Source organism: Mobula hypostoma, chromosome 7 (genome assembly GCF_963921235.1).
Source record: "Mobula hypostoma chromosome 7, sMobHyp1.1, whole genome shotgun sequence".
Lineage (NCBI taxonomy): Eukaryota > Metazoa > Chordata > Chondrichthyes > Myliobatiformes > Myliobatidae > Mobula > Mobula hypostoma.
In genome coordinates this window covers 140,673,046-140,744,532 of record NC_086103.1, presented here as the reverse complement: position 1 = coordinate 140,744,532, position 71,487 = coordinate 140,673,046, and the positions used below count along the sequence as shown (strand labels likewise).

The 71,487-nt window shown below is 41.4% G+C and overlaps 1 protein-coding gene and 1 long non-coding RNA gene across 3 annotated transcripts; one reads left to right on the top strand and one right to left on the bottom strand.

Moving 5' to 3' along the window:
* Window positions 1–18,057: 18,057 nt before the first annotated feature.
* On the bottom strand, window positions 18,058–63,589 carry fdx1 (ferredoxin 1). Its single transcript, XM_063054151.1, has 4 exons — window positions 63,320–63,589; window positions 45,391–45,512; window positions 29,694–29,823; window positions 18,058–20,982 (listed from the first exon to the last, which is right to left on the bottom strand). The coding sequence occupies exons 1-4, from the start codon at window positions 63,478–63,480 to the stop codon at window positions 20,868–20,870; spliced, it is 528 nt and encodes a 175-aa protein (XP_062910221.1). The 5' UTR covers window positions 63,481–63,589; the 3' UTR covers window positions 18,058–20,867.
* LOC134349593 (uncharacterized) lies at window positions 59,368–71,215 on the top strand. Of its 2 annotated transcripts, none has more exons than XR_010018717.1 (3): window positions 59,368–60,337; window positions 63,535–63,692; window positions 70,905–71,215. It is a non-coding gene; the product is annotated as an uncharacterized LOC134349593 (long non-coding RNA). The 2 variants fall into 2 exon arrangements; XR_010018718.1 differs by lacking the exon at window positions 70,905–71,215 and adding an exon at window positions 66,805–66,939.
* Window positions 71,216–71,487: the final 272 nt, after the last annotated feature.

The following is a 71,487-nucleotide window of genomic DNA, read 5'->3' as shown; positions in this document are numbered from 1 at the left end:
AATCTTGAGGCAATGTCCCCTAGTTCTAGTCTCACCTACTAATGGAAACAACTTTCCTACTTCTATCTTATCTATCCCTTTCAAAATTTTGTATGTTTCTATAAGATTCCCTCTCATTCTTCTGAATTACAGAGAGTATAGTCCCAGGTGACTCAATCTCTCCTCATAGGTTAACCCTTTCATCTCTGGAATCAACCTGGTGAACCTCCTCTGCACTGCCTCCAAAGCCAGTATATCCTCCCTCAAGTATGGAGACCAGAACTGCAGGTGCGGCCTCACCAGAACCCTGTATAGTTTCAGCATGACCTCCCTGCTCTTGAATTCAATCCCTCTAGCAATGGCCAACATTTCATTTGCCTTCTTAATAACCTGTTGTACCTGCAAGCCAACTTTTTGTGATTCATGCACAAGCACTCCCAAGTCCCTCTGCACAACAGCATGCTGCAATCTTTCACCATGTAAATAATAATCTGCTCTTCTATTATTCCTTCCAAAGTGGATGATCTCGCATTTACCAACCATCTGCCAGACCTTGGCCCACTCACTTAACCTATCTATAATCCCTCTGCAGACTCTCCACATTGTCTATACAGTTTGCTTTTCCACTCAGTTTAGTGTAAATGGTAAACAGCTGTAGGCCCAGCACTGATCCCTGTGGCACCCTGCTCACCACTGACTGCCAACCGGAGAAACACCCCTCCCCCCTTCTCTCTCTCCTCAGGCTTCCTGTCCCATGATCCTCTCCCTTCTCCAGTTTGGTATCCCTTTTGCCAATCAACTTTCCAGCTCTTAGATCCACCCCTCCCCTCCTGTCTTCTCCTATCATTTCAGATCTCCCCCTCCCACTTTCAAATCTCTTACCATCTCTTCTTTCAATTAGACCTGATGAAGGGTCCCAGCCCGAAACGTCAACTGTACCTCTTCCTACAGATGCTGCCTGGCCTGCTGCATTCACCAGCATTTTTTGTGTGTGTTGCTTGAATTTCCAGCAACTGCAGTTTCCTCGTGTCTGCGTGAAGAAGGTGATGTCAAGTAACAGAAGGGAAGTCAAAGAGGGACCATGTGGAACTTTCAAGTTCTTTGTCAGAAAAGGAAGCAGCACCAATACACCCTTCAATGTACTAGATGAAGGATGAAGATGGGAGGGAGTGGTCTCTATAGGACAGAAACAAAACATGTTGCCCACAAAGAGACAGGCATGGAGAATCATAACAACTTGACTGGCCAGATGGCACTTGTAGAGAGACTGAGTTAACACTTCAAGTTGAAACCCTTCATTGGATCTGGAAAAAGTTAGAAATTACTTTCTTCATTTCTGATATCCCAGTTCTGGTTAAAGTAATCAATTTGAAACATTCATTCTGATTCTCTCTCCATACATGCTGCCTGACTCGACGAGTACACCCAGTACTTTCTGATTTTATTCAAATTGGCCAAAGTTGATCGTATATTTAACACACATAATCAGCCAGCTTGAAGATGACCATTTTATAGTGCATGAATCTGTCCTCTCTATCTGAAACCTGTGAACTCCAATTTTGTGTATAACTTTTTGTATGTTATTTTATCAACAAAAATCTGGTTACACAACATATTGGTTTGTTTAACATCTCTGCAGTTTCCTTATTTCCCATTAAAATTCGATCCCTCATCAGAACTCACAGCATAGCAGTTAGAATAACATTATTCCAGTGCCAGCGACCTGCTGCCTTCTGTAAGAGGTTTGTATGTTCTCCCCATAACCGCGTGGACTTCCTCCAGGTGCTCTGGTTTCTTCCTAAATCCAAACACATACGGGTAAACAGGTTAATTGGTCGCATGGGTGTAATTGGTGGTGCGGACCCATTGAGGTCGACAAGGGCCTATTACTGTGCTGTATCACTAAATAAAAAAATAAAACTCGGAGCTGATTTACAAATTTGTTTTGTTTTTCTTTCGTTCCACCTCTGAACAGGAAATTAAGGGAAGAACCTCATTTCATTTTCATTTTCTGGGAATTGGTGAAGAAAACAACTTTTGCATTAACCACTGGCACCCAAGATCATTCCTTAGGATTTTATTTCTGCTTCTTTTGGTCTTTTGGTATGAAGAATGTAAAATGATACCACAATGCAATGAGCAATCTCTTTTTGCAATACACTCCTTTTTATAAAAATTCATGTGATTGCACATAGAAGACAAATACTACAAAGATGGAAAGGGTAGGTCTGCTAGGGGTGCAGCAAAGGATACTGGATCAGACTTAATTATAACATTATTTGTCGTGCCACTGATAATATAAACACTGACTTGCTCGACACACAAACGTGCACGTACAATGCACATTTTAATAAAATGCTAAAAGTAAATGTCATACAGTGGAACTTATCCCACCCACACGAGTTATTTTGGAAAATAAGGGGGAGAAAAACAGTTAGAGGAAAAGTTTCTCTTTCTGATCTGTACATATAATTGAACATATAATCCTCATGAATGTTTAGTTTGGTGACTCATATGATTCAACTAAAGTATGGACATTTTGTTCTCTTTTTGTTAAGCTTCAGTAAACCTCAAATGTAAGAATGGAAATGGAAATAAAAGCTTCCTTTAGGGTTGAGCTAATCTTTGCTAGAAAGCAAAGTTCTCTGCCTTTGCAAAGATAATGCTAAAAATATTGACAAGGAACAATTTGAAATCACAAGATTACAACTGAATGAAGTGATTTTCGCTATCCAGGATGTTTGGAATATCAAACATGCTTAATCTATTTATAAAGCGGATTGAATTTTTGTTGTGATTGGATAAAATTATTAGTATACTTGTGAACTATTAAAGTGGATATTGTCCAAATTTCTAAGGTTTTACAAGATTTCTGGGTTACCCAATCAATGAAGACTACAGGTGAACTGGTGAAAAATACAGTGTCTGCCCTTACGGATCCAGGATGGTTTTGTTGCACCTCAGTGGTTGGGTTTACTCCTAAGTAATGAACACCAACTATTAAATACATTCTGTAAATTTATTCACTTTACATTTTTGCACTTTACACCTTTTAAGATTTTCTGCTTTTGATTGTTGTGGGTCCAAACAATGTATGGTGAATTTGACCTTTGCAAACCAATAAGAACACTAAAGTCGCTGAAAAAAATGAATAAATATAAAAAAAAAGCTGGAAACACTCATTAGGTCAGGCAACATCAGTGAAAAAGAAACAGTGAACCTTTGTCTTCAACTGAAACTCTGTTTCTCTTAGGACTAGGAAGAACTGACCTTTCTTCTGCACTGTCTTGCTTGACATATTATTACTTTTTTTCTGTCTTTTCTCTTTTGGTATCGTCCTTCAATTCAAACAGGAATACAACAAACCATGTGTCAGTCCATTGTAACTCATGGGGAAATGTGAAGTGTGTGTTATACCTATTTTTAAAATAACACAAAGGGGAGACTTTAAGATGGAACACTGTAGAACTTTATTGCATAAATCTGGACGGATAGGGATGACCTGGATCCGAAGCAGGCCATGTGTAAACCAAGTATATGCAGTTCTTTTTGATTAGACATGGACTACCTTCTGCGGTAGTGAATCACAAACTGAGATGATGGAAATATCTCCAGATCCAGATTAGTTTATTGTCTTTATGCGCCGAGAGGAATGAAACTCCTTGCTTGTATGAACCTTACGGAATAAATGTATGCATATTAGTAATAAATACAATGACCAGTGCAAAAGGTTGTAATGAAAATCTGAAGTTGTGCAAAAATAAATCCTTCGGTGATAATAATAGTATAACTAAGCAACACACATCAAAGTTGCTGGTGAACGCAGCAGGCCAGGCAGCATCTGTAGGAAGAGGTGCAGTCGACGTTTCAGGCCGAGACCCTTCGTCAGGACTAACTGAAGGAAGAGTGAGTAAGGGATTTGAAAGTTGGAGGGGGAGGGGAAGATCCAAAATGATAGGAGAAGACAGGAGGGGGAGGGATGGAGCCAAGAGCTGGACAGGTGATTGGCAAAAGGGGATACGAGAGGATCATGGGACAGGAGGTCTGGGAAGAAAGACAAGGGGGGGGGACCCAGAGGATGGGCAAGAGGTATATTCAGAGGGACAGAGGGAGAAAAAGGAGAGTGAGAGAAAGAATGTGTGCATAAAAATAAGTAACAGATGGGGTACGAGGGGGAGGTGGGGCCTTAGCGGAAGTTAGAGAAGTTGATGTTCATGCCATCAGGTTGGAGGCTACCCGGACGGAATATAATGTGTTGTTCCTCCAACCTGAGTGTGGCTTCATCTTTACAGTAGAGGAGGCCATGGATAGACGATGAAGCCACACTCAGGTTGGAGGAACAACACCTTATATTCCGTCTGGGAATCCCCGGCCTAGAGGGATTGGAATGGAAAGGGTAGATGATTTTCCACATCTATCCAAAGCTCTGCTGATGCCTCATTCAAAGTACAGCGAGCAGATCTAGGCACTTACCTTAGGAAAGATATATATTAACAGTGGAGGCAGTACATGTAAGATTTACTAGAACAACTTTCAGGAATTAATACAAAGGATGAGATAGCACAACTTTAATACTTTAATTCGTATTCTTGTGAATTAAGAAATGATGTAATCAAACTTTACAAGATATCAAGGGCAGCTGATAATAAAGATTTAAAGTATTTCCACTTCTTAGAGATTCTGGGAAATGTGGATATCTCTAAAAATTAGATCTTGGCTTTTCAGAAGTTAGGAGATACAGTATGTCTACCTGCAAAGGATGGCAGAAGGAATGAACTCTATTCTACAAGCAGCAATTGTTGGTCAGTCAAAAGTTATTTTTATGTTGACTAGAATTTTGTAACCAAAAGTGTGAAGTAGTAAGGGGAAAAGGTAGGTATACGGATTAAGATCACATAGTGACCAATCACTCTGAGAGCAGTTTGTCTTGATTGCATTCTTCGCGATACCATAGTCATACTATACTTAGTACCCACTTCTAGGACCAACTGGTTTGTGTGAAAGCCCTTGAGACAAGATAATATCATTCAAACTACTAGGATTGTACTCAAACAAGCATTCGAGCAGCTTGTGGAATCAATTAGTAAGTCGAGAATGATCTCTTTGGGCAACACTGGTGTGAAGTTGTGGGAATAACAGAGACATGGCTTCAAGTGGACAGGGCCTGGGAAATGAATATTCAAGGGTATACGTCCTATGGAAAGGACAGACTGATGGGCAGAGGGGGTGGGGTGGCTCTGTTGGTGAGGAATGATATTCAGTCCCTTGCGAGGGGGGACATAGAATCAGGAGACGTAGAGTCAGTATGGATAGAACTGAGAAATTCTAAGGGTAGAAAGACCCTAATGGGAGTTATCTACAGGCCCCCAAACAGTAGTCTGGATGTAGGGTGTAAGTTGAATCATGAGTTAAAATTGGCATGTCGCAAAGGTAATGCTACGGTTGTTATGGGGGACTTCAACATGCAGGTAGACTGGAGGAGTCAGGTTGGTACTGGACCCCAAGAAAGGGAGTTTGTGGAGTCCCTCCGAGATGGATTCTTAGAACAGCTTGTACTGGAGCCTACCAGAGAAAAGGCAATTCTAGATTTAGTGTTGTGCAATGAACCGGATTTGATCAGAGACCTCAAGGTAAAGGAGCCATTAGGAGGTAGTGACCATAATATAATAAGTTTTAATCTACAATTTGAGAGGGAGAAGGGAAACTCGGAAGTGTCAGTATTACAGTTGAAGAAAGGGAACTATGGAGCTATGAGGGAGGAGCTGGCCAAAGTTCAATGGAACAGTACCCTAGCAGGGATGACAGTGGAACAACAATGGCAGGTATTTCTGGGAATAATGCAGAAGGTGCAGGATCAATTCATTCCAAAGAGGAGGAAAGATCCTAAGGGGAGTAAGGGGAGGCCGTGGCTGACAAGGGAAGTAAAGGACAGTATAAAAATAAAAGAGAAGTATAACATAGCAAAGATGAGTGGGAAGCTGGAGGATTGGGAAACTTTTAAAGAGCAACGAAAGATAACTAAAAAGGCAATACGCGGAGAAAAAATGAGGTACGAAGGTAAACTAGCCAAGAATATAAAGGAGGATAGTAAAAGCTTCTTTAGGTATGTGAAAAGGAAAAATATAGTTAAGACCAAAATTGGGCCCTTGAAGACAGAAACGGGTGAATTTATTATGGGGAACAAGGAAATAGCAGACGAGTTGAACAGGTACTTAGGATCTGCTTCACTAGGGAAGACACATACAATCTCCCAGATATAATAGTGGCCAAAGGACCTAGGGTAATGGATGAACTGAAGGAAATTTATATTAGGCAGGAAATGGTGTTGGATAGACTGTTGGGTCTGAAGGCTGTAAGTCCCCGGGACCTGATGGTCTGCATCCCAGGGTACTTAAGGATGTGGCTTCAGAAATCGTGGACGCATTGGTAATCATTTTCCAATGTTCTATAGATTCAGGATCAGTTCCTGTGGAATGGAGGGTGGTTAATGTTGTCCCACTTTTTAAAAAAACAGGGAATTATAGACCGGTTAGCCTGATGTCAGTGGTGGGAAAGATGCTGGAGTCAATTATAAAAGATGAAATTACGACACATCTGGGTAGCAGTAACAGGATAGGTCTGAGTCAGCAAGGATTTACGAAGGGGAAATCGTGCTTGACTAATCTTCTGGAATTTTTTTGAGGATGTAACTATGAAAATGGACAAGGGAGAGCCAGTGGATGTAGTGTACCTGGACTTTCAGAAAGCCTTTGATAAAGTCACACATAGGAGATTAGGGGGAAAAATTAGTGCACATGGTATTGGGGGCAGAATACCGACATGGATTGAAAATTGGCTGGCTGACAGGAAACAAAGAGTAGCGATTAATGGGTCCCTTTTGGAATGGCAGGCGGTGACCAGTGGGGTACCGCAGGGTTCAGTGCTGGGACCGCAGCTGTTTACAATATACATTAATGATTTAGATGAAGGGATTAAAAGTAACATTAGTAAATTTGCAGATGACACAAAGCTGGGTGGCAGTGTGAAATGTGAGGAGGATGTCATGAGAATGCAGGGTGACTTGGACAGGCTGGGTGAGTGGACGGATGCAGTTTAATGTGGATAAATGTGAGGTTATCCACTTTGGTGGCAAGAACAGGAAGGCAGATTATTATCTAAATGGAGTGAAGTTAGGAAAAGGGGAAGAACAATGAGATCTAGGTGTTCTTGTACATCAGTCACTGAAAGCAAGCATGCGGGGCAGGCAGTGAAGAAAGCTAATGGCATGCTGGCCTTCATAACAAGGGGAATTGAGTATTAGAGCAAAGAGGTCCTTCCGCAGCTGTACAGGGCCCTGGTGAGACCACACCTGGAGTATTTGTGTGCAGTTTCGGTCTCCAAATTTGAGGAAGGACATTCTTGCTATTGAGGGAGTGCAGCGTAGATTCACAAGGTTAATTCCCAGGATGGCGGGACTGTCATATGTTGAAAGATTGGAGCGACTGGGCTTGTATACACTGGGATTTAGAAGGATGAGAGGGGATCTGATTGAAACATATAAGATCATTAAGGGATTGGACACGCTGGAGGCAGGAAGCATGTTCCTGCTGATGGGTAAGTCCAGAACCAGAGGCCACAGTTTAAGAATAAGGGGTAGGCCATTTAGAACGGAGTTGAGGAAAAACTTTTTCACCCAGAGAGTGGTGGATATGTGGAATGCTCTGCCCCAGAAGGCAGTGGAGGCCAAGTCTCTGGATGCTTTCAGGAAAGAGATGGATAGAGCTCTTGAAGATAGCGGAATCAAAGGTTACGGGGATAAGGCAGGAACTGGATACTGATTGTGGATGATCACAGTGAATGACGGTTCTGGCTCGAAGGGCCGAATGACCTACTCCTGCACCTATTGTCTATAAATTAAGAGATGATGTTATCTGGAGTGTTGAGTTTCATTTTATTGGTACTTTTATCAAATGAACACTGATTTATGCCACAACCTATGAACACTGTTTATCTCCAATGGGTGTTATCTATGACTGTGCTAAGCCCCTATTAGTAAATGTTGGTATAAACTGTGTCACTAAGGTCCGGATGAGTAATCCCATATTGGAACCAAATCCATGCCAAACTCATGCTGCAAAGCTGAATTTAGGGGCCCAATACTTTTCTTTAAAAATAAATAACAATTGTGAAATTTAAAAAATCTAAAACGGCTTATATCCAAATTGTATTGAAATACAGCTATGATTGATATCAGCCTAATCATGAAATTGAAAATACAATCCCATTGCTAGTTTCTTAAATAAGTATGCCTGGGGGCAAGGGAGAAGGCAGGCAACAAAAACAGGAAATGAAATTGTGTTTGCAATGAGAAAACACTAGGTTGATATTTTCAAGTAAGTAACATGGGAGCAGTCACCAAGCAATGAGAAAGTGCGCTGAAATATGCAATCCACTATTCAGGAATCAACAAAAGGTTTATGGTAGGGGTCATTCAAAAACAACGTCTCATGTTGTGTCAATAATAAGGCTGGAGGCCAGAAGCTACATCAGAGGTCATGACTTATCTCAGCGAGTTATAGTAAATTGCAAAAGGCATAAGACATTTACTGAGAGGTAAAAGTAAACTGCTGAGTGAAACAAAACGCTTTGTCATAATCCCTGAATTATATCTAAGCAGCATCCAATTTACCCATTTATTTTATGCTGCGTTTGCCAGCTACGATTTGGAACGAGGTACCGTACCTGGGGTCAGAAGTTTGTATTCCAGCTTTGATGCTTCAAGTCCATATTCCAATATTCAGCAATGCAGAACAAACAAATGTTTTAAAATCCAGTTGTGCTTTATCAAAGTGCACTACTATAATGCCAATATTTATAAACACGAGAAATTAACAGTCTGAGCATGTCCAGATAACATTTAACTTAAACCTAAGATTTAACTTTACACTCACCTTTGTATAAACATCATTACAGGCAAGTTCACTGCTGATTCTCCAATATTGTATTACATTGGTACTAGATTATAACAAAAATCAGTAAGTTTTGAAATCTGAAATTAAAAGAGAAAATGCTTGAAGCACTCCACAGGTCAAGCAGCATCCATGAAAAGAGAAACAGAGCTAATATTTCAGCATCGTGTGACATTTGAATAGTTTTGGAATTTTTTTTTTAAATGTTTTGGATGGGAATTTAGTATCAAAAATTTTATAATTCATTATGTTTAAACTATGATCATCTGACTTGTATGACTGATGGGACAGTGTGGCTACTTGTTCCTTCTGGTGGATAAGAGGACGATTATGATGGACCAGAGCAATTCACTTACACCTACTCAGTGTACACACTAATTTCAACATTGCAACTGCATTTATTGACAGCCTTTAGCTTTGTTAAGGTATTAACACACATTTGGAAACTTATGGACAACAACTTATTACTTTTAATTGATTATTTGTTTCAGGAAATTGTGCTAATAAACGAACACCAAGGTAAGTTCTCTCTTCGACCCAACAGAGTTTCTGGTCTGTACAAGCTGAGCAGGGAGAAAGGCTCGACCTCCCACATGACTAGGTCTCCATTATTTGCTGATATAGTCATATCCTCCTGTTGCTGACCACTAACCGTAATCTATGGGTTGCTAATGCCTTCTGGGTCAAGCTGTTCAAATAATTACTCCAATACACTGCAATGTCAGCAAATGGGAAATCAGCTCATTAACTCTGAATCAAAGTATGTCAAGATACAGACAATTACTACAGATGCTGCAGGTATGACTGAACTGCTTTAATGCACTCATCTAACTTTGTTTTGTGCTACTTAGTATTAATCACTTAATATACTTCGTTTTATAAAAAATAATCCATTATACTTATTTTATTTTAATGCATTTCACATGCAAAGATTGTATAAAGATGTATAAAACATCTAAAAAGATATTTAAAATATATATTGAAATATTTAAACTCTATCAGGAAATCATAAGTTTTTATTTTAATAGGACTGGAAAATATCTTCCGTACACAAAAACCACTTAGATCATGACACTCTGTGGGATCCCTGCTGATTCTGTTAATTAAGCATTGACTTTAAGGTATCAGTCAGCATGATACCTTTGTTCCTGTCCTTTCAGATCTTTGAATTTATCTAATACAGCAACTGACTGGTTATCACTGGTGATGGCTGAGGCAGAATCCTCTAATCATAGCTAGTATCATAGGCAGTTGGTTAGAACTCTGTTCACATGTCCAGATCACGAGACCACAAGGTAATGGGATAAGATTCTCTATGAGAGAGCTCTTTACATATTGCTGTTTTAACTCAAACACCTTAGTTATCAGATGTGTAAGATTTCTAATTCCTGTATCATTTTTCAGTGGGCTGCAATCAGCGCAAGAGTTCGTTTGTTGGTGACACAGCGCGAGATTTGAAAAAAGCTGCAGTGCTTTTGGCTCTTTGTCAGAATGCAATCAGCGTGAAAGTTCATTCATTGGTGACACAGTGCAAGGTTTAAAAGGCACTCCAGTGCTTTCGGCTCTATTCAGCAGGCTGCAATCAGCGCGAGAAGTCACTTATTGATGATGCAGCACAAGGTTTAAAAAGAACTCTGGTGCTTTCAGCTCTTTTCAATGGGTTGCAATGAGCACAGGCCAATAAAAAGAGCAGAGGTGTAAATAGAGCAGCTATTGTGTGAGTGGACAGTGTTAGAGTGGCCAGGCTTTGGCTCAGCAGCCTTAGGGGAGAACAGGCTTGGGCAAGCACAGGTGGAGGTTCTAAGTAAATAAGTTTTCAGCCGTTTTTTTTCCTGTTGATACATAGCTAGTGCACTGAGAATAGATCCCGATTTTGTGGTATGCTCCTTGTATGAGACGTGGGAACTATGGGAGACCTCCAGTCTCCCTGATAACTACACCTGCACAAAGTGCACTGAGCTGCAGCTCCTTAGAGACTATGTTAATGATCTGGAGCTGCAGCTTGATAACCTTCTGCTCATCCAGGAAAACAAAGAAGTGATAGATTGGAGCTACAAGTAGGTGGTCACTCCCAAGTTGCAGGAGACAGATACTTGGGGGACTGTCAGGAGAGGGAAAGGGAATAGGAATCCAGAGCAGAGCAGAGTACCCCTGTGGCCTGTCCCCCCAATAAGTATATGTCTTTGGAACCTGCTGGGGTGGATGAACTGCCAGTGAAAAGCCGTAGTAACCAGATCTCTGGCACTTAGTTTGGCCCCTTCAGAAGGGAAAGGGGAGAAGTAGAGTGCAGTAGTGACAGGGGATTCCATAATTAGAGGAGCAGAAAGCAGATTCTGTGGACATGAAAGAGACACCCTGATGGTATGTTGCCTCCCAGGGTCAGGGATGTCATGGATCAGATCCAAGGCATTCTAAAGGGGGAAGGTGAACAGCTGGAAGTCATGGTACCTATTGGGACCAACAACATAGGTAGGAAAAAGGAGGAAGTCCTGAAGGAAGACTACAGGGAGTTAGGCAGAAAGCTGAAAAGCAGGACTTCCAAGGTAGTAACCTCTGGATTGCTGCCTGCGCCACATGGCGTTGAGGGTAAGAATAGGATGATTTGGCAGATGAATGTGTGGCTGAAGTATTGCTGCAAGGGGCAGTGTTTCAAATTCCTGCATCATTGGGGTCTCTTCTGGGGAAGGTATAACCTGTACAAGAAGGATGGGTTACACCTGAACCCAAGGGGGACCAATACCCTTGTGGGCTGGTTTACTAGAGCTGTGGAGAAGGATATAAAGTAATTTGGCAGGGGTATGGAAACTGGAGTGATAGGGCTGAGAATGGGACAGTTGGTATACAATTGGATGCAGTGTATAGTGAGACTGTGAAGACGAAAGGCAGGTGATAGGGCAAGATTGCAGTCATTGGGATGAGTTAAAGTGTAACAGGGTGTTAAAAATGAAAAGGGTGATGAATACAGGACTGAAGGTGTTATACTTGAATACATGCACTATATGGAATAAGGTAGATAAACTTCTAGCACACTTAAGAGATTGACAGGTATGATGTTGTGGTCATCTCCGATTCGTGGCTGAAAGAAGATCATAGTTGGGAGCTTAACTTCCAAGGATACACATTGTATTGAAAGGACAGGTAGGTAGGCAGAGGAGATGGGACACCTCTATTGATTAAAAATAATTGAATCAAATGCTTAGAAAAAGATCACATAGGATCAGAAAATGTAGAATCCTTGTGGGTAGAATTAAGAAATTGCAAGTGTAAATAGGTAGTCATGGGGAATTTCAATATACAGGTAGATTGGGAGAATCAGTTTGGTGCTGGATCCCAAGAGGGAATTTGTAGAATGCCTACGAGATGGCTTTTTAGAACTGCTTGTGTTTGAGCCCACTAGGGGAACAGCAATTCTGAGTTGGGTGTTATGTAATGACCCATACTTGATTAAGAAGCTTAAGATAAAGGAACGCTTAGGAGACAGCGATCATAATATGATAGAATTCATCCTACAGTTTGAGGAGAAGAAGCTAAAATCAGATGTATCAGTATTACTGTGATCTAAAGGGACTTAGAGGCATGAGAGAGGAGCTGGCCAAAGTTGATTGGAAAAGGGGAAACCAGTAGAAATGATGGAGTTCTGGGGAGTAATTTAAAAGGTGCAGGAAAGATGAAAAGGTATTCTAAAGGGAGGATGAGGCAACTGTGGGTGATAAGGGAAGTCAAAGATATCATATTAGTCATGGAAAGGTAGAGGATGAGGAAGCTTTTAAAAACAATAGATAGCAACTAAAAAAGCTATAAAGATGAAATGTGAAGGTAAGCTAGCCAATAATATCAAAGAGGATACAAGAAGTTTTTTTCACATACATAAAGAGTAAAAGAGACAAGAATGGTTATCAGACTACTGGAAAGTGATGCTGGAGAGGTAGTAATGGGGGAGACAAAGAAACAGAGGACAAACTTTGTCAGTTTTCACTGTGAAAAACACTAGCAGAATGCCAGAAATGTCTCTTACTACTAAGGAGAAAGAGCTGAGAAGCTGTAAAGTTTGAAGGTAGAGAAGTCATGTAGACCAGATTGAGTACACCCAGGGTTCTGAAAGAGGTGGCTGAAGAGACCGTAAAGGCATTAGTAATGATCTTTCAAGAAGCACTAAACTCTAGGATGGTTCTGGAGGACTGGAAATTTGCAAATGTCACTCTACTCTTAAGGGAGGGAGGCAGAAGAAAGGAAATTATATGTAAGGGATTTCTTTTTTTAATGTCACTGCGTAGTCTAATTAAAATGGCTCCTTTGTTATGTTAACTGCTGAGAAAGTCCTTCCCGCTAGCAGTTTGTCTGAATCACGTTACTGATAAGATGATGTTATGAACCAATTGCGATAGTTGTCATGTTTTTGGTGTATCTGTAAGATATTGTATGCGCAGGGTTTTGGGGCAGAAGGTGGGAGAGAGAGAGACAGAGGATGGACCAGTTTCTGTGAGTCCGCTAACGGGTCGGACCCCGAGCGGGGCATTCGGCGAGAAGAGGAGACGGACTCATGTGGAGCATCTGGTTGACCACCGTTGTTGGGCCCAGGCGGACGGTCGAGGTGGTCCGAGGGATCGCAGGGTGAAGAAGAAGGGTCCTGAGCTCCAACTGTTTGTGCATGAGGAGATTGAACTTGGATAAGTGTGGCGCCTTTTATTTTCCTTTTATATTTTATTCTCTATTAATTATATAGTTCCAGTAATATCTATAAACTGTAAATCATTTAATCGTATCTGGTGTATTATCTGTTATTTGGGCAGGGTGGGGTACATCACACAGCATCCACACAAACTAATTACCCAGTTTGGCGGAGCCCAGGCTGTTTCCCTAGACGACAGTGAGCCGAGCGACCCTGAGGCTGGCCGGGGGGCTATAGGCCATTTAGACTGTCTTCAGTTGTTGGAAAGATGTTGGAGTTCATATGATAAAATAAACCAAAATCTGCACGGTTTTCTAAAGGGGAAATCTTGCCTGACAAATTTGTTGGAATTCTTTGTGGAAATAGAAATCAGGATAGACAAAAGGAGTCAGTGGATATTGTATACCTGGATTTTCAGGCCTTTGAAAAAGGTGCTGTACCGGAGGTTGCTTAACAAGATAGGAGCCCAATCTTTTATCCATGCTAGCGTCTTTACAAGGAGGCAAAGAGCATGAATAAAGGGGGCCTTGGTTCCTCCCTGTGCTCGTGGGTCATGGATTTTCTCACAGACCGACCACAGCAAGTCAGAATTGGTAAGCACACCTCCACCACCCTCATTTTAAAAATAGGCACCCTACAGGGCTGTGTGCTGAGCCCTATGCTCTACACACTCTTCACACGTGACTGCACCCCCCATCTACACCTCGAACTCCATAATTTAATTTGCGGACGATACCACAGTGGTTGGCCTGATCTCGGACGAGGATGAAACAGCTTTACAGGCTTGAGATGGATCATCTGATGGAGTGGTGTAAGGACAACGATCTGGTCTTTAACACTTCTAAAACAAAAGAGATGATAATTGACTTCAGGAGATCAAAGGACAGAGTACACCCCCCCCCCATATACATGGAGAGGTAGTGGAAAGTGTGGAAAACCTAAAGTTCCTTGGAGTTATGTTGTCAAAACAGCTGACATGGACCACCAACACCTCATTGCCTGTAAAAAAGGTGTAACAAAGACTCTTCTTCCTCAGAAAACTGAAACAGGTCAAACTCCCACGAAAGCTGTTGCTTAACTTCTACAGAAGCACAATTGAAACCATCCTGACCAACAGCGCCACAGTGTGGTATGCCAGCTGCACAGCCGCTGAGCGACAAGAACCTGCATCGCGTGGTGAAGGCGGCCCAGCGAATGGTCAGGATGGAGCTCCCAGGACTGGACACCATCTATTCCAGCACACTCAGGAGGAAAGCAATCAGCATAACCAGAGACTCCACACACCCCGGCCACTCCCTGTTTGACCCGCTGCTGTCCAGCAAAAGGTTCAGGACACTAAAAGCCAGAACAAATAGACTGAGGAACAGCTTCTATCCCAGAGCTGTGGCCTCCATCACACCACTCCCACAGAACCATGACTGAAACTGTGAGCACACACAAGCACACAAATACTTGCACTAACAGCACTTTGTGCATTACTGTGATATTCTGGTGCTACTGCAACTTATTTTCTGCTACTTATCTATTTAATATTGTTTTTCTATTACTGTCTTGTTTTTATCTACCAATTTAATTGCCTGAGAGGAAGCCAAACAGAGTTTCATTGTACCTATGTATAATGACAATAAAGATCATTCAATTCAATTTTTCTGGTTGGCTGCCAGTGCCTGGCGGTGTGCCACAGTGGTTGATGTTGGTCCGCTTCTTTTTTATGTTATATGTAAATTATTTGGATGAAAGAATTGATGGTTTTGAGGCCAAGTTTGCGGACAATACATAGGTAAGTGAAAGCAGATAGTGTGAGGAAATAGGACGTCTGTGGGAGGACTTAGATCAGGGAATGGGCAGAATTGGTGGATGGAATATAGTGTGAGGAAAGGCATAATCATGCACTCTGGCAGAAGAATGAAGGTGTGGACTATTTTCTAAATGGGGAGAAAATTCAAAAATCAAAGGTGCAAAGTGACTTGGGAATCCTTGTGCAGGATTTCATAAAGGTTAACTTGGAGATTGAGTCGGTGGTAAGGAAGACAATATTAGCATTCATTTTGAGAGGACTAGAATATAAATGCAAGGATATGACGCTGAAGCTTTATAAAGGCATTGGTCAGATTGCACTGGCAGTATTGAGAATAATTTTTGACCTTTTAATCTAAGAAAAGATGCCCTGGTATTGGAAGGGGTCCAGAGAAGGTTCATGACAATGATCCCAGGAATGAGAGGGTTAACATATGAGGAATGTTTAATGGCTCTGGACCTGGACTCATAAGAGTTTAGAAGAATGAGGGGATCTCATTGAAATATGTTGAATACTGAAAGGCCTAGATGCAGTGGATGTGGAGAGGGTGTTTCCTATGGGCATGTGGGGGAGTCTAGAACCAGGGGGTACAACCTCAGAATTAAAGGATGTCCATTTAGAGACGAGGAAAAATTTCTTTATCGAGAGGATGGTGAATCTGTGGAATTCATTGCCACAAACAGCTGTCAGTCTATGTGTACTATTTTTATTGATTCTATTGTATTTCCACATTCTACTGTGAATGCCTGCAAGAAAATGAATCTCAAGATAGTAGATAGTGACGTATACATACTTAGTAATAAATTTACTTTGAACAACATGGCCTTCTTCAACCTTGTAACTTCTTTTCCTTGTTAGCTGCCAAAACACTCATCTACACTTGCGCCACTTCAAGACTTAACTATACCAATGCTCTCCTGGTTGCCTTAGGTCTTCCCTTTTGCATCACTTCTTAAACTAGTGGTCAGTCTTGAATGACCATATTTAAGCTCATTCCATTACATTTATCCATCACTGTAGTTACATTGATGTGGTTATGCAATAAATTGATTATTGAATGTTTTTTCTTGTTAGCAAATCCTTCCATTTTTGCCTCTGGAACGTCCATTGTTTTTTCCAACCCTGAATATTTCAGATCTGTCTTTGGTTCCTTGGATTTAAAACAGAAATTTACAGGACATTACATCCCCTTCAGCCCCCCAATGTTGTGCTGACCATGTAACCTACTCTAGAAACTGCCTAGAATTTCCCTACCGCATAGCCTCCTATTTTTCTAGCTCCATGTACCTATCTAAGACTCTCTTAAAAGACCCTATTGTATCTGCCTCTACCACCTTCACTGGCAATGCATTCCACACACCCACCACTGTGTGAAAAGTTTTGCTTCTGACATCCCCCTTCTACCTACTTCCAAGCACCTTAAAACTGAATTAACGCTTGTTAGCCATTCAGCCCTGGGAAAAAGTCTCCAATTTTAATTGGTCCAATTTCCACAAATCTCCTTATCAGCCTGTTTGGTTTTTAGTTCCAAATTTCCTTTTTAAAGATTCTGTCTTGCGATGCTTTGTAAAACCCACCTCAAAAATCCAGGTTCTGAGCATCTTTCTTGATATCTTTATGTACTCAGTAAAAATTGACTTTAGTACCATCACTCATGGTTATCTATGTTTCTAGCATTTTACTATTTTATGGATGCCTTATATGTGCATGAATACACACACACACGAAATATGCTTCGGCAATCCTTCTAAGAAAACATCTAAAACTCATGGTTCAGTAAGCATCCCCACATAACTAAGATGGAACTGATTTCCAGCCATGAGAAAGATTTACTAACATAAATCACCAGATCTTAAATATTTGTCCTGAAGGCATAGGGTCAAGAAAACTTACTCTAAGTTTTCCCCAATGGAAGTTTTCCTGCTTGAACAGAATTACCAACAGGCTAACAGTAATAAATTTATATCCAAGTAGTAAGCACTAAGTATACAATATGGGACATTATTCACCTCATAATTCTCTTAAACAAGAATATGCAAATATTGCAAAACTACACTAAATCCTGAAAATGCTAAAAATAGTCAGTAAGTCAGGTGTTGTCTGTGGAGAGACACCAGAACTATTCAGTATGATCATACCCAGCTCATACCTCATGATGACACCCATACTAGCCATGAAGTACCAGCAATGGATTTCAGGAGCGATGTGAGTGGGAGAATCTAGCCCACACACAGGAGTCTCTAGAGTTTAGAGAATGGTACCAAAAACAACAAACACCCAGTGAACAGCTGTACTGTGGGTGAATACACCTTGTTATGGAGAGGGCCAGAATGGTTCACGCTGACAAGAAGGCAACAGTAACTCAAATAACTATGCATTACAACAGTGGTGTGCAGAGGATCACCTCTGAACACACAACACGTTAAATCTTGAAGTGGATGGGCTACAGCAGTAAAAAGGCCATAATGGGTTCCACTTCTGTACTTCAAATAACTTTGCATTGTTTTAACACCCCAGATAACAGAATGAAATACAAAGTACTTTGCATCATAGGAAAATAAATCTTATATCTGAATGTATACTGAGACATGGTAATTTTAGCAAATAGATTCAAACGATTCAAAGATTCAAAGCACATTTATTATCAAAGTACAAATTATATATCTTGAGATTTGTCTGCTTACAGGCAGCAACAAAGCAAGAAACCTGAATAACCCAATTTTCAAAAAGAGGACCAAAAACCACTGCCTAGAGAGAGAGAGAAAGCCAACAGCATTCTGAACTAGACGGAGTTCCCAGATCTGCTCCTGAAGCAGCCAGAGCAGGCACAAGCCTCAGCACCGGTTCCTCACACCAGTGGGGCAAAAACACTCAGCAGCTGGATTAGTTCATAGCCTCAGCGCCACGCAGAAAGAATGAACGTTTGCGGTAGAGCGGGCGAACTCAGCCAAACCCTCGCCTCAATTCCCGACAATCAGGCTTAAATAATGGTGAGTTTCTGAATACATTAAAGCAAACAAGGATTTCACCTTCCAGGGAATTCTGTGCAGGTACTATAACAGCAAATGGGAAGATATAGATTTTTTAAAATGTTGGAACTCTGAAATAAGACCAGAAAATTCTAGTGTTTTTTTTTTAACCTCATCTCTAGTTCTGGCAGAGTTTTTGACCTGGAACATTCAGTTTCTCTTTCCGCAGAAGCTGCCTGACCTACTGAGTGTTTTCAGCATTTTCTTTTTTCATTACAGTGTAGCAACAATGTGTAGGCATCCAGAAACCAATTGACAGAATGGCCTTGGTAAGAAATTTTAACATTTGTAATGGGAATAGCACACTAGCTCATGTGTGAAAGGCAGTCAACTTCCAGAACTTATCCGGAATACTTCTTTACCATAATGTTCCATATGCTCTGCAGAATGGCTGAAACCAGCAGTAACTGCACGTACTCCAGAAGTTCCCATACTCTTACCAGAGCATTTTCTGCATCCAAGTTACTTCGTAAAATACTCTGCTGCTATACTGTTTAATGCAGGGGTTCCCACCCTTGGGGTCCACAGATCCTTTGGTTAATGGTAGGGGTCCATGCCATAAAAAAGGTTTGGAACTCCTGATTTAATGGAATGAGCTCAAACATGGTTTGGCCTTTTTTCCCCTCCATTAAGCATGTGCTGCCTTTAAGCTGGTGTTTAGGGGCTGCAAAAAGTGGAATACACATCACCCCCATGTTGTGGTGGGAGAGGGTGTTTGCATTCCTAGAAAAGGCTCCATATAGGGACCTTCCAGAAATAGGGTGCATTGTTTCCATTTAAGAAAGGGGGAGGTAGGAATTATTTCTCTTCGAGGTTTGTGAAAAAATAATTTCCAGTGAAGTGTTAGATATTTTAAGTTACAAAAGACTCAAAGAGAGCAGGAAAATGGAGCAAAGGCCGAGATTGGATACACGGTAATCTTACAAAATGGTGGAGGAGGCTAGAGAGCCCATTAGGATACTAGTGTTTCTTATGTTATCACAGTCATTTGCTTTGTTCTCTTCATCAGTATCTGTTTTCTGCAACACAAATGACATTCAGTTTCTAAATGTTCCCAGGTCTGATGAAAGATCATTGATTGACCTAAATCATTAACTGTTTCTCTCTGCAAATGGAACTTGAATTCCTACAGTACTGTCTGTTTTTATTTTCATGGTTAATTGAATTGACTTTATTTCTTACATCCTTCACATACATGAGAAGTAAAAATCTTTATGTTACATCCCTATCTAAATATGCCATGTGCAATCATAGTAATTTATAATATATACAGAACAGTCAATGTAATATAGAGTACACTCAAATCAGTGTGAGTTCATCAGTCTGATGGAAGCAGCTGTCCCAGAGCCTATTGGTCCTGGATTTTATGCTGAGGTACTGCTTCCCGAATGGTAGCAGCTGAAATAGATAGTGACACACATCAAAGTTGCTGGTGAACGCAGCAGGCCAGGCAGCATCTATAGGAAGAGGCGCAGTCGACGTTTCAGGCCGAGACCCTTCGTCAGGACTAACTGAAGGAAGAGTGAGTAAGGGATTTGAAAGCTGGAGGGGGAGGGGGAGGGGGAGATGCAAAATGATAGGAGAAGACAGGAGGGGGAGGGATAGAGCCGAGAGCTGGACAGGTGATAGGCAAAAGGGGATACGAGAGGATCATGGGACAGGAGGTCCGGGAAGAAAGACGGGGGGGGGGGTGACCCAGAGGATGGGCAAGAGATAGTGTTTAGTGGTTAGGATAACTTGGATCCCTAATGATCCTACAAGCCCTTTTTATACACCTGTCCTTCTAAATGTCCTGAATCATGGGAAGTTCACAACCTCAAATGCGCTGGGCTGTCTGCACCACTCTCTGCAGAGTCCTGTGATTAAGGGAGATACAGTTCCCATACCAGGCAGTAATGCAGCCAGTCAGGATGCTCTCAATTGTGCCCCTGTAGAAAGTTCTTAGGATTTCTCTTAGAATACTTCCCTTCCTTTGCACCTCTCTTCCCCGTCCAACTTGTTATACTCTAAGAAAAATTGCGTGCCTTTGCAGCTAAAACATTTATGGTGTTTTGGTTTCTAATATTGCCTGTATTAATGCCATAAAGATGCCAATAAAAGTTTACCATAAACACATCAAATGATACATTTGCAGTATAACTTTCAAAGATGTAAAGAATTAATCTTAATATTATGATATTTAATTAGTTCATCACCCACAAAGCTTTTATGTTCTCAAACTATATGTACCCCATTCAGTAGATGGTCACTTTATCAATATGAGTATTTGAACTGACATAGCCTAAAAGTGGTTATTCTCTACAAATTAAAATAGACTACCTTTTTATAAATTCAATATTATGTAACTCAGTCTTACTAAAGATTTTATTCAGAATAATTGTTCTGTAGAACAGTCATATCCTGATTGAAGAAAATTGAGCTATGTACACTTTAGACTGATCACTTTAGGAGCCTGAGCTAAAGTCATTGGCTGGTCTTGCATCAGAAATACCAGTTGGAACTTCTACAGTCATTCCATCCATCCACTTCTTAAGGCAGATCTGGCAACCCAAACGAGAGCTAAAAAACAAATCCAATTATTTTTAGACAGCAAAACAAAACTTGATAGTACTTGATACAGTAAAAACACTTGCTATTATTATTTTGAGAAAGACTTCTAGTACAAGATCCGATTATACAGTGGCATGCAAAGGTTTGGGCACCCTGGTCAAAACTTCTGTTACTGTGAATAGCTAAGCAAGTAAAAGATGACCTGATTTCCAAAAGGCATAAAGTTAAAGATGACACATTTCTTTAATATTTTAAGCAAGATTACTTTTTTTATTTCCATCTTTTACAGTTTCAAAATAACAAAAAAGGAGAAGGACCCGAAGCAAAAGTTTGGGCACCCTGCATGGTCAGTACTTAGTAACACCCCCTTTGGCAAGTATCACAGCTTGTAAATGCTTTCTGTAGCCAGCTAAGAGTCTTTCAATTCTTGTTTGGGGAATTTTCGCCCATTCTTCCTTGCAAAAGGCTTCTAGTTCTTTGAGATTCTTGGGCCATCTTGTATGCACTGCTCTTTTGAGGTCTATCCACAGATTTTTGATGATGTTTAGGTCAGGGGACTGTGAGGGCCATGGCAAAACCTTCAGCTTGCACCTCTTGAAGTAGTCCATTGTGAATTTTGAGGTGTGTTTAGGATCATTATCCTGTTGTAGAAGCCATCCTCTTTTCATCTTCAGCTTTTTTTTTACAGACGGTGTGATGTTTGCTTCCAGAATTTGCTGGTATTTAATTGTATTCATTCTTCCCTCTACCAGTGAAATGTTCCCTGTGCCACTGGCTGCATCATAGGCCCAAAGCATGATCGATCCACCCACGTGCTTAACAGTTGGCGAGGGGTTCTTTTCATGAAATTCTGCACTCTTTTTTCTCCAAACATACCTTTGCTCATTGCGGCCAAAAAGTTCTATTTTAACTTCATCAGTCCACAGGACTTGTTTGCAAAATGCATCAGGCTTGGTTAGATGTTCCTTTGCAAACTTCTGATGCTGAATTTTGTGGTGAGGATGCAGGAAAGGTTTTCTTCTGATCCATGAAGGTCATATTTGTGCAGGTGTCGCTGCACAGCAGAACAGTGCACCACTACTCGAGTCTGCTAAATCTTCCTGAAGGTCTTTTGCAGTCAAACGGGGATTTTGATTTGCCTTTCTAGCAATCCTACCAGCAGTTCTCTCGGAAAGTTTCCTTGATCTTCCAGACCTCAACTTCACCTCCACCATTCCTGTTAACTGCCATTTCTTAATTACATTACGAACTGAGGAAATGGCTACCTGAAAACACTTTGCTATCTTCTTATAGCCTTCCCCTGCTTTGTGGGTATCATTTATTTTAATTTTCAGAGTGCTAGGCAGCTGCTTAGAGGAGCCCATGGCTACTGATTGTTGGGACAAGGTTTGAGGAGTCAAGAGTGTTTATAAAGCTTTGAAATTTTGCATCACCTGGCCTTTCCTAATGATGACTGTGAACAAGCCATAGCCCTAACAAGCTAATTAAGGTCTGAGACCTCGGTAAAAGTTATCTGAGAGCTCAAATCTCTTGGGGTGCCCAAACATTTGCATGGTGCTCCTTTCCTTTTTGTCACTCTAAAATTGTACAAAACAAAAATAATACACTAATCTTGCTTAAAATGTTGAAAAGAATGTTTTATCTTTAACTTTTATGACCTTTTGGGATCAGTTCATCTTCTACTCACTTAACTATTCACAGCAACAGAAATTTTGACCAGGGGTGCCCAAACATTTGCATGCCACTGTATATGCAATGCCTGACAATTTTGATAAACAAAATCAATATTCAAATTAATACTCAAACATCCACATTTAATTTTTAAACTATTACCTTGTTGAATCAGGATCTGTTACTTTAGTATGCTACATAAGTATTTGAGTAAATTAGCACTAATGTTTAGAATATGCACTATATTTTGTTCCTTTGAAGTCACTTTTCAAAAATGGCAATTTTAACATGTTTTCACAGAAGTCTCACCAGGCAAGATCAGTTACAAAACTGAGAGTTATGAAGCATCTCATCTTCATACATTCTATTTATGCCTAAAGTAGTTAGGAAAACAATTGATAAATAATTTTTAAAAATAGAATCAGCTGCAATCCACTGAGAAGTCACAACAGACATTGGACAATCATTGTTTTTCAGATAGTACAATTTCCTTGAAATTTACCAATCCATATCTGGATGCAGGTAAAAGGATCCATTCAAAGGCAAAAATAGTTCTAAGTTTAACATAGCCAGACACATGCCACATGTAAGCAATTGGTGGCTTAAAAATGTTCTCAAGGATATTTTTAGTTCAAGAAGTCTCTTTTTCTATTTAAAGTGCTGTACTTAAGAATTAAACCTTTGAAAATTGTAGCAGGGGTGCACATGAGAAGAAAATAATTGAGTTGAATAGTAAATATTCGGATAACTGAAGCTAGTGATTCCCAAAGTTTTGCCACACCCCTCTTAAAAAGAGATTTGTTCTTTTTGGTAACCCCTCAACTGATTCTCTGTACAAATATAAAAAATTCATCTAAAGCACTTCTTGAGTTCAAGAAGTCTCTTTTTCTATTTAAAGTGCTGTACTTAAGAATTAAATCTTTGAAAATTGTAGGCAGCTAAAGTGAGGCAGCTGAGCTTGGAAAATTAACCTTTGGCTAGCAAAACTGTGTTCCATTGTTTGGTGGTGGCACAGCATACCACTGCTCCAGATTGTCAAAATGAAACATCTCAGAACAGTTGAATATCTGGACATCCACATTATAGATACTGTATATATAGTTCACGACATGATTTATTCAGTGTTCTAACTTACAAGAGAAAGGTGGAATGAGTCTCAAAATTAACAAAGGATGACATAAAAAATCAAAGCCAGATATGATGGGGATGAATCCTCCACCAACCCTGACCCACCCAAGATCAGTAAGATTACAATTTACAAATAATCATGGGGTATTTCAACATGCAGGTAGATTAGGAAAATTAGGTTTGTGCAATTCCAAGAGGGGGAATTTCTAGAATGCCTATGAGATGGTTTTTTTAAGCAGCTCATGGTTGAGCTCACCAGGGGATCAACTATTCTGGATCGGGTGCTGTGCTGTGAACTTAAGGTAAAATAACCCTTAGGAGCAAGTCATCATAGTATGATCGAATTCACCCTGAATTTTGAGAAGAAACTGAAGTCAGATGTATCAGTATTACAGTGGAGTGAAAGGAATTAGAGGAGTTGGCCAGAATTGATTGGAAAAGAACACTGGCAAGGATGATGGTAGAGCAGCAATGGCAGGAATTTCTGGAAGCAATTCAGAAGGTAAAGGATATATCCATCCCAAAGAGAAAGAAGCATTTACAACCATGGCTAACAAGAGAAGTCAAAGCCAATACAAAAGCCAAAGAGAGGGCATATAATAAAGCAAAAATTAGTGGGAAACTAGAGGATTGGAAAGCTTTCAACTATCAACAGAAGACAACTAAAAAGTCATTAAGAAAGTAAAGATGGAATAAAGACGTAAGCTAGCCAATAATATTAAAGATAATACCAAAAGTTTCTTCAGATACATAAAGTGTAAAAGAAAGGAGAGAGTGGATATCAGACCAGTGGAAAATGATGCTGGAGATGTAGTAATACAGGATATGGAAATGGCAGATGAACTGAATAAATATTTTGCATCGGTCTTCACTATGGAAGACTATCAGTATGGTGGGAGTTCCAGAGGTCAGGAGTCATGAAGTGTGTGAAGTTACTATTACTAACGATACTGTTTTTGGGAAAGTGAAAGATCTCAAGGTACACAAGACACCTGGACCAGATGGTGTACACCCCAGGGTTCTGAAAGATGTGGCTGAAGAGATTGTGAAGGCATTAGTAATGATCTTTCAAGAATCACAAGATTCTCAAATGGTTCAGGAAGACTGGAAAATTGTACATGTCACTCCACTCTTCAAAAAAGGGTGGGGGGGGGGAAGAGGCAGAAGAAAGGAAACTATAGGCCAGTTAGTCCGACCTCAGTGGTTGGGAAGATGTTGAAGTCATTTGTTAAGGATATGGTTTCAGTATACTTGGAGGCACATGATAAAATAGGCCTCAAGAGAATATCTTGCCTGACAAATCTGCTTCAATTCTTCAAAGAAAGAACAAGCAGGATAGACAAAGGAGAATCAGTTGATGTTGAGTATTTGGGTTTTCAGAAGCCCTTTGACAAAGTACCACATGAGGCTGCCTAACAAGCTACGAGCCCACTGTACTGTTGGGAAGATTCTAGCATGGGTGAAGCAATGGCTGAATGGCAGGAGACAAAGAGTGGGAATAAAAGAAACCTTTTCTGGTTGGCTGCCGGTGACTAGTAGTATTCCACAGGGGACCAATTCTTTCACGTTATACATTAATGATTTGGATGACGGAATTGTTGGCTTTGTTGCAAAGTTTGCAGATGATATGAAGATAGGTGGAGGGGCAGGTAGTTTTGAGGAAGTAGAGGCTACCAAAGGACTTAGGTTAGGAGAATGGGCAAAGAAGTGGTAGATGGAATACAGTGACAGGAAATACATGGTCATGCACTTTGGTAGAAGAAATGAAAGGGTTGACTTTTCTAAATGGAGAGAAAATAAAAAACAAATGCAAAGAGATTTGAGACTGCTTGTGCAGGTTTCCTTAAAGGTTAATTTGCAGATCCAGTCTGTGGTGAGGAAGGCAAATGCGACATAAGCATTCATTTCAAGAGGACTAGAATATAAAAGCAAGGAAGGTCCCCCTCCCCCTCTCAAATCTCTTACTAGCTTTTCTTTCAGTTAATCCTGACGAAGGGTCTCTGCCCGAAACGTCCACTGTACCTTTTCCTAGAGACGCTGTCTGGCCTGCTGCGTTCACCAGCAACTTTTATGTGTGTTGCTTGAAATTCCAGCATCTGCAGCTTTCCTCGTGTCCAGGTTTGAACAGCTTGGCATATGAAGAGCGTTTAATGGCTCTGGGCCTGTACTCACTGGAATTCAGAAGAATGAGGGGTGACTGCATTGAAACCTATCGAATGGTGAAAGGCCTTGATAGAGTAGATGTGGAGAGGATGTTTCCTATGGTGGGAGACTCTAAGACCAGAGGACACAGCCTCAGAATAGAGGGGGTTTCCTTTTAGAATGGAGATAAGGAGGGATTTCCTTAGCCAATGAGTGGTGAATCTGTGGAATACATTGCCACAGGCAGCTGTGGAGGCCAAGTATCTATGTATATTTAAGACAGAGATTGGTAGATTCATGATTGGTCAGGGCATGGAGGGTTACGGAGAGAAGGCAGCATGGGGCTGAAGGGAAAAATGGATCAGCCATGATGAAATAGCACAGCAAACTTGATGGGACAAATGGCCTAATTCTGCTCCTATGTCTTATGGTCTTGTTAGGAACTGCTTGAACTCAGTGGAGAGGATTAATGAAAACTTGGACAATACAGCCATATTCCAGCGTAGAGATGTACAACAATGTTTTTTTTGGAGAGCAGTGATTTCCTCCATGGTGTCCTTCCACAAACTCCATTTTTGTTCAGAGTTTTACTTATAGTGGACACATAAACACAGACTTCAGCAAGTTCTCGAGATTTCTGCAGGTCTTTTGCTTTTATCCTTGGGTTCTTTTTCACCTCCTTCAGCATTGCAGGGTGCCCACTCCTAGGGAGAGTAGTAATAGTACTGAAATTCCTCCATTTGTAGACAATTTCTCTTACTGTGGACTGATGAACACTCAGGTCTTTAGAAATGCTTTTGTAGCCTTTTCCAGCTTCATGCATACAATTCTTCTAAAGTCCTCTGAGATGTTTTGATCTAGGCATAGTGCATATAAACAGATCTTTCTTAAGAAGAACAGGCTCTGTCAGTAACCTGAATTTGTATGTCTTTCTTTAAGAAATAGGGCAGGGCACCTTTACAACCTACACCTCCAATCTCATCTCACTGATTGAAACACCTGACTCTAAGTAGCTTTTGTGGAAGCCATTACCCCAGAGGTTCACATACTTGTTTGTACCTCAACTCCGATTGTTTAGATGGTGTACTCAGTATTGACGACAAGAAGTGCAACTGTTTGTGTGTTTAGAAAGATTGTGTTCATCTACTATTGTAACTTAGATGAAGATCAGGCCACATTTTATGAGCAATCAATGCAGAAAAGCATGTACTTCAAAAAGTTCACAAACTTTTTCTTTCAACTGTATATCCTTAGATGTTAAGCTCCCAACTAAGATCTTCCTTCAGCCACAACTCAGTGATGACCACTGCGTCATACCTGCCGATCTTTGTTACAAGTTCATCTTTATTCCATATACTGCACACATATAAACGACACCTTTAAGTCCTGTATTCATCACCCTTTTAGATTTTGCCCCCATGTTACATTTCAACTCATCCCACTGACTGTAATTTTGCCCTATTTTTTCTGCCTGTCCTTCCTCAGTCTCACAACATACTGTATTGACTTGTGTACAAACTTCCCCATTTTCAGCCCAACCACTCCAGTTCCCATCCTCCTGCCAACTTAGTTTAAGCCCTCCCCATCAGCTGGCTGCAAGGATATTGGTTCAAGGATATTGGTGTGAAATTGCATTTTCACAGACGAAAATTATTAAACCTAACTACAGGAGCTGTCTTACTGACAGACACCTCACAGATCGTCTCAGATTGGCTGTCTGTAGTTATCAGCCAAATTTCAGGGAACTAGCAGAAAGTATTCAGCCCTGGTCATCACACTGAGTGCAACAGTCAATTTTCATTCATTTATTTTTCATGTTGAAATAAAATTAAATAATGAAACTTAGAATTAAAGGTGTTGTAATGTGAGCATTATAAAGATAAGTTAATACCAATTAGGATAATGGTAATATGGCAATACTCCTGCTACAGAAAGCTGTTTGTAAACAGAGGTTGTTTCCGGGGTTGCGGGGTTTTACTTCCAGTCTTTTCTGCCCATGTGTGTATAAGCCCCTCTGCCGCATTGGTCTTGCCGTCCCAGATAAAGTTGTTCCTTTGGATATGAAATTGTAAAGTGGTCTTTTTTCAAAGTAGAAGTTACTACATACGACTCACATATGCACTCTGGGGGTAAAATTTGCTTTTGCATCAAAAGGTTTATCAGGCATAATGTATTCGTGTATTTATTTATTTTTCCCGGGATCTACTGGGAAAGTCTTAAAGATGGACCGGTTGGTGACCACTACTTTATAGTCAATGGCATTACCATTGTCAAGTCTCCCATTTCCCACCATTAATATAAGGGAGGTTGGTGTGGGGGGGGGGGGGCTGCTGCATCAGCATTGTCAAGCAAATTAACTGCACCAACAACTACACAAACACTGCAGCTACAAGATCAGGTTAGAGGCAGGGACCCTAATGTAAGCAATTCACCTCCTTAATCCCCAAAGTCAATCACAATCCACGAGACTCAATATCCTCCATCTGTCTGGATGATTGCACCTCCAATAACACTGAAATAATTCCATGCCATCTGATAGAAACCAACAGTTTGTTTAGTACTAATTCCACCATTCATTCGCTTAAGCATAGTTAGATTTTGGTTGAGGCTTGTAATATGTACAAACTGAGTATCACAACTTCACCAACATCAACAACAAAATTTATAACCTCCAGCAAAGGCTTTAGGGTGTGCAAGAGTACCATCACTTGCAGGTTTCCCTTTATGTTGCATGTAGTTGTTTGATCATTGTCCCAGTCCAAAGGTTTAGATTCTCCCGTTCAACAACATTGAGAGGGTAAGGATATCTTCAGAATGATGGCAAAAACTCAAGGGGCCACTCACTACCACCTTAATGAGGGGTGGGGGTGGGCAATATGTGCTGACTGTGCCAGTGATGCCCACATCCCTCAAATGATATATTTTTTTTAAAACATCCAAGATTTTATTGAAATAGGCACAGCATTAAGGTATCCAGTAAAACTGAAGACATTGGGGAACTGGAAATTGAAGCAAGGACATTTCAATGAATTGATTTATATCCAAGGCAGAAGAAGAAATGTGTGTGATTAGACAGTTATTATCAGATCTGAATATTGCTGCAGGAGATCCTCAAGCCTAACCACTCTTGGTTATTAAACATTACTCCTAAATGGTTAGGAGTAAGTTGTTTACTGAAGATTTCAGTTTGATTTTTAACCCAATTGACCCTCCTTGATATCGTGTTGAGTTATAATGTTCCCAGGTTTCCTCTAACATTCAGCTTTTATTCTCTGTACAATCCTAGGCTTTGAAGGGACTGCAGCTGACTTCATTTATCCTATCTTAAAATGCATCATTGCTGCTTCACAATTCTTGAATTTTCTCACTAGGTCTTGTTACAATCTGCCCAACTCTATCATTCCCACCTGTGCTCATGTCTGATCTTTCATCATCTGTAAACATCCTCTAACTGGGGTACCCATCCTGAGGTCCACGGACCTCTCAGTTAATGGTGTGGACCCATGGCATTAAAAAAAAAAGGTTGGGAACACCAGCTTTAGAACAAAAAAAAAACCTCCCATATTTATTCTCCAACAAATGAGATCATATTCACTCATCATGCCAAACACTCTACCACCTCCAGATATTCATCAGTATACCCTCTGCAATTACCATTCCCTTTCCCTCTACGTGATCCATTACTCTGTTACCTTAGAAGCACTACATAAACATCACCTGTTGCTGCTATTAATAGAACATGGTGATTACCAAAATATTCAAAATAAGTAACGTCTTACGTGTCAGTGAGGCCATATGCTAGGTCCAACATATCCATTTCTTCATCTGTACTGCTATCCAATTTCTTATAAATGTGGTCCTCAAAAATTAGATGACATGTAGAGCAAGCCAAGGTTCCCTCACAAGCACCTGCAGGTATGGCAGATATACTGTCAACTGTGTTGGTTATCAGTACCATGAGGAATTTTGAAAAAGTAACACTAGGTTTATGAATAAACGGTCTCAAGAAACATGGGTTTCTGAAGTAAAAATTTTTTAAACCAACAAATACACCCTATCCTCGTTATATGTAAGGGATACGTTCCTTGAAGTTGATGCATAATGTGAATAATTATTTAAATGGAGAAAATGGCGATGTATTCCAGAGGGCTTCCTAAATATGTTTTATCTGTAATTGATTCACATTTTTATACCAATACGACACAAAAGCAGTACTACAAGACATTTGTATTCTATTTAATCAATTTAAGGTAATAGTCAATGTAATAAATCATAGAAAGTTAACATCCTCTGGTGTACAGTACTCACCAATACTGGGAGGTTTGTTCGCTCTGGGAGATGAGTGGTTGTGGTGGTGTCGGGCAGCTTTACACAGATAAGGTGGATGGTTGTGGTCGCCAGGATAATATCAAGCACAGCAAGGGGTGAAGGAAGACTCACAGAACTCTTAGAACTGCCGGCAGCAGAAGATTACAGCGATTTGCATAAAGTGCTGAGGGTTGTTTGCTTGGCAGCATTTTGTTTTTCAGCATAAATTTGCTTGTAGGGAAGAAGAGTTGACGGCAGGGAACGACTGAAATGCTGACTCTGTTCTAAACTTGGGTCCGTGTCCATCGCCATTTGTGCCGAGTGTTCTGACTTCCACCATTCCCCCACCATTGGTAAACTCCCGGGATTTTCAAAATCGTCTGTTGCTTGCAGCATCTGAGAGATAGTTCGCCGTAAAAAAAATACGTATGCCTTGAACATGAATCACACTGGTCAAGTGGTTGAATCAGCGACGTTGTGTTAGGCGGCAAGAAACGCACTGTTATGCTAGGATGAATGCTGTCCAAATGTTTACGATGGGCTGGCGCATTGTCAAGCAACAAAAGAACTTTAAAGGCAAGATCCTGTACCCGGCAGTAGCGTCCCAGAGCTGTGTTACCTTCAGCTGATGCCACGCTGTTTATAATTTCCAACTTTTTTTCAAATGTTCAAGTGGTTCTCTGCCGCTTGCCTGACAGCCCAAGACATGACATCGGACGCTTAGGAGGCATAGTTAGATATTTCAAGCACAAAATCACTGTACTGTAGATAAAACCAACAAAAGTTTAAGATCACACATCCACACCTTGTCAAAACCAATGCAAGAGTGGTGGGAGTGAAATTGTGAGACGCGCGCACCTGACTTATATTGGCGGGAAAGCGGTGCTTCTCATCCCAACAGAGAGACTGTGAAGCGTGCACACGTGACTTGTATTGGCGGGAAGGCAGTGCTCCTCGCATAACTGTGAATTTTGGACGCATGTAACAAGACGTTGGTAGAAATAGGTTCCTCGCATAACTGTGAATCCACATGGTCTGAAGACGCATATAACGAGGATAGGGTGTATTTGTCAATATTGAAAAGTTGCATGCCAAAGGGTCTATGAGAGTATACCTTGATAATATTTACCAGCATTTTATATTTTTCCCCCCTCAAAAAACTTTCCTTCATCCATTTATCTAATTATTTGTGAATTAGACAACGGAGTGACCCATTGGGGCACCCTTTGAGAGAAGAGTAGTGCAGTCTAATATGAGCAGAATGAACATTAATTTTTCCTGATGCTATCGGTATCGCTTTGCTTTGGAAACTGAAGTAGAAAACAGTTTATTAAAGAAGAATGACGCGTAGCCAAGGAAATATAGCTGCTCCTCATTTAATGAAGGACACTTTTGATGGCATCATTTCTGGTTTATCTACCACCCTTGTGCCTCTCGTTGTCATTCTGGAGACGTGCAGCCCTTTCATCTCCCGTCTCTTCAGCTCTTCCACTGTTCGTTATTTGTCTCTGATCCTGGAGACGTGCATGTCTCTCCTCCTCTATCTCTTCTTCGCTCATCTTTTTTTTGTCCTGACTCTTTGATCCTGGAGTCGTGCGGCTCTGGCCTCATCCGATTCTTGTTTTCTTTCTCTCTCTCTCTCTCCTCGCCGCTTCCCGACGACGTTTGGTGTCATCCCTTGACCATAATGTCCCCCTTCCCTTTCCACGTGGCATAATTAGGCCAACCATTTTTTTTTTTACCTGAATGCTGGATAGAAGATACGAAGCACTAACACCAAAGGATGCTGATTATTCTTGATGTGGTTGGCGCTCTCCTAAATGGATGTGATACAGTCACCGCTGTCCTTTGACTGCAGCAAAGGGTTTTATGGGTGTCTCGAAGTACATCATTACAATAAAATTTAATTATCTCTTATCGATGGGTGGCAGTTAGATCTGTCTCAATCCTACACATGCTGATGGTGATTAGCAGAATGTGACCACTTGTAATCCCTCCCCCTCCCTTCCCCCATCCCAGTTTCACTCTGCCCCCTCCCCCAGCTGCCTATCGCCTTCCTCATGGTTCCACCTCCTACTACCCATTGTGCTTTCCCCTATTCCTTCACCTTTCCTGCCTATCCCCTCCCTGCTTCCACTCCCCCACCCCTTCATCTTTCCACTTACTGGTTTTTCACCTGGCACCTACCAGCCTTCTCCTTCCCACCCTCCCCCCACCTTATTTATAGGGCCCCTGCCCCCACCTCTTCAGTCCTGATGAAGGGTTCCGGCCAGAAACGTTGACTGATCATTTCCACAGATGCTGCCCGACCTGCTCAGTTCCTCCAGCGTGTTGTGAGTGTTGCTTTGACCCCAGCATCTGCCCTCGAAATACCCTCGAAATAGAGCTGCCCTGCCCTTTTGCCCCAGCAGGTGTCACTGCTGAGGCTGGCTGTGCACACGCGTTGAGCTGTCGAGTCCCGATTTCCATGATGGCCGATCGGATCTCAGGTGAAAGCCAGCTTGTTGATTTTTGGTGAATGAGCAATTTTATACGAATATATAACCCTGAACTTTGCCTGCATTGTTAGCGCATTTTAATTCAATGTAGCCAAAAAGAGTGCCGCTGTAATGCAGCATTTGCGCTGAATGGAGGTGTGACAAGAATACACATAGATAAGATGTTAGCTGTCCTGTGTGATCAGCAGTTGGTCTGCCACCTGTCTTCAGGAGAGAGAGAGAGAGAGAGATAAGGAAAACAATGAAGCAGCATTTGGAGATGTGTAATGAAGGGGAAGGAGGGCTGTCTAGAGCGGCTCCCCCTTTGAACCCTGAACTGTTTGAAGTGATGGACAGGCGATACCCCAGCAGGGGGATAAAAAGGGACAGGTTCGCTAAGGCAGGACACACACGACACCCGAGGTAATGAGACCCTGGAAGCGGTGCGCCTCTCACAAGTCGGTGGGAAGTACCGGGCCATAAACGCACAGGGTGGAAAGGCACGATCGGTGGGAACCTGGTGTGTGTCCACCCTTGCCTGGGTGCCAGGTTCAGCGCAGAGAAACGGTCGTATCTGGAAACGGAGGGGTCACGGTCGGTGACCTCAGATGACATCACAAAGGGCTCGCACAAAAGCTGACTGCGAAGGTCTGTGTGGAAGCTGTGTTGAATATTCATTCGTTTTGCTCTCTCTCCCCCCCCCACTGTCCATCGCCATGGCAATGATTACTGCGAACTGAACTAAATTGAACTGGACTTTGTGTCACTTTGAAACTGGTCATTTACCCCTAGACAACGATAGAGCTTGATTGATCCGGTTATCTGAATTCTGTGTACATGTATGTTTATCATTGCTGAACTGTTGCAATCATTATCCTTTTGATTAAGAGTACTGTGTTGCTTGTTTCTTTAATAAAACTTTCTTAGTTCTAGTAATCCAGACTCCAACTGAGTGATCCATTTCTGCTGGTTTGGCAACCCAGTTACGGGGTATGTAACAGAGGTCACAACAGACAGACAGAGCATGAGAGTTTTAGTAGTCTATAGATGTTTACCCAGCATGTCTTAACCACCAGCCTTGGATGTAAATTCCAATAAGATTTATTGTTCTCTACTCAATACATTTCATATTTAATTCTGTGTCTATGCCCTGCAACTTAAAAGATTTTGAAACATCTATCTATTTCTGTCCTACATTTATTCAGTTTCTACATAGTTTTTTGTAGCGCCAGACTAAAACAGATCCCATTTTCAAGTATTCATATTTTCGCATTACACATTTCCCCCGCCATCTGAAGGTACAGCGTTCCTATGAAACGGTTTGTAAGCCGGAATGTCGTAAAGCAAAGAAGCAATTACCATTTATTTATATGGGAAATTTTTGTGAGCTTTCGCAGACCCAAAAATAACCTACCAAATCATTCCAAATAACACATAAAACCTAAAATAGCAGTAACATATAGTAAAAGCAGGAATGATATGATAAATACAAAGCCTATATAAAGTAGAAATACAGTACTTCTCTACAACGATTGCCTGCACAGATCTCCGTAGCGAAAATCTCACGCAAGCGCTCTCGGCAAAAAATCTCACGCAAGCGCCGTCGGCAAAAACATGGCGCAAGCGCTCTCCAGTAACCTTTAAACTATGAAGCTGCCAAATCTACCAAATAACATGTAAAAACACACAGCCTATACAAAGTAGAAATAACGTATGTACAGTGTAGTATCACTTACCAGAATCGGGAAGACAGCACCGAGCACACAGATGATGGTGCGTTAGACTGAGTCGTCGCAGGTTGGGGTGGTGCTGTAGCCCCCACCCTCCGGGCTGCCAACCCGATACATTGTAGTGAAGAACGCAGCGGTAGCTGGGAGGCACACACCACATCTTTAAGAAAAAAGCCGAAATAAACATGCTAATTAATTAGCATGTTTATTTCGGCTTTTTTCTTAAAGATATGGTGTGTGTCTCCCGGCTACCGCTGCATTCTCCGCGAATCGGTACAGTATCTGTCCGGGGACCGGGGGGATGGGGTGGTGGGACACGGGGGTGTCATCTCATCGTCGATCAGGGCAGGCAGCTCATCTTCTCCTATGACTGCCCGCCTCGATGTCGAAGGTCGAGGTTCGTCTGCTGTGGCTGATGTGGAAGGCTTGCTCGACTGCTGAGCCTCGCGCATTTTTCTATCACACAGTTCTTTGTAAGCACTCAAACCATCCTGCAAATATCCCCTAAACCTACGTACCCTTTCAAAATTAAAGTCGTACTTTATCATTGCAGCGAAAATCTCATGCAGTTGCTTCACTTTCACTACTGCATTCGGTTTCGATTGTTATCCTTTCCTCTTCCAATTGCATCAGCTCTTCATCTATCAGATCTTGGTCATGGGATGCCAAAACCTCTTCAACATCATCTTCGTCAACTTCCACAAGCCAAACTCACTTTGTCCTTGCTTCATTCACCACGATCGAAACGCCTAATTATGTCTAGTTTTACGCTAAGTGTAACACCTTTACGAGCTCTTTCAGGCTTTTCCGACACCTTAGAACTCATCTTGCTAACGGCTGCTCAATGCAATGTGTTTAAGCAATGCCGTTCCGAATCTGGGGAGAGCAGCAGCTCGGGGTGCACACTGCCTTTTATTGTGCGCTGATTTTTTCACGCACTGATTTTTTTATCACGCACTGCTTTTCTTTGTAACAGTGAAAACACCTTCTGAAAGCGAAAACAGGGTACTAATGTAGGTCTTTCGTAACAGTGAGGTTTCGTAAAGCGAACGTTCAAAAAGCGGGAGACACCTGTACCACGATTCTGCTGTATTCTTGCTAAAGCACCGCAACTTGTGCTTAAATTTTCTTGCTCATTACAGTCAGTTCAAGAACATGAGTTTATCATGAAAACTCTGAATGACATTTCTGTGCTAAAGTCAAGAGATGCAATTATGTACCTCCAAATAGTTTACAACATGAACCATGATCACCATGCCAGGTAATTAGAAAACCAGTTGATAGCACTATGCTACTACAGCAGCTCCTGGTGGCAAATTTGTGAACATCATCAACAGTACCATTTAACCAAAGAACCAATTAAAAAGTGTAACTGAGCTCTATCAGTACTCCTCACACCATTTCTAAAATTCCTTTGGCAGTGTAGACAATTCAGCAACACACGTTATTTGACCACACCAAGGAATTTTGTTACAACCATTCCAGATCCAACTTAAATTTCCTGCCTCAATGTTTGTTCAATAATTCTAAGTACTATTCTATATTCAACTTCTGGTCACTTAGCTTTTTTTTTTAAGACTTAAAATGGAAAAAAAATAATATTCATCTATCCCATATCAGAGTATAAATTGATATGGGTTTGCATCTTCAGAATGAAATGGTCCAGCTAAGAACAGGCAAATCTACTAAATGACCAGTCATAACAAAATGTTACCTTTCTCCCCTTCTTCTATTGACTTGCTATAGGAACAGCTTTACAGGTACCCTTGTAATTTGGTCCACAAAATACCTTGTCCAACATTTTCAGTCTAGATGCAGTAAAATCTGCTAGTCTGACACCAAAGTCCCAAGTATACCAGACTATTAGATTTTCCAGACTTTTGAATGTTATTCTAATAATACTCCAACACACTGAAATCAGTTACATAGTAGAATAATACATTTTCCATAGAATCCTATATCTTCTGGGGGAATCCTCTTATATAACCATATAACAATTACAACACGGAAACAGGCCATCTCAGCCCTTCTAGTCCGTGCTGAACTCTTACTCTCACCTAGTCCCACCGACCTGCACTCAGCCCATAACCCTCCATTCCTTTCCTGGCCAGATGGCTGTCCAATTTAACTTTAAATGACAACATCGAACCTGCCTCAACCACTTCTGTTGTAAGCTCGTTCCACACAGCTACCACTCTGAGTAAAGAAGTTCCCCCTCATATTACCCCTAAACTTTTGCCCTTTAACTCTCAACTCATGTCCTCTTGTTTGAATCTCCCCTACTCTCAATGGAAAAAGCCTATCCTCGTCAACTCTATCAATCCCCCTCATAATTTTAAATACCTCTATCAAATGCCCCCTCAACCTTCTACGTTCCAAAGAATAAAAACCCAACTTGTTCAACCTTTCTCTGTAACTTGGGTGATGAAACTCAGGTAACATTCTAGTAAAGCTTCTCCATACTTTCTCTATTTTGTTGACATCTTTCCTATAATTCGGTGACCAAAACTGTACATAATACTCCAAATTTGGCCTCACCAGTGCCTTGTACAATTTCAACATTACATCCCAACTCCTACACTCAATGCTCTGATTTATAAAGGCCAGCATACCAAAAGCTTTCTTCACCACCCTATCCACATGAGATTCCACCTTCAGGGAACTATGCACCATTATTCCTAGATCCTTCTGTTCTACTACATTCTTCAATGCCCTACCATTTACCACGTATGTCCTATTTTGATTAGTCCTACCAAACTATAGCACCTCACATTTATCAGCATTAAACCCCATATGCCATCTTTCAGCCCACTCTTCTAACTGGCCTAAATCTCTCTGCAATCTTTGAAAACCTACTTCATGATCCACAACTCCACCTATCTGCATACTTACTAATCCAATTTACCACCCCATCATCCAGATCATTAATGTATATGATAAACAACATTGGACCCAGTACAGATCCCTGAGGCACACCACTACTCTCTGGCGTCTCCCATCCAGCCACTGCTGAATCCATTTTACTACTTCAATATTAATACCTAACAATTGAACCTTCCTAACTAACCTTCCGTGTGGAACCTTGTCAAAGGCCTTACTGAAGTCCATATAGACAACATCCACCTCTTTACCCTTGTCAACTTTCCTAGTAAACCCTTCAAAAAATACAATAAGATTTGTCAAACATGACTTTCCACGCACAAATCCATGTTGACTGTTCCTAATCAGACCCTGTTTATCCAGATAATTATACATACCATCTCTAAGAATACTTTCCATCAATTTACCCACCACTGACGTCAAACTCACAGGCCGATAATTGCTAGGTTTACTCTTAGAACCCTTTTTAAACAATGGAACAACATGAGCAATACGCCAATCCTCCGGCACCATCCCCATTTCTAATGACATTTGAAATATTTCTGTCAGAGCCCCTGCTATTTCCACACTAGCTTCCCTCAAGGTCCTAGGGAATATCCTGTCAGGACCCAGAGACTTATCACTTTTATATTTCTTAAAAGCTCCAGTACTTCCTCTTCTTTAAACATCATAGTTTCCAAAACTTCCCTACCTGTTTCCCTTATCTTACTCAATTCAATAACCTTCTCCTTAGTGAATACCGAAGAAAAGAAATTGTTCAGAATCTCCCCCATCTCTTTTGGCTCCACACATAGCTGTCCACTCTGATTCTCCAAGGGACCAATTTTATCCCTCACTATCCTTTTGCTATTAATATAACTGTAGAAACCCTTGGGATTTATTTTCACCTTATTTGCCAAAGCAACCTCACATCTTCTTCTGGCTTTTCTAATTTCTTGCTTAAGATTCTTTTTACATTCTTTATATTGCTCGAGCACCTCATTTACTCCATGCTGCCTATATTTGTTGTAGATATCACTCTTTTTCCGAACCAAGTTTCCAATATCCCTTGAAAACCATGGCTCTCTCAAACTTTTAACCTTCCCTTTCAACCTAACAGGAACATAAAGATTCTGTACTCTCAAAATTTCACCTTAAATGACCTCCATTTCTCTATTACATTCTTCCCATAAAACAAATTGTCCCAATCCACTCCTCCTAAATCCTTTTGCATCTCCTCAAAGTTGGCCTTTCTCCAATCAAAAATCTCAACCCTCGGTCCAGACCTATCCTTCTCCATAATTATATTGAAATTTATGGCAATATGATCACTGGACCTGAAGTGCTCCCCAACACAAACCTCCGTCACCTGACCTATCTCATTCCCTAACAGGAGATACAACACTGCCCCTTCTCTAGTTGGCACCTCTATGTATTGCTGCAAAAAACTATCCTGCCCATATTTTACAAACTCCAAACCATCCAGCCTTTTTACAGTATGGGCTTCCCAGTCTATGTGTGGAAAATTAAAATCTCCCACAATCACAACCTTGTGCTTACTACAAAGTTGCGTTCACCAGCAACTTTGATGTATGTTGCTTAAATATCCAGCATCTGCAGATTTCCTTGTGCTTACTACAAATATCTGCTATCTCCTTACAAATTTGTTCCTCCAATTCTCACTCCCCATTTGGTGGTCTATAATACATCCCCATAAGTGTTACTACACCTTTCCCATTCCTCAATTCCACTCTAATAGCCTCTCTAGACGAGCCTTCTAATCTGTCCTGCCTGAGCACCACTGTAATATTTTCTCTGACAAGCAATGCAACACCTCCCCCTCTTGTCCCTCCGATTCTATCACACCTGAAACAATGAAATCCAGGAATATTTAGTTGCCAATCACACCCCTCCTGTAACCATGTTTCACTAATAGCTATCACACCATACTTCCAGGTATCAATCCATGCTTTAAGCTCATCCACCTTTCTTATAATGCTCCGAGCATTAAAATAAATGCATTTTAGAAATTCTCCACCTCTTACTCTCTGTTTATCACTAACGGTGCAAACAACTTTACTATTTTCTTTTTCTTCCTTCTCTCCTGCATCTGTTCCTACACTCTGGTTCCCCTCCCCCCTTGTATGTAGTTTAAATTCACTGAAGCCTCTCTAGCAAACCTACCTGCAAGAATATTTGTCTCCCTCCAGTTCAGATGGAAACTGTCTGCCGGAACAGGTCCCACCTTCCCTGGAAAACTGCCCAATTACCTATAAATCTGAAGCCCTCCCTCCTGAACCATGTCTTCAGCCACGTGTTGATCTGTGCTATCTATTTCTAAACCCGCCTGCATATGACACTGGTAGCAATCTGGAGATTGCTATCCTGGAGGTCCTATCCTTTAACATGGCACCTAACTCCCTTAACTCACCTTTCAGGACCTCCTCACTCTTCCTACCCACGTAATTAGTCCCTACATGGACCACGACATCCGGCTGCTCACCCTCTCTCTTGAGAATACAGAGAACTCGATCAGAGATATCGCGGACCTTGGCACCAGGGAGGCAACAGGTCATCCAGGATTCTCGATCTCTTCCACATAACCTCATCCGTCCCCCTAACTATCGAATCCCCTATCACTACTGCCCTCCTCTTTTCCCTCCTTCCCTTCCAAGTTGAGGGTCCCATCTCGGTGCCAGAGACGCAATCACTGCAACTTGTCCCTGGTAGGTCGTCCCTATCAACAGTATCCAAAGTGATGTACTTATTATTGGTGGGAACAGCCACAGGGGTGTTCTGCTCATTCTGTCTATTCCCCTTCCCTCTCCTGACAGTCACCCAGCTACCTGTCTCCTGACTCTTAGGGGTGACTATCTCCCTGTAATTCCTCTCTATTTCTGCCTCTGCCTCCTGAATGATCCGAAGTTCATCCAGCTCCAGTTCCCTAACTCGGTTTGTCAGGAGCTGCAGCTGGATGAACCTTTCGCAGGTGTAGTTATCAGGGGCAATTGTGCTCGCCCTGACTTCCCACATCCTGCAAACGGAGCACTCAACTGCCCTAACTGCTGCCTCCATTACCTACTCTTAAAGTAATTAGATTTATTAAAGGAACTTCCCCAACTTTACCCCACTTGGAGTGAAGCTCTTCGTCAGCTTCTACTCGCTGAAGCCTCAGGAGCCAAAACCTTCCTACTCTGTCGCCTGCTACAACTTCACCCGCTCCGTTAATCTGCTCTCTTTTAAACACTCCCGCTGCCTCACGGTCCGACTTACATGCGCTTGCGCAGTCATGCCCCGTTCAACTGCCGAAGAAATGACCGACTTCCACAAACCGCTCTCTTTTAAACACTCCCGCTGCCTCACGGTCCGACTTACACACGCTTGCGCAGTCGTGCCCCGTTCAACTGCTGAAGAACTCCCCTTCTTGGGGAGGTATGACCTGTACAAAAGGGATGGGTTGCACCTAAACTGAGGGGACCAATATTTTCACGGGCAGGTTTGTTAGAGCTATTGGGAAGGGTTTAAACTAATTTGGCAGGGGGAGGGGAACCGGAGGGAAGGGACTCAGGATAGGACAGATGGTTAAAAAAACAAAAATAGCATGTAGTCAGACTGTCAGAAAGGGCAGACAGATAATAGGACAAAATTGCAGCCAGTAGGGCGACAGTCAGTGTATTGGGGATGCAGAATCAAAAAGGGTAGCAAATACAGTACTCAAATTGTTATATCTCAATGCATGGAGTTTAAGAAATAAGGTGGACGATCTTGTTGCACATCTACAGACTGTCAGGTATGATTTTGTGGCCTTCACTGAATCATGGCTGAAGGATGGTTGTAGTTGGGAGCTGAATATCCAAGGTCATACATTGCATTGGAGGGATAGGGAGGTAGGCAGAGGGGATGGCATGGCTCTGCTTGTAAAGAATGGCATCAAATCATTAGAAAGATGTGACATAAGATCGGAAGATGTTGAATCCTTGTGGGTTAAGCAACTGCAAAGGTAAAAGGACCCTGATGGCAGTTATATATAGGCCTTCAAACAGTAGCTGGGATGTGTACTACAGATTACGATGGGAAATAGAAAAGGTGTGTCAAAAGGGCAATGTTCTGATAGTCATGGGAGATTTTAAACATGCAAGTAGATTGGGAAAATCAGGTTGGTAATGGATCTCAAGAGAGTGAATTTGTTGAATGCCGATGAGATGGCATTTTAGATCATTTGTCATTGAGCCTACCAGAAGATCAGCTATACTGGATTGGGTGTTATGTAATGAACCTGAGGCGATTAAGGAGCTTAAGGTAAAGGAGCCCTTAGGAGGCAGTGATCACAATATGATTTGAGTTCAACTTGAAATTTGATAGGGAGAAAGTAAAGTCTGACATAGTAGTATTTCAGTGGTGTAAAGGAAATTACAGTAGCATAAGAGAGGAATTAGCCAAAGTATATTGGAAGGAGATGCTGGCAGGGATGACAAGAGAACAGTAATGACTTGAGTTTCTGGGAAAAACGAGGAAGGTGCAGGATAGATGTATTCCAAAAATGAAGAAATACTCAAATGGCAAATTAGTACAACTATGGCAAAGCTAACTTAAAAGCAAAGGAGAAGGAATTAGCCGGAAGATAGAGGATTGGCAAGCTTTTAAAAACCTACAGAGAGCAATTAAAAGAATCATTAGGAGTAAAAAGATGAAATATGAAAACAAGCTAGCAAACAATATCAAAGTGAATAGTAAAAGCTTTTTCAAGAATATAAAAAATAAAAGAGATGATAGTGGATATAGGACTGCTTGAAAATGAGACTGGAGAAATAATAACTGGGGACAAGGAGGTGGCAGATGAACTAAATGAGTATTTTGCTTCAGTCTTCATTGTGGAAGACACTAGCAGCGTGCCAGGTGTTGAAGGGTGTGAGGGAAGAGAAATGAATGCAGATACTATTACAAGGGAGAAGGTGCTCAAAAAGCGGAACGATCTAAAGGTATACAAGTCACCTGGACCAGATGAACTGCACCACAGGGTTCTGAAAGAGGTAGTGGTAGGAATTGCGTGGAGGTATTAGTAATGATCTTTGAAAAATCATTGGACTTTGGCATGGTTCTGGAGGACTGGAAAATCGCAAGTGTCACTTAACTCTTTAAGAAAGGAAATTATAGAACAGTTAGCCTGAACTCAATGGTTGGGAAAATATTGGAGTCAATTGTTACGGATGAGGTTATGGAGTACTTGGTGACACAAGACAAGATAGGACAATGTCAGCATGGTTTCCTCAAGAAAAAATCTTGCCTGACAAACCTGTTGGAATTCTTTGAGGAGATTACAAGTAGGATAGATAAAGGGCATGCAGTGGATGTTGTATATTTGGTTTCAGAAAGCCTTTGACAAGGTGCCACACATGAGGCTGCTTAGCAAGCTAAGAGCTCATGGTATTGCAGGAAGGTTACTAGTATGGTTAGAGCATTGGCTGATTGGTAGGAGGCAGCGAGTAGGAATAAAAATTATCTTTTTCTTGTCTTCTGTCAGTGATTCTGCAGGGTTCAATGTTGGGATTGCTTCTCTTTATGCTGTATAGCAATGATTTAGATGATGGAATAGCAGGCTTTGCAGCCAGGTTTGCAGATGATATGAAGACCAGTGGAGGGGCAGATAGTGTTAAGGAAACAGGTAGGCTACAGAAGGACTTAGGAGAATGGGCAAGAAAGTGGCAAATTAAATACAATGTTGGAAAATGTAAGGTCATGCACTTTGGTAGTAGAATATGCGGACCACTTTCTAAATGGGGGAAAAAAATCCAAGAATATGGCATGCACGGGGACTTGGGAGTCCTTGTGCAGAACACCCTTAAAGTTAACTTGCAGGTTGAGTCAGTCGTGAGGAAGGCAAATGCAATGTTAGCATTCATTTTAAGAGGTTTAGAATACACGAGCAGGGATGTGATGCTGAGGCTTTGTAAGGCACTGTTGAGGCCTCACCTTGAGTATTGTGAAAGTTTTGAGCTTTTTATCTAAGAAAAGACGTGCTGACATTGGAGAGAGTTCAGAGGAGGTTCACAAGGATGATTCCAGGAATTAAAGATTTATCATATGAAGACCATTTGATGGCTCTGGGCCTGTATTTGCCGGAATTTAGAAGGATGAGGGGGAAATCTCATTGAAACCTTTTCAATGTTGAAAGGCCTAGACAGAGTAGATGTAGAAAGGTTGTTTCCCATGGTGGGGTAGTCTAGGACAAGAATGTACAGCCTCAGGATAGAGGGGTGTTCATTTAAAACAGCGATACGGAGAAATTTCTTTCGCCAGAGGGTGGAGAATTTGTTACCACAAGCAGCTGTGGAGGCCAGGTCGTTGGGTGTATTCACGGCAGAGATTGAAAGATTCTTGATTGGCCACAGCATTAACAGTTATGGGGAGGCCAGGGAGTGAGGCTGGGGGGGGGGGGTGTGCGGGACAGAAAAAAAGGATCAGCCATGATTGAATGACAGTGAAGACTCAATGGGCCAAATGACCTAATTCTGCTCCTATATCTTATGGTCTTATGGTCTAAGTTAAAAGTGAATGTGGGAACCAGGTTTCTGTTGAGTGAATTACTGCAGTTTTCCAGTAGAAAGGATTGGTAAACCATCTCATTAAGCAGAAGCATCTGTAGCTGATGTTCATTAAGTCTACAGGACTGCCAGATAATCAAACTAGGAAAGGACATCTATACTTCAAATAATGTTTCAACTGTAAATACGAAATCGACACATCAGGTCAATATACAAGACAAAATGAACTGTGAGATGGATACTAATTGACATTAAGCAGATCTGGATAAATGACTCAACACAAGTAACCTGTGCTATACACTTTCAGTCATTGTTTAGTAAAAGGTACTTGGGTTTTAAGCTGTTAAGTCAGAGTCCATGAAAAACTTCAGAGAAATTAAAGCTAATTCTTGTTGCCCCCCAAAAACCAGAGCTACTGTATTAAAGTCCTTAGCTCATCAGTTAATGGAAATGATTTCTTTTTTGGATCCATGACAGATGAAAACAATTTTTGAGGCAAGAAAAATTCCAAGACAAATTTATGTATTGAGATTGTTTTAGTTTGAGAACAAAATGCAATGAATAATATCAAATATCATCTTCCTAGCTTTTTATTGAGTGGGTAAAGCCACAAGGCAGCAGAGACTTGAGATCAGAGTTTTCCTTCCCCTGGATGAGCTGCCAACCACAGGTGATGAGCCCCATCTTCCTGAAGTGACTGGCTTTAATGTGCGAGTAACCCACTTTTGTCCCTTCTCCCGTCAGTAGAAATGGTTCCACCAGGCTTAGTAGCCAAGCCACACGTGAAGGCCAGGAGTTGGACTTGGTTCTCTGAAGCTATTTGAAACGCCTGCCATTGGGAACATTTAATCGGCACTGGGTGCTTATCCCCACTACCTCCCCCAGCTATGACAACCTTAAGGAACATAATTAAACAATAACTTTTTGATTGATTCAAAATTAAGTGATTTGACTTATTCCTAATGATAAAAATTAACTTGTTTCAAACACTCACTGGGCTTTGCCTCTTTATAGCCACCTCTAGACTCAACTCTCAGATCCCTACATTGGGATTATAGTTTCCAACACATGCATTTGATGATACAATGGACTAATATCAAATGAGTTGCTTGCATTCAGTGCCACATACAAGTATGCAGGTAACTGTTTCTGGTTTTGACTAATTCCTTCTCTCCATTGCTCCAGGTATTGACAAACAATCCAAAAAAAAGACAAATAGTCATATGTTTCAGAAAGTGCAAGAACAAACCTGGACTGGAAAGAAAAGAGACACAGGAAGGCCAATAGAGGTGGTGTAGAGGAAGTGGAAGAGGCATGCGTGGAGTATAGAAAAACGAAGGCATAAGAGACCAGAGAGTGAGAGGTGGAGCAGATAAGATGCAAGGAAAACAGCCCATTGAGTATATAGCACCAAGTCTATCGATCTTTTCAGCACATTAAAATATTTCTGTACTTGAATTAATCATTGTGAGTAAACAAGTGCCAAGAAGCTAGAATTATAATTACTTAAAAAGAATTTTCAATAAGCCATACAGCCAAATTAAAAATAGCAGGACTTACCAAAACCATCAATGTCCAAATTATTTTCGATGACGTCTAATAGAGAATCACCTAAATTGCCCTCTGCTTTAAGTTTCTCTCCATCACGGTTAACAAAATTGACCTTGATTTTATCTTCTGAACTGTAAACAGAGAACAAGGTGAACAAGTTTGGTCTGCAGGCTAAAATTAACTAGACTTATTTTCTTTTAAAGTGAAAAGATACTAATGTTCACAAAATGCTGGAGGAACTAAACAGGCCAGGCAGCACGTATAGAAAAAAGTACAGATTGTACTTCTTTCCATGGATGCTGCCTGGCCTGCTGAGCTCCTCCAGCATTGTGTGTGTATTGCTCGGATTTCCAGCATCTGCAGATTTTCTCTTGTTTCTGATTTGAGATACTAATGTTGATCGATTGAGAAGTACAGGGTAGGTGCATTTAAAGATAGGAATATTTATAATTAGATATCATTCAATATTAATGGCACACGAGTTAAGAGTTAAAGGGCAAAAGTTTAGGGGTAACATGAGGGGGAAGTTCTTTACTCAGAGAGTGGTAGCTGTGTGGAACGAGCTTCCAGCAGAGGTGGCTGAGGCAGGTTCGATGTTGTCATTTGAAGTTAAACTGGATAGCTATATGGACAGGAAAGGAATGGAGGGTTGTGGGCTGAGTGCAGGTCGATGGGACTAGGTGAGAGTAAGAGTTTGGCATGGACTAGAAGGGCCGAGATGGCCTGTTTCCGTGCTGTAATTGTTATATGGTTATATATTTTTTTTGATTTTCAGAAATTCAGAAGATAAGGATTCTCAAGTTTTTAAACCAATAAATCATTAATGTCACAGTATTTCAATTGATTTACTTGCACTTAAAAATACTGAGTATTATTAGAAATTTCATATTACTGAATTCTACCCATAAAGGGAAAGAGAAAATTTTAAACTTGTTACTCTTCATCCACTGTGCCTTTTAGAAGCTGTTTTACTGGTCTTTGCTATGACAGCCTGTGGAAAACTTGTATTCTAATATGTCTATGCTTCCAGAAATAATGAAATGCCAAAGAACAATGAATTAGTTTATAAAACTTTGATGATGGCTAGAACAAGAATTTGTTTTAAGAATTAGAGGTTACAAGTCTATGATTAGGTTATAATATCCTAAAAATTTGAAGCATTTCATTTTACACCGTCACTAACCATCAAAGCTTAACCACTGGCTCTAAATGCTATTTTTAAGTTTTCAGATAAAGTTTCTATTAACTTGAGCCACCAAAGACCTCACCTTCAGATAAACCAGGTCAATACAAATTGTCCAAATAGAATTAAAAACGACCCCAGATCTATCTGATCCCAGTATTAGCAATAACTGTCAGTAAAGTGAATTGGAGAGAAGCTAAATGGATGAAATCATAAACAATTGTTCTTTACGAAGTATATGAGTGACAGCAAGATATGGTCATACCGACACAGTACCAGCACAATACAAATTTAAATAGTGGTTTAAAAAAAACTTCAAGGTTCAAAAAGTTTAAAGTTCAAAGCAAACTTATTATCAAAGTATATACAGCCCCAAGATTCATTATCATGTGGGCTACTCAATAAATCCAAGAACCATAATGGAATCAGTGAAAGACCGCACTCAACAGGATGGACAAACAACCAATGTGCAAAAGACAACAAACTGTGCAAATACAAAAAAAATGATACATAAATAAGCTAAAAATATCAAGAACCTGAAAGTGAGTCCATAGGTTGTTGGAATAGTTCAGTGAGGAGGCAAGCACAGTTGAGTGAAGTTACCCTCACTGGTTCAAGAGCTGTTTCTGAACCTGCTGCCGAGTGCTGAAGCCCCTGTACCTTCTTCCTGATGGCAGTAGCAAGAACAGAACACGACCTGGGTAATAGGGGTCCCTGATGATGGATTTTGCCTTCGTGTCACAGCACTCTGTGTAGACATGTTTAACGGTGGGGAGGAAATTGGGATAAAATCTGCTCATTGTCTTGCATCAAAACTTTCTCATCACTGCAAGAAAAAGCATTTAATTGGCCAGGTGAGGAGGGAGGTGGGTGGGGGAGGAGGGATAAGTGAGAGGTTGGGAAGTGATAGCTGGAGGAGATAAAAAGAGCTGAAGATGAAATCTGATAGAAGAGGACAGTGGACCATTGGAGAAAGGGAAGGATTCAAAGTACAATTATTATTAAAGTGTGTATGCAGTATCCAACCCTGATATTTGTCTTTCCCATAGACAGCTACGAAACAAAGAAAACAAACCATGGAATCCATTCAAAGAAAAAAAAATCAACTCCCCCCCCCAAAGACAACAAAAACAAATGACACAAATGGCAACCCAAAAAAAAGCGTGATAAACACAGAATATAAAACAAAATCAAAAGAGTCCAGGCATATTCAGTGTTTGCAGACCGTCCCGAATGAAAATCGCCCAAAATAGCAACAAAAAAATAGAGCAACCAGAAACACATCATAACTTGAACTACAGAGTCCAATCCAGAAAAAGCATCAATGAAACCTTGCCCAAAATCCAAATCCTCCAACAACATCGAGGGAGAGATACAGACCATCCGAACACAGGGAACGACGGAGAGGGAGATCGTCACACACAGACACCTTCCTCCGGCAGCAGCAAGCGAGAAATTAGTAGAGGGTGCTGAACACCTCCTCCCCTTCCACACTCACCTTGATAATTTCAATATTCCTAGGCACTTTAATCAGCTAGATATGGAGTCGATCATGGGCTCATACCCCGTCTCCAGGATTCTTGACTTCAAGGCCACATGCCTCAGGGAACACCCTCAGAGACAGCAAAACAGACCGCTCAATGGGCCCGAAAGCACACCACCAAAATGCAGATCACAGGCTCCAACAGTAACAGAACCACATTTGAAAGAAAAATACGTAAAGAAAGTGAAAGAAGTAGTTTCATGAACATCTGGAGGATGACGTCCTTGGTCGTGTTGTTCACGGGGTACCAATGGGTAACAATGGGCAGGTGAGAAGAGAAAGGGTAAAAGGGGAGCCAGGATGAAGAATGGAATGAGAGAGAAAGGGGAGGAAGGAGAAATTAACACAAGTTGGTGATATCTATGTTTACATCATATTACAGTGGAATCTGGTTATTTCGTACACTTTGGGATCAACAAGTACAGCGTTCACACCAAGGTGTGGACCAGTACATTCTAGCCCAATTAAGCAACTTCTCCAATTAGCTGAATTTACACAGAAATAGTAAAAAGGAATAAAAAAAGACAAATTACGACATGGAATACAGAACAAATTAGAACACTACCAATAATACCACAGAACTATAAAACTGTATTAGTTCATAATGGTTATCGACAGAGGAATTCATCCAGTGTATGTTGCCGTGTTCCTTTGATTGACTGTAAATAAACATAATCAGCTTGTAGAATGCCTTGGGGTTTTCCTTAATCCTCGCCAAGGCCTTTTCACAGCCCCTTCTAGTTCTCTTAATTTCATTCTTAAACTCCTTCTTGGCAACATTGTAATTTTCTAGAACTCTATCAGTACCTAGTTTCTTGAAACTTTCACAAGCTTTTCTTTTCTTCTTAACTAGATTTTCCACATCATTTGTGCACCATGGTTCTTTTACCCTAACATTCTTTCCCTGCCTCAATGGAACATATCTATGCAGAATGCTATGCAAATGTTCCCTGAACATTTGTCACATTTCTGCTGTGCATTTCCTTAAGAACATCTGTTCCCAAGTTCTGCCTAATAGTACCATATTTCCTCCCACTCCAATTAAATGTTTTCCCAAATTGTCTGCTCAGGAGTTCCCTGAGGCATACTGGAGATGGGGCACAAGCCATGATTGACTCCATATCTCAGTGATTGAAGTGCTGACGAATATTGAAATTATCAAGGTGAGTGTGGAAGGCAAGGGGGTGTTCAGCACCCTCTACCAATATCTCACTTGCTGCTGCCAGAGGAAGGTGTCTGTGTGTGACATACTATTTATCACAAATTACTATAAACTGCACATTGCACATTTAGACACAACATAAAGATTTTTTACTCCTTGTGTATGTCACGGATATAAGAAATAAAGTTAATTCAATTCAATGCAGACAAGTGTGAGGTGTTGCACTTTGGGAGGACAAACAAGGGTAGGACTTGCACAGTGAATGGTGGAGGACAGAGGACTGTTGAGCAACAGAGGGATCCAGGAATACAGATCCATAATTCCTTGGAAGTGACATTATAAATAGACAGTGTTGTAAGGTCAGATTTTGACACACTGGCCTTCATAAATCAGAGTATTGAGTACAGGAATTGGGATGTTATATTGAAGTTGTACAAGACATTGGTGAGGCCAAATTTGGAGTACTATGTGCAGTTCTGGTCACCTACCAATGGAAAAGATGCCAATAAGATTGAAAGAGTGCAGAGAAAATTTACAAAGATGTTGCTGGGACTTGAGGGCCTGACTTATAGGAAAAGGTGAGTAACATCACCACCATATTGCCTGTCACACTGCTAGTGTTTAGGAAGCAATAAAGGTCCTCCATTTCTGGTTGTTCATGTTCATCTTCACTATTGTGCTCCAGGTGTGGTTCACTGTCCTCATTTCTGCCTCTACAGTACAGCATCAAGCTGTCTTTGGTCTCCTGCGTTTCCTCCACCCTTCAGGGGTCCAATGAAGTGCTGTCTTGCTGATGGCATTGGCCTGTCTTCTCATCATGTGCCTAATCCATCTCCAACGTTTCCTCATGATGGTTGTGGCCATGACCTCTTGATGACATTGAAGGAGTAGTGGGTGGTTGGAGATCCTTCTTGGCCACAAAGTACAGAGGATCTTCTGGAGGCTCATGGTGTGGAATGACGACAGCTCAGCAAGGTTACTATCTGTCATGAGCCAGCATTCTAATCTGTACAAAAGTGCAGAAAGAAAACAGCTGTAGCACAGCTTCACCTTGGTGTAACTGCTGTATTTGGTTGATCCCTATATCGCTCAAAAATCTGAAGACGTTTCTAGGTTGAGTAACACTTTATTCCCTGGAGTGTAGAAGAATGAGGGGGGGAAAGAAACGCAGATGGTAGTTTGCCTCCCAGATGCCAGGGTCTGGGATGTTTCTCATCGTGTCTGTGATATCCTGACGTGGGAAGGTGAATAACCAGAGTTCGTGGTACATATTGGTACCAACGACGTAGGTAGGAAAAGGGAGAAGGTTCTGAAAACAAACTACAGGGAATTAGGAAGGAAGTTAAGAAGCAGGATCTCAAAGGTAGCAATCTTGGGATTACTGCCTGTGCCACACGACAGTGACTACAAGAATAGAGTGAGGTGGAGGATAAATGTGTGGCTGAGGGGGCAGGGATTCAGATTTAGAAACACAGAAAACCTACAGCACAATACAGGCCCCTCGGCCCACAATACTGTGCCGAACATGTACTTACTTTAGAAGTTACCTAGGTTACCCATAGCCCTCGATCCAGAAATCTGAATCCCTGCCCCAATCCCACAGCCACACATTTATCCTCCATTTCATTCTATTCCTATACTCACTGTCACGTGGCACAGGCAGTAACCCCGAGATTATTACCTTTGAGGTCCTGCTTCTCAACTTCCTTCCTAACTCCCTGTAGTCTGTTTTCAGGACATCCTTCAGAATGATTTCTGGATCATTGGGATCTCTTTTGGGACAGGCGTGACCTGTACAAAAAAGGACGGGTTGCACTTGAATCAGAGGGAGATCAATATCCTGGCAGGGAGGTTTGCTAACGCTATTGGGGAAGAGTTTAAACTAGAATTGCTAGGGGGTGGGAACCAAACTGAAGAGACAGAGGAAGGGGCTGTTGGCTCACAAACAGAGAAAGCTTGGAGACAGTGTGTGAGGGAGGATAGGCAGTGATAGAGAAGGGATGCACTTAGACCAATGGTTTGAGATGTGTCTATTTTAATGCAAGAAGCATCATGAACAAAGCGAATGAACTTTGATCAGTACTTGAACCTATGATGTTGTGGCCATTACAGAGACCTGGATGGTTCAGGGGCAGGAATAGCTACTTAGAGTGCCAGGCTATAGATGTTTCAGAAAGGACAGGGAGACAGGCAAAAGAGGTGGGGCGCGACATTGATGATCAGAGATGGTGTCACGGTTGCAGAAAAGGAGGAAGTCATGGAGGGATTGTCTACTGAGTCTCTGTGGTGAAAGTTAGGAACAGGAAGGGGTCCTGACGAAGGGTCTCGGCCTGAAACGTCGACTACGCCTCTTCCTATAGATGCTGCTTGGCCTGCTGCGTTCACCAGCAACTTTGATGTATGTAACAGGAAGGGGTCAATAACTCTACTGGGTTTTTTTTTATATATAGGCCACCCAATGATAAGAGGGACATAGAGGAGCAAATAGAGAGAACAGGATAGTCATGGTGGGAGATTTTAATTTCCCCGATATTGACTGGCGTCTCCCTAGAGCAAAGAAAGGCTTTAGATGGGGTGGAGTTTGTTAGGTGTGTTCAGGAAGGTTTCCTGACACAATATGTAGATAAGCCTACAAGAGGGAAGGCTGTACTTGACCTGGTATTGGGAAATGAACCTGGTCTCTCAGTGGGAGAGCATTTTGGAGACAGTGATCACAATTCTATCTCCTTTACCATAGCATTGGAAAGGGATAGGAACAGACAAGTTAGGAAAGCATTTAATTGGATTAAGGGGAAACATGAAGCTATCAGGCAGGAACTTGGAAGCATAAATTGGGAACAGATGTGCTCAGGGAAATGCATGGAGGAATGTGGAAAATGTTCAGGGGATATTTGCATGGCGTTCTGCATAGGTACATTCCAATGAGACAGGGAAAAGATGTTAGGGTACAGGAACCCCTGGTGCACAAAGGCTGGTGTAAATCTAGTCAAGAAGAAAAGCTTAAGAAAAGAACAAAAAACTAGGTAATGATAGAGATCTAGAAGATTATAAGGCTACCAGGAAGGAGCTTAAGAATAAAATTAGAAAAGCCAGAAGGGGCCATGAGAAGGCCCTGGCGAGCAGGATTAAGGAAACCCCAAGGCACTCTGCAAGTATGTGAAGAGAAAGAGGATAAGATGTGAGAGAATAGGACCAATCAAGTGTGACAGTGGAAAAGTGTGTATGGAACTGGTGGAGAGAGCAGAGATACTTAATGAATACTTTGCTTCAGTATTCACTACAGAAAAGGATCTTGGCGATTGTAGGGATGACTTACGGCAGACTGAACAGCATGAGCATGTAGATATTAAGAAAGAGGATGTGCTGGAGCTTTTGGAAAGCATCAAGTTGGGCAAGTCCGGTTGAGATGTACCCCAGGCTACTGTGGGAGGCAAGTGAGGAGATTGCTGAGCCTCTGTCAATGATCTTTCCATCATCAATGGGAACAGGAGAGATTCCTTTCTTTTTAAATCTTTTTATTAAATTAGTACACAAAGAGTAAAACATATAGCAACCAATACATTGTTAGGATACAAGTATAAAAGTAATATTAATACAAAAAAATACAATGTATGTTAATTATAGAATGACAAGGTAATATAATTGTACACTAATATTTCATATATACCTAATAGAATGAAAAAAAAACCTACCGTGCAACTAACCTAACAAAGCAAAGCAATGGGCTAACTAGGTATATTGTAGACTTTAAACAATTAAACAATCGCGTCCTCAAACCCGACCTCCACTAATGACAGATAAAATCCACGAAGGGAATGTATCTATGGTCAGAGAGAAAAAAAAGTTACATTAAATGAAAATATCGAATAAATGATCTCCAGGTCTGTTCAAATTTAACTGAAGTATCATAAAGATTATTTCTGATTTTTTTCTAAATTTAAACACAGTATCGTTTGAGAGAACCAATAAAATGTAGTTGGGGCATTAATCTCCTTCCAATGTTGTAAAATACATCTTTTTGCCATTAAAGTAAGAAATGCAATCATTCTACAGGCTGAGGGGGGTAAATTACTAGAAGTTTTAGGTAATCTAAAGATAGCAGTAATAGGATGGGGAGAAATATCACTATTCAAAACCTTTGAGATAATATTAAAAATGTCTTTCCAAAATGTTTCCAGAGTAGGACAAGACCAAAACATGTCGGTCAAGGAAGCTTTCTCCCCATGACATCTATCGCAAAGAGGGTTAATATGAGAGTAGTAGCGAGCTAATTTATCTTTAGATATATGTGCTCTATGGACAACTTTAAATTGAATTAAAGAGTGTTTGGAATAGATAAAGGAAGTATTAACAAGTTGTAAAATATGGGCCCAGTCCTCAGCCAGGATAGTAAGACCCAATTCCCTTTCCCAGTCAGTCCTAATTTTGTCAAATGGAGCTTTCCTAAATTTCATGATATTATAAATAATAGCTGTTACACGTTTCTGAAACGGGTTAAGGTCAATGATAGCGTCTAAAATGTTTGAGGGGGGGGGGTAAACACCGGAAAGGAAGAGAGTATGGTATTTAGGAAATTTCTAACTTGCAAGTATCTAAAAAAGTGTTCTTGGTAAATTGTATTTATCAGATAACTGTTCAAAAGACATAAGGGAGCCATCTGAAAATAAGTCAGAAAACCGTGATATACCATTAGTCTTCCAAATTTGAAAGGCACGGTCCATAGGGGAGGAGAGAAAAAATATATTGCCAATAATAGGAATCGCTAGCACAAATTGATTAAGATCAAAAAATTTTCGGAATTGAAACCAGATACGTAAGGTATGTTTAACTATCAGGTTGCAAACCTGCTTATACTGTTTCAAATCGGAAGGAAGAGAAGATCCTAATATAGAACCAAGTGCATAGTCTTGGACAGATTGTAATTCCAATACGACCCATTTAGGAATGGGTAGTGTATCTTGGTCAAGTAATCAAAATTTCATGTGTTCAATTTTGATTGCCCAGTAATAAAATCTAAAGTTAGGTAATGCCAAGCCTCCATCTCTCTTAGCTTTCTGCAGATGTATTTTACCCAACCTCGGGTTTTTATTTTGCCAAATAAATGAAGAAATTTTAGAAAACGCAAACAACAGGAATTCTGCAGATGCTGGAAATTCAAGCAACACACATCAAAGTTGCAGGTGAACGCAACAGGCCAGGTAGCATCTCTAGGAAGAGGTACAGTCAACGTTTTAGGCCCAGACCCTTCGTCAGGACTAACTAAAGGAAGAGTTAGTAAGAGATTTGAAAGTGGGAGGGGGAGGTCAAAAAAAGATTTTGGAACAAAAATTGGTAATGCCTGAAATATATATAAAAATTTTGGCAGAATAAACATCTTAACAGCATTAATATGACCAGTTAGTTAAATAAAGTGGAGACCATTTAAAGGAAAGTTGTGTGATATGGTCAATTAAGGGTAAATAATTAGCCTTAAATAGATCCTTATGTTTACAGGTAATTTTAATCCCAAGACATGAAAAATGATTATTAACCAGTCTAAATGGCAGGTTCTGATATAAGGGAACTTGCTTATTAATAGGGAAAAGTTCACTCTTATTACGATTTAATTTGTATCCTGAAAAAAGACTAAATTGGGCTAATAGATCTAGAGCTGCTGGGATAGATTTTTGAGGATTGGAAATATACAAGAGTAAGTCATCAGCGTAAAGTGATACTTTATGAGACTTTAACCCACGAGATATACCAATAACGTTAGGAGATTCTCAAATCGCAATTGCTCGTGGTTCCAATGCTATAGTCATACTTTATTAATCCCGGGGGAAATTGGTTTTCATTACAGTTGCAACATAGCTAATTAAATAGTAATAAAACCATAAATAATTAAATAGTACCATGTAAGTTATGCCAGGAAATGTCCAGGACCAGCCTATTGGCTCAGGGTATCTGACCCTCCAAGCGAGGAGTTGTAAAGTTTGATGGCCACAGGCAGGAATGACTTCCTATGACACTCTGTGTTGCATCTCGGTGGAATGAGTCTCTGGCTGAATGTACTCCTGTGCCCAACCAGTACATTATGTAGTAGATGGGAGACATTGTCCAAGATGGCATGCAACTTGGACAGCATCCTCTTTTCAGACACCACCGTCAGAGCGTCCAGTTCCATCCCCACAACATCACTGGCCTTACAAATGAGTTTGTTGATTCTGTTGATGTCTGCCACCCCCAGCCTGCTGCCCCAGCACACAACAGCAAACATGATCACACTGGCCACCACAGACTCGTAGAACATCCTCAGCATCGTCCAGCAGATGTTAAAGGACCTGTCTCCTCAGGAAATAGAGACGGCTCTGACCCTTCTTGTAGACAGCCTCAGTGTTCTTTGACCAGTCCAGTTTATTGTCAATTCCTATCCCCAGGTATCTGTAATGCTCCACCATGTCCACACTGACCCCCTGGATGGAAACAGGGGTCACCAGTGCCTTAGCCCTCCTCAGGTCCACCACCAGCTCCTTAGTCTTTTTCACATTCAGCTGCAGATAATTCTGCTCACACCATGTGACAAAGTTTCCTACCGTAGCCCTGTACTCAGCCTCATCTCCCCTGCTGATGCATCCAACTATGGCAGAGTCATCCAAAAACTTCTGAAGATGACAAGACTCTGTGCAGTAGTTGAAGTCCGAGGTGTAAATGGTGAAGAGAAAGGGAGACAAGACAGTCCCCTGTGGAGCCCCAGTGCTGCTGATCACTCTGTTGGACACACAGTGTTGCAAGCACACGTACTGTGGTCTGCCAGTCAGGTAATCAAGAATCCATGACACCAGGAAAGCATCCACCTGCATCGCTGTCAGCTTCTCCCCCAGCAGAGCAGGGCGGATGGTGTTGAACGCACTGGAGAAGTCAAAAAACATGACCCTCACGGTGCTCGCTGGCTTGTCCAGGTGGGCGTAGACACAGTTCAGCAGGTAGATGATGGCATCCTCAACTCCTAGTCGGGGCTGGTAGGCGAACTGGAGGGGTTCTAAGTGTGGCCTGACCATAGGCCGGAGCAGCTCCAGAACAAGTCTCTCCAGGGTCTTCATGATGTGGGAGGTCAATGCCACCGGACTGCAGTCATTGAGGCCGCTGGGGCGCGGCGTCTTCGGCACAGGGACGAGGCAGGACGTCTTCCACAGCACAAGAACCCTCCGGAGCCTCAGGCTCAGGTTGAAGAGATGGCAAAGTACTGCACGTAGCTGAGGGGCACAGGCTTTGAGCACCCTGGTACTGACACCATCCGGTCCTGCAGCCTTGCTTGGGTTGAGACGTTTCAGCTGTCTTCTCACCTGTTCAGCTGTGAAGCCCACCAAGGTGGTTTTGTGTGGGGAAGGGGTATAGTCATGAGAGCAGGGTGGGGGACTGTGAGGAGGGGAGAGTGGAATAAGTGTTTGTTGGGGGCCAACAACAGATGACTCATGTGGGGGATGGGCAGGGGTCACAATGTCAGATCTGTTAAAGAACAGGTTAAGTTCGTTGGCCCTGTCCACACTGCCTTCAGCTCCTCTGTTGCTAGTTTGCCAGAACCCAATGATGGTCCTCATCCCACTCCAGACCTCTCTCATGTTGTTCTGCTGGAGTTTCCACTCAAGCTTCCTCCTGTACCTGTCTTTAGCCTCCCTGATCCTGGCTTTCAGGTCCCTTTGTATTGCCCTCAGCTCCTCCCTATTTCCATCTCTAAATGCCCTCTTTTTAGCGTTCAGGATGTCCTTAATGTCCTTTGTTACCCATGGCTTGTTATTTGAATAACAAAGGACAGTTCGTGTTGGAACATTGCAGTCCACACAGAAGTTGATGTAATCAGTGATGGACTCTGTGAGCCCAGCAATATCCCCTCCATGTGGCTCACATGTAGCCCTATATTAAATAATAAAGGGCTAAGGGGACACCCTTGTCTGGTACCTCAAAATAAAGGGAAAAAAAGGTGAGTTTTGAGTATTAGTACGAAATGACGCCATAGGAGAATGGTATAACAACTTAATCCAGGATATAAATTTCTGGCTGAAGTTAAACTTTTCAAGCACCTTAAATAAATAGGGCTATCCAACCCTGGCTTTTTCAGCGTCTAGGGAAATGACACATTCAGGATGAGTTTGTGACGGAATATAGACAATATTTAAAAGTGTACGAATATTATAAAAGGAATAGCGATTCTTAATAATACCCGTTTGAGCTTCCGAAATAATATAGGGAAATGCTTTTTCTAGTCTATTTGCTAATAATTTAGAAAAAATCTTGGAGTCAACATTTAACAAGGATATTGGTCTATAAGACGCGCATTGAGCGGGGTCTTTATCCTTTAGTATTAAAGAAATCAATGCTCTATAAAAGGATTCTGGTGGTTTATCAAGTTTTAGTGAGGCCTCCAGAACCCTGGATATCCAGGGAACTAATGAGGATGCAAAAAATTTTTTAAATTCCATGGTAAACCCATTGGGGCCAGGAGCTTTCCCCGAGTTCATAGAAAAAAGAACATTCTTAATCTCATCAGTAGTAAAGGAAGTTTCTAACATAGAGCATATATCGTGTGATATCTTAGGGAAGTCTAGGTTATCCAAAAAGTCACACATACGTTTAGAATCTCGTGGAGATTCTCGTTGATATAAAGAGGAATAAAAATCAAAGAAGGATTGATTGATCTCAGCTTAATCAAACGTCAGTTGATCTTTTTGATTATAAATCTGATTAATTTGAAGTTTAATGGAGTTAGTCTTCAACTTATTAGCCAAAAGTTTACCAACTTTGTCACTATGTATATAAAATTGACTTCATCTTCATTAATTGATTTGCAATAGAAGACAAAAGTAATAAACTGTGTTCCATTTGAAGTTCAGTTCTTTGTTTATACAGCTTCTCAGAAGGAGCTACAGCATATTTATCAATTTCCTTAATCTTGTCCACAAAAGCAAGCTCTTCCTTCTTCAACCTTTTCTTCAAAGCAGCAGAGTACAAAATAATCTGGCCACGAATATAAGCTTTGAAGGAATCCCAAAGGGTGTTCATGGATATATCCTCTGTACTGTTAATTGTAAAAAAAAATCAATCTTCCTTCAAGAGGTTAACAAAGTCCGAGTCCTGAAGCAACAGCGAATTAAAACACCATTGTCTATTGTTATGAGCATTGGCCAGTAATTTAATAGAAAGCTTAAATGGAGCATGGTTTGAAATGGTTATAGAGTCATATTCACATTTAACTACTGAAGAAATAAGACGAGAGTGTATAAAAAAAAAATCAATTCTTGAGTAAGAATGATGAACATGTGAAAAAAAAGAGAAGTCTTTTTCCTGGGGATGTAAAAACTGCCAAATGTCCGTCGACCCCGAATCTCAAAGAAATTAATGAATTAATCAAGGTTGCAGGTTTACTGGGTGCAGTCCATATAGGGGCCGTACGGTCCAATAGTGGGGATAAACAAGTATTAAGATCTCTGCCCCAAATTAGTGTAAATTCATTCAAATTTGGAAACATATTAAATAAAAATTTATAAAATTCCGGACAGTCCGAGTTAGGAGCATAAACTTTAACCAGAACTACCTTTTTATTAAAAAGTAAACCACTAACCAGTAAAAATCTACCACTCGGATCAGAGATAATATCCTGTTGCACAAATATAATTGAGGGATCTATGAAAATAGTTACTCCTCTAACTTTGGCATTAGAATTTGAGTGGTATCGTTCACCCTTCTAGAATTTAAAAAAATGTAATCTGTCCCCCCTCCACACACAGGTCTCTTGTACAATTAAGATATGTGCTTTAAGTCTCTGGAATACTTAAGATTTTTTTCCTTTTAATTGGATGATTAAGACCGTTAGTAATCCAAGAGACAAAATTAATAGTAGAATCCATAACCTCTAAAGTCAACCCTCAAATAAAGGGAGGATTGACAATAGATTCAACCCATGAACCCAGAAAGGGAACAGAGTAAACAGAAGATAATGAGAAAGACGACACGAAAAATACTTCAATAATGAGTAGCCCAAGAAGGAAAAAAAACTAAAAAGTGAAGCCCCCCCCCACCCCGCCCCATAGCCCCAAAGCTAAACCTAAAATAGACCAGCCAGATAGAAGCAAGCACTAAATCTACCCCCATGACTTCCGATAAATGCTCAATAGAAAAGTGTATATATAAAAAAGATCAACTAAAGTTGAAAAATAGTAGAAAAGTGAAAAAAATAAAGTACACTGACTAAAACGGAAAAGATATAATGCAAAAAAAAATTAGACATATATTAAAAAAACCGTTAACATTCACCAAATGGTATAGTTAGGAAAAGAGATGAAATATCTGCATACAGTAGCAAAAAAATTACTAAGTTTAAGGCCTCCAGGCACGTACGAAAAATGATGCTGTGGGAGTGGCCACCCAGAATCACCAGGGAAGAAGAAGAAATGACACAGTTAAAAATAAGAGAGTTTGGGAGCCATATTAATTTAACAAAAAAAAATTCCTGCCCTCGGATAGAGCAATAAAAGAAAAAAAATAACACCAGACAATTTAATACCCTCCAATCAGACACTGATAATTTAACAGTGTGATTAGGATGTTGAAAGCGAGAGTTGATCCAGATAGCTCTGGGCATCCGACGGAGAGTCCGATCAGACATTCAGATCCTCAAACGTGAGGGATATAGCAGAACTGGTTTTAAATCCATCTTGTAGAATTCCTCCATCACAGATCTATAACGAAGACGTTGGTCGCGAACCTGTTTACTAAAATCCTCCACCTATCGAAAGTGGAGATCCGAGAAATCAATGTAGCCTTTAGGGCAAGCAAAACGAAGCAACTTTTCTTTGTCCTGAAAATAATGAATTCAATAATAACATGCCAAGGCTTGTCTGACTTAGATGAATACGATGGAACTCTATGAGCCCTGTCGAACAGTGGTGGTTGATCAGGAAACACGGTGGAGAAAGAACCTTTTAAAAGTTGAGAGAAAATCTTAATAGGGTCTTCAGATTCCACGCCTTCTTTTAGTCTGATAATTCTTAAATTCTGACGACATATTCTGTATTCTAAGTCAGAATTTTTAAAGGTAAGGAATTCAAGTTGTTTCTTCATTGTACTAATTGCTTCTTCAATTTTTCCCATTTGAAGTTCATTCTGTTGCGTATAAACTTGGAACTTAGATATGGCAGTCTGACGTTCAGCAATAGTTGTTTTCAGCTTCTCAGTATCATCGACAATTCTCTCCAGTTTAGATGAAATCTCTGCATGAATCAAATCAGATATAGCTTGCATAGTTACCGCTGGTTCAACAACAGGAGCAGGTTTGGTAAGTTTCGGTCTGATAGAAGGTTTGGCGTATTTCCCATTCTTAGACATACCGGACCTTAAAAGGGTCCAAATATATAATGATAATCAACTCCGAGGTATTGTTAAGGTCGATGCCTTAAAAGTTAGCTTAAATGTAGCTGATCATAGGATAAAGATCAGAGGTAATGGAGCGCATCTAAAACACGACCTCACACCATGAGCGCTACCAGAAGTCGCCTCCACCGGGAACAGGAGAGGTTCCAGAGGTTATTCCCTTATTCAAGAAAGGGAGTAGAGATAGCCCAGGAAATTATAGACCAGTGCGTCTTACTTCAGTGGTTGATAAGTTGATGGAAAAGATCCTGAGAGGCAGGACATATGAACATTTGGAGAGGCATAATATGATTAGGAATAGTCAGCATGGCTTTGTCAAAGGCAGGTCGTGCCTTACGAGCCTGATTGAATTTTTTGAGGATGTGACTAAACACCTTAATGAAGGTAGAGCAGTAGATGTAGGGTATATGGATTTCAGCAAGGCATTTAATAAGGTACCCCACGCAAGGCTTCTTGAGAAAGTAAGGAGGCATGGGATCCAAGGGGAGCTTGCTTTGTGGATCCAGAATTGGCTTGCTCACAGAAGGCAAAGAGTGGCTGTAGACAGGTCATATTCTGCATGGAGGTCAGTGACCAGCGGTGTGCCTCAGGGATCTGTTCTGGGACCTCTTCTCTTTGTGATTTTTATAATTGACCTGGATGAGGAAGTGGAGGGATGGGTTAGTAAATTTGCTAATGACACAAAGGTTGGGGGTGTTGTGGGTTGTGTGGAGGGCTGTCAGAGGTTACTGCAGGACATTGATAGGATGCAAAACTGGGCTGAGAAGTGGCAGATGGAGTTCAACCCAGATAAGTGTGAGGTGGTGCACTTTGGTATGTCAAATATGATGGCAGAATATAGTATCAATGGTAAGACTCTTGGCAGTGTGGAGGATCAGAGGGATCTTGGGGTCCGAGTCCAAAGGACACTCAAAGCTGCTGTGAAGGTTGACTGTGGTTAAGAAGGCATATGGTGCATTGGCCTTCATCAACCGTGGGATTGAGTTCAAGAGCCAAGAGGTAATGTTACAGCTATATAGGACCCTGGTCAGACCCCACTTGGAGTACTGTGCTCAGCTCTGGTCACTTTACTATAGGAGGGATGTGGAAACTATAGAAACAGTGCAGAGGAGATTTACAAGGATGTTGCCCGGATTGGGGAGCATGCCTTATGAGAATAGGTTGAGTGAACTCGGCCTTTTCTCCCTGGAGCAGCGGAGGATGAGAGGTGACCTGATAGAGGTGTATAAGATGATGAGAGGCATTGATTGTGTGGATAGTCAGAGGCTTTTTCCCAGGGCTGAAATGACTAACACAAGAGGGCACAGTTTTAAGGTGCTTGGAAATAGGTACAGAGGAGATGTCAGGGGTAAGTTGTTTTTTTTAAAAAAAACACAGCGAGTGGTGAGTGTGTGGAATGGGCTGCCTGTGACAGTGGTGGAGGCAGAAATGATAGGGTCTTTTAAGAGACTCTTGGATAGGTAACCTCAGGTAATTTCTAAGTAGGTACATGATTGGCACAGCATTGTGGGCTGAAGGGCCTGTATTGTGCTGTAGGTTTTCTATGTTTCTATTTGATAGAGGTATACAAAATTATGAGGGGTATCATCCATGTGCTATATTGTATGACATGGGCAATCATGGACTTCACCATTACTGTTCTTGGCAAAATATTCTATATAAGTGGTTTGCTATTGCCTTCTTCAGGGTAGTGACTTACACACAGGTGACCTCAGCCATTATCAGTCCTCCTCAGAGATCATCTACCTGGCACCAGTGGTCACATAACCCGGTGGGGGGGGGGGGAGGAGTGTAGGGAGTGTGCTAAGCAGTGGCTACACCTTGCCCAAGGGTGACCTGCAGGCTAGCTAAGGGAAGGAGTGCCTGACATGTCCTTTGGTGCATCTCCACCCCACGGCGGGGGGGGGGGGGTGTAGATAGGGTCAACATAAGCAGCCTTTTTCCATTGAGAAAGGAGGTCACAAGGGTGAATGGTGAAACATTTAATAGGAACCTGAGGGGGAAGTTCTTCACTCAGAGGGTAATGCGAGTGTGGAAGTGGTAGATGCGGGTTCGACTGAAACATTTAAGAAAGGTACATGGACGGAAGGGATAGAAAGCGCTATGGTCCAGGATCGGGTCCAAAGGAATGAGGCAGAATAACAATTCGGCACCGACTAGATGGGTCAAGGGTCTTGGTTCCGAGCTGTAGTCCTCTATGACTGCCTCAGAAGCAGAAATAATGATCCAAAAACGCGATAATGGGACAGACAAATATATTTAGTGACCTTTGTTGAAGCCAAAGCGAGTATTTCGGTGTCAATGTCCTCGGCTCTTGTTTGAATAACGGCTTTGCAAATTTGTATGTTCAATTGCGGAAGACACGACCTTGGTTAAGGTCCAGACCTATTCACGCTGATGGCCAACGTCCCAAGTAATGTTGGAAATCCTAAGGCGACACACACAAAATACTAATGAAGGATCACGGCCCGAAACATTGACTGTTTACTCTCTTCCGTAGATGCTGCCCGGCCTGCCGAGTTTTATGCGTGATGATTTGTCAGTCTTCAATACCCCTCCGTAACACATTAATTTCCATAGTTACCTTGGCCTTACTCAACAAACGCCGACCACCCCAAGCCCTGCGCCAACGTTGTACTTCACTCACCTCTGCAACGGGGCAGCCGTGAACAGCAAACGTCGGCCAGAGCCCTCGCTGCCAGTCTCCCGGGCTCCTCCAGACAAAACCAGGCCTCGATTCTTGTAGCAGCCCGAGTATCGCAACCACCTCAGCGGCGAACTCAACAGAAGCCGCCCACTAGCTGCCATGTCCCTGTCGAGCACTTCGATTCCGTTTGATACCTGTTTCCGCCTCTTTCACAGAAGCCGCCGGCCACTGCCACCGCGTGCTCTCCGCTACGTGCTGACGTCACCCGCCTTGAGGGGACGGGAACGCGCCACTCGCGGGTGCGAGCGCGGCGAGATCGGGTGTCAAATTCAGCCTGAGTCTCCTGGGTTCATTGTTCAAACTTGGTGTGGAGGTACTGGAGGTATTTTTAAGTATATATTTCAAAATAGACTTTACTCACGATAAAATATACAAACTGTGCAAAAACGTTTACATTCGTGGTCGGTAAGCTTCAAATAGAAATTAGATCATATATAGTACCATTGCCATTCACCTGGCTCCTTAAGATTACCCTTTCATGGCTGAGGGTGCTTTCCCCCACACAACTCGGCCCCTCTAAGTGCGTTAGCTGGAGCAGCCTATACTGTGCCCTTCCCTACAGAACCTTTAGCATTGGACATACGCCTCTAGCCTGGGAGTCGGCTGCTCAGTAGCCTATTTATTCCAGTATTAACTATACTATTTGAGGGTATTGTGTGCCAAGTGATGGGAGGATTTTATATTCAAAGTTAACGTGAGGACAAGTCTTGCATCACCTCACTCCTCCGTAATGGCAGACCTTCCAGATTCGGGATGACTAGGTACTGAGATGGGGAATGGCGGGGGGGGGGGGGGAGGCAGGGGTGGAATAGGTAAAGAAAGTTGATTGGACTGAATTAATATGCGCTTCTGCTGGTATGCTTTGCTTATGACTGGCACTGAAGTGCATTTGGCCATTTTAATCTGGATTTTCCATTAGTGAGGATACTGCATTTGAAGCTTTGTGGACATCCCATATCTTCTCAGAAATTGCTTGCCTTTATGGTGGTGTGAGGCAGAATTCCTGCTTAGGCATTCAGATGAGGTGCGCCCATCACTAAGCATGATCAGAATCTATGGTGCAGAAGAAACGCCCTTCTGTCCTTTGGCCCCATGCTGACTCCCAGCACCAATCCCAAAAGTCCCACTTACTCTTTTAATTACCCTATAGTTCTGTGATTTGGAAATGGTCAAATTACATCATATGAAAATGCTGAATAAATGGCCTCCAAGTTTTTTCAAATTTACTGGAAGGGTCATAAACCACACTTCTAATTTTTTCCAAATTTAAACACAACATAGTTTGTGAAAACCAGTGAAATATAGTAGGAGGATTAATCTCTTTCCAATTCAGCAAAATGGACCTTCTAGCCATTAAAGTAAGAAATGCAATCATCCGACGAGCTGAAGAGGTTAAACCATTTCCAAACTTATTTTACTTCTCTGAAATGTTGGTTGAGAGGAACGGAGTCGTCGACACTAAGGTTTTCTTTTCTCCCATTTGTACGATGTTAAAACAGCCCAGGTCTTTTTTTTAGTTTAGTTGATTAATTCTGTTTAGATTAGTTTTGATTTACATAGAAAACATAGAAAATAGGTGCAGGAGTAGGCCATTCGGCCCTTCGAGCCTGCACCGCCATTTATTATGATCATGGCTGATCATCCAACTCAGAACCCTGCACCAGCCTTCCCTCCATACCCCCTGATCCCCGTAGCCACAAGGGCCATATCTAACTCCCTCTTAAATATAGCCAATGAACTGGCCTCAACTGTTTCCTGTGGCAGAGAATTCCACAGATTCACCACTCTCTGTGTGAAGAAGTTTTTCCTAATCTCAGTCCTAAAAGGCTTTGCCTTTATCCTCAAACTGTGACCCCTCGTTCTGGAGGATTTGAGGGGGTTACTTTTTTTTTTCCTTTTTCATGATTTTTGTCTAGATTTTTTTTGTTCTGTATTATTCATTGGTATCCTATATGATTGGGAATTTTGTCAATTAAGCACTATTTGGTTTTATAATTACTCATGTTAAATATAACAAAGTATTCCCAATAACTTTGTACTATTATTATGTAATGTTTATATTTTATGAAACTAATAAAAAGATTGAAAAAGAGAAGAAAGAAAGTTCTGTGATTTGTTTTCTCTCAGATACATACATGTAGCCATGAACTCCCCTTTGATTCCTTTGCCCTTTAGTTCACTGATGAGTAACTTACAGTAGCCAGTACCATGCCACACTCAGGTGCTTGAGATTTGGGAAGAAACTGGAAGATCCAACAGATCATTGGGTGCACAGAGCACCCATGGGATGGATTGGGTCCTAACATATGTCACTGTAAGAACGTGTAGGTCCACCAGGAAATTAAGAAGGCAAATGGTATGTTAGTTCAAGAGGATTTGATTAAAGCTATACATTATTGTAGGGCCTAGCTGAGACCCAACCTGGATATTGTATTCTATTATCTCTGTACCTTAACAACCTTATACTTGCTAAGGAGGGAATGCAATGAAGCTGTTCCTAAAATGTTGGGTATAGATCTTCAAGCTCTTGCATCTCCTCCCCAATGATGGAAGGCCTATCCCGGATGGTAAAGGCTTCAGTCATGGATGCTGCCTCTTGAGGCACCACCTTTCGAAGATATCCTTGGTGGTGGAGAGAGCTGTATCCGTGATGGAACTGGCTGGGTCTTCAATGCTCTTGTGATCCTGTAGTTTGGAGGCTCCATCCCAGGCTGTGATGCAGCCAGTCAAAACGCTTTCCACCGTACATCTGTAGAAATTTGTAAGTGTCTGACATACCAAATCTCTTCAGACTCCTAATGAATCAGAGCTGCTGCTGGCATTTTTGCATCAATGCGTTGGGCCCATTCTCTGAAATGTTGATACCCAGGAATGTGAAGCTGCTCACCCTTTCAACTGCTGAACCCTCAGTGAGGACCTGTGTATGTTTTGCTGACTTCCCTCTCCTGATGTTCACAATTAACTCCTCAGTCTGACTGACAAGGTTGCTGTTGTGGCTCCACTCAGTCAGCCGATCTCTCGCTCCTGTACAACTCCTTGGCACCATCTAAGATTCTGCCAACAGCAGCGGTGTCATTGGTGAATTTATAGATGGTGTTTGAGGTGTGCCTAGCCACTCAGTCCTGAGTATAGAGTAGAGTAGAGTAGAGTAGCAGGCTAAGCACACATCCATGAGGTGTGCCTGTGTTGATTGTCAGCGAGAAAGAGACGTTATTACCAATCCATTACTAATTGTAGTCTCCTGATAAGGAAATTGTGGATCCAGTTGCAGACAGAGGTACAGAGGCCCAGGTTTCGATGCTTTTGCACTTTGCTTACAGAGGAGCTTAGGAGGAGACAATGGCGCCTAACGGCGACTCCTTTACTTGCATCTTTGGAAACAGCTCTATTTCCATCCTTAAAATCTCTATTTTTCCCTTTCACAGTTCTTCTAAAGACCCTGACCTGGAGTTACACGCTGACTTCGTTTTTTTTTGCGGGAATGGGACCCATTCTCAGGGTTTCACAACTGGCCGTTATTCAATATGCCAAGGATGCGGCCCAAGAGATTAGCTCACCTTCAGATTTCCGGAATCTCTTGGCTCTGGAGGCGGACAGCCCGAAAGTCGGTGTCCCGGCAGGAAAATGGTGTGTCATGGTAGACAGAAGATCTCTGGCTGTCTGCCCAGAGATCTGAGATCTTTGAGCACAGAGCTCAGAAAAAGTGACACAATGGACCTTTAACATCGTAAATCAGCGAGTTGTTTGTTATGTCTCCCCTCTCGCTGTGAAATGGAGACACCTCTTTCTCCCTTAATAGGGAGAGAGAGCCTATGGTATGCCGAATACTGGGTGAACGAGTAGTGTTTGGGGTACTGCAAGTCTGTGTCTTTGTTGTTGCTTTGCTGCACGCATGAGTGCTCAGTGGTGGGTGCCAATGCTTTTATTTTACTGGTAGGGGAGGGGGGAACTTTGCTTGCTGCTGCTTACGCAAGGGAGGGGGGAGCTGAGAAGGGCTGTGGGGTTCTAACATTTAACTCATTCATTCTTTGGGGGCACTCCTCCGTTTTTGTGGATGGTTGCGAAGAAAAAGCATTTCAGGATGTATATTGTATATATTTCTCCGACATTAAATGTACCTTTGAAACCTTGGAAACCTTTGGTTGCTAGTCAGTCTTTATTTGTGTGTCATTTTTCATTGATTCTATTGTGTTTCTTGGTTCTACTGTGAATCCCTGCAAGAAAATGAATCTCAGGATAGCATCTGCTGGCATATATGAACTTTGATAATAAATTTACTTTGAATTGTGATTAGTATTGATCTTCTGCCTGTCAGGCTTCCCTTTACACTCAACTATTTACTTTAACAATTTCTGTGGGTATAAGGTCTATTTTGTTGTTACTCTTTCTGTAAAGATATTTCTTTTGAATATGCCATGGATTACTTCATATTAATACCATCAAGTTACGTTCCTCCTCACAATCGAAACAATCTCTGTATCTATTCATCAAAATCTTTTACAAATTTTAGAATTGTATTACTTTACCCCTCAGTCTTTTTCCAAGCAAAAAAATGGAGTTAATATGTTCTTTTTCTGCTTTTGCATACCCTCACATTTTTGGCAGCACCTTTGTAAGTGTATGCAATCTCTGGATAGCTCTGTATCCTTATAATATGGGGCTAGAACTGTATGCGTTATAATTTAACATGGTCTAGACGAAGTTCAATATAAGTTGAACAAAACTTACCTTTTTGCAAATCTATCTCTCTGGGAAGTAATCTCCTGCATGATTTGCAGTAGGCCGGCTGGTGGCGTAGTGGCATCAGCACCAGACTTCGGAGTGAAGGCTCCCGAGTTGGAATCCAGCTGGCTCCCTTGCACACTTTCCATCCGTGCTGGGTTGAGTGTTGAGCTAGCAACTTGGCCTCGTAAAAATAGGAAAGCCTGTTAAAAAAATGCTGTCATGACGGCGTCCCAATAACTCCACTGGGAGTTAAGGGCTTTCTTCTTCTTCTTCATGATCTACAAGTACATATTTTTTTATGGCTTGCTAATCTACAGTGTAACCTTTAGAATCTTGTATGTTTGTATTCAACTGATACACTTGTTCCCCTTTTTTGACTGGACTTGCACCTGCCAAGTAATAAATGGCCTCTTTATTCTTCATAACAAAACATACTACCTTATATTTTGTTCATTCATTATGTGTATGCAATCATGGTCCTTCTATGATTTGATGTTCTTGGCAAATCTTTCTACTGAAGTGGTTTGCCATTGCCTTCTTCTGAGCAGAGTCTTTTCAAGCTGGATGACCCTAGCCATGATCAATACTCCTCAGAGATTTTCTGCCTGGCATCAGAGGTCGCATAAGCAGGACTGTATTTATCCTTGTACTTATCTGTGTTAAACTTAATTTGCCCCATTTTGCATGTTGTTAATACCCTCCTCAGTCTTAACTATTCTTCAGTATGGCACCATATGCAAATTTAGACATTTTGTTTGGGGATTTGATTTGAAAATTTAGAAATTGTGGTTCTGATTCCATGTTGTTTTGGCTGTACTCTACAGTAATGGTTCAATGCACATTCCTCATGAGTTAATTAAATCAAATTTATGTGGAAACAGTTTGATAATACCTATTGTTATGATCTAAAATTATCATACAAAAATATGTCAAAAGCTAATTTGATAGATGTACAGCGGCATGCAAAAGTTTGGGCACCCCTGGTCAAAATTTCTGTTACTGTGAATAGTTAAGTGAGTAGAAGATGAACTGATCTCCAAAAGTCATGAAGTTAAAAGACGAAACATGCTTTTCAACATTTTAAGCAAGGTTAGTGTATTTGTTTTGTACAATTTTAGAGTGAAAAAAGGAAAGGAGCACCATGCAAAAGTTTGGGCACCCCAATATATTTGAGCTCTCAGCTAACTTTTACCAAGGTCTCAGACCTTAATTAGCTTGTTAGGGCTATGGCTTGTTCACGGTCATCGTTAGGAAAGGCCAGGTGATGCAAATTTCAAAGCTTTATAAACACTCTTGACTCCTCAAACCTTGTCCCAACAATCAGCAACCATGGGCTCCTCTAAGCAGCTGCCTAGCACTCTGAAAATTAAAATAAATGATGCCCACAAAGCAGGAGAAGGCAATGAGAAGATAGCAAAGTGTTTTCAGGTAGCTGTTTCCTCAGTTCGTAATGTAATTAAGAAATGGCAGTTAACAGGAATGGTGGAGGTCAAGCTGAGGTCTGGAAGACCAAGAAAACTTTACAAGAGAACTGCTCATAGGATTGCTAGAAAGACAAATCAAAACTCCTGTTTGACTGCAAAAGACCTTCAGGAAGATTTAGCACTCTGGAGTGGTGGTGCACTGTTCTACTGTGCAGTGACACCTGCATAAATATGACCTTCATGGAAGAGTCATCAGAAGAAAACCTTTCCTGCATCGTCACCACAAAATTCAGCATCAGAAGTTTGCAAAGGAACATCTAAACAAGCCTGATGCATTTTGGAAACAAGTCCTGTGGACTGATGAAGTTAAAATAGAACTTTTTGGCCGCAATATGCAAAGGTATGTTTGGAGAAAAAAAGAGTGCAGAATTTCATGTAAAGAACACCTCTCCAACTGTTAAGCCCGGGGGTGGATCGATCATACTTTGGGCTCGTGTTGCAGCCAGTGGCATGGGGAACATTTAACTGGTAGAGAGAAGAATGAATTCAATTAAATACCTGCAAATTCTGGAAGCAAACATCACACTGTCTGTAAAAAATCTGAAGGTGAAAAGAGGATGGCTTCTACAACAGGATAATGATCCCAAACACACCTCAAAATCCACAATGGACTAACTCAAGAGATGCAAGCTGAAGGTTTTGTCATGGCCCTCACAGTCCCCTGACCTAAAAATCATCGAAAATCTGTGGATAGACCTCAAAAGAGCAGTACATGCAAGATGGCCCAAGAATCTCACAGAACCAGAAGACTTTTGCAAGGAAGGATGGGCGAAAATCCCCCAAACAAGAATTAAAAGACTCTTAGCTGGCTACAGAAAGCGTTTACAAGCTGTGATACTTGCCAAAGGGGGTGTTACTAAGTACTGCCATGCAAGGTGCCCAAACCTATGCTTCGGGCCCTTTTCCTTTTCTGTTATTTTGAAACTGTAAAAGATAGAAATAAAAAAGTAATGTTGCTTAAAATGTTAAAGAAATGTGTCATCTTTATGCCTTTTGGAAATCAGATCATCTTCTACTCGCTTAGCTATTCAGAGTAACAGAAATTTTGACCAGGGATGCCCAAACTTTTGCATACCACTGTATATGTAGTGTTCCGGCAAAGGCAGTGTGCCCAGTTTTTGTGATCTTGACCTGATATATAGAATTAGGGTATTCCACTTGGATGGACAACGTGGCCACTGAACTTCAAGATTCAATTTTGAGGGAAATAAGTGAATATAAGAAACTTCCTAAATAGATAAAATAAAATGGTGAAGTCTAATAATATGAGTTCATCTTGAAAATACAGTGTTAACTTGCATGATCTTCTTTGTTAGGATACCATGGATCACTGGAAAACTCCCAGAGATCAAGCAATTTTTTCACAGAAGAGGAGGTAAAAGCAGGTTCTGCTCAGCGTTTCCAAGTACCTCCCAGCCGTCAGTTATAGTGGGAAGGCAGAAGACTTCCTGAAGCCCTCCTGTCAAACAAGGAAAGGAAATGTCACAGTGTACTGGTTAACCAATTCTGGATTTTCCATTTTTCACAACAAAGAAAATAAAACAATTGGAACACTGTCAGACTATTGACTGGACAATAAAAATAATCATATGCATTATAAATTGTAACACTGATGCTTCAAATTAGACCAAGAGCGACCAAGCCATGTGTTCTGAGTGCTTGCAACTGTTACAGTTGTTGGATTCCGCTGTTGAAATTGACTGCTGCTGTTCCATTATTTGAGAGATCAGAGGATAACAAAGATAAGTGGCTCTAAAAATGCATTTGCTAGAAATCTAAAATAAAAACAGGAAATACACAGTAGGTCAGGCCACAAGAAGAGAAACAGAGCCTTCTTTTTCTACAAAGGTGGATGGCTCTCTCCCTAGACATTTAATGAATTGACTTTATTTCTTACAT

Excerpts from the sequence above, each read along its gene's own strand:
- fdx1 (XM_063054151.1), bottom strand. The coding sequence starts at position 63,480 with ATGGCAGCTAGTGGGCGGCTTCTGTTGAGTTCGCCGCTGAGGTGGTTG. Across the intron at positions 29,824-45,390 it reads TTTGGACATTGATGGTTTTG|GTGCTTGTGAGGGAACCTTG; the intron begins GTAAGTCCTGCT and ends CCATACCTGCAG. Across the intron at positions 20,983-29,693 it reads GCATATGGCCTCACTGACAC|CTCTCGTTTGGGTTGCCAGA; the intron begins GTAAGACGTTAC and ends TTTGTTTTTTAG.